This window comes from Cetorhinus maximus, unplaced genomic scaffold (genome assembly GCF_964194155.1).
Source record: "Cetorhinus maximus unplaced genomic scaffold, sCetMax3.hap1.1 HAP1_SCAFFOLD_1900, whole genome shotgun sequence".
In the NCBI taxonomy this organism is placed as follows: Eukaryota; Metazoa; Chordata; class Chondrichthyes; order Lamniformes; family Cetorhinidae; genus Cetorhinus; species Cetorhinus maximus.
In genome coordinates this window covers 1-64,000 of record NW_027597840.1, presented here as the reverse complement: position 1 = coordinate 64,000, position 64,000 = coordinate 1, and the positions used below count along the sequence as shown (strand labels likewise).

General features: G+C 49.8%; 1 protein-coding gene across 5 annotated transcripts; it reads right to left on the bottom strand.

Annotated features, from left to right (window-relative positions):
* Nucleotides 1–18,073: 18,073 nt before the first annotated feature.
* On the bottom strand, nt 18,074–63,644 carry LOC144676781 (CD209 antigen-like protein D). Of its 5 annotated transcripts, none has more exons than XM_078537104.1 (8): nt 63,537–63,644; nt 58,462–58,533; nt 57,569–57,655; nt 56,349–56,468; nt 51,804–51,923; nt 49,198–49,340; nt 48,454–48,548; nt 18,074–18,688 (listed from the first exon to the last, which is right to left on the bottom strand). In XM_078537104.1, the coding sequence occupies exons 1-8, from the start codon at nt 63,601–63,603 to the stop codon at nt 18,514–18,516; spliced, it is 879 nt and encodes a 292-aa protein (XP_078393230.1). In that variant the 5' UTR covers nt 63,604–63,644; the 3' UTR covers nt 18,074–18,513. The 5 variants fall into 5 exon arrangements, with proteins under 5 accessions (XP_078393230.1, XP_078393228.1, XP_078393227.1 ...); XM_078537102.1 differs by having other exon boundaries at nt 48,454–48,560; nt 63,537–63,642; XM_078537101.1 differs by lacking the exon at nt 18,074–18,688 and adding an exon at nt 46,756–47,471 and having other exon boundaries at nt 48,454–48,560; nt 63,537–63,642.
* Nucleotides 63,645–64,000: the final 356 nt, after the last annotated feature.

Sequence of the window (64,000 nt, the reverse complement as noted above, 5' to 3'; positions counted from 1 at the left end):
TCTCTCACCATCTCTCTCTCTGTCTCTCTCTCTCAATCTCTCTCACCATCTCTCTCTCTGTCGCCCTCTCTCTCAATCTCTCTCACCATCTCTCTCTCTGTCTCCCTCTCAATCTCTCTCACCATCTCTCTCTCTGTCTCCCTCTCTCTCAATCTCTCTCACCATCTCTCTCTCTGTCTCTCTCTCTGTCAATCTCTCACCATCTCTCTCTCTGTCTCCCTCTCTCTCAATCTCTCTCACCATCTCTCTCTCTGTCTCCCTCTCTCTCAATCTCTCTCACCATCTCTCTCTCTGTCTTCCTCTCTCTCAATCTCTCTCACCATCTCTCTCTCTGTCTCCCTCTCTCTCAATCTCTCGCACCATCTCTCTCTCTGTCTCCCTCTCTCTCAATCTCTCTCACCATCTCTCTCTCTGTCTCTCTCAATCTCTCTCACCATCTCTCTCTCTGTCTCCCTCTCTCTCAATCTCTCTCACCATCTCTCTCTCTGTCTCCCTCTCTCTCAATCTCTCTCACCATCTCTCTCTCTGTCTCTCTCTCTCTCAATCTCTCACCATCTCTCTCTTTGTCTCCCTCTCTCTCAATCTCTCTCACCATCTCTCTCTCTGTCTCCCTCTCTCTCAATCTCTCTCACCATCTCTCTCTCTGTCTCCCTCTCTCTCAATCTCTCTCACCATCTCTCTCTCTGTCTCCCTCTCTCTCAATCTCTCACACCATCTCTCTCTCTGTCTCCCTCTCTCTCAATCTCTCTCACCATCTCTCTCTCTGTCTCTCTCAATCTCTCTCACCATCTCTCTCTCTGTCTCCCTCTCTCTCAATCTCTCGCACCATCTCTCTCTCTCTGTCTCCCTCTCTCTCAATCTCTCTCACCATCTCTCTCTCTGTCTCTCTGTCAATCTCTCACCATCTCTCTCTCTGTCTCCCTCTCTCTCAATCTCTCTCACCATCTCTCTCTCTGTCTCCCTCTCTCTCAATCTCTCTCACCATCTCTCTCTCTGTCTCCCTCTCTCTCAATCTCTCTCACCATCTCTCTCTCTGTCTCCCTCTCTCTCAATCTCTCACACCATCTCTCTCTCTGTCTCCCTCTCTCTCAATCTCTCTCACCATCTCTCTCTCTGTCTCTCTCAATCTCTCTCACCATCTCTCTCTCTGTCTCCCTCTCTCTCAATCTCTCGCACCATCTCTCTCTCTGTCTCCCTCTCTCTCAATCTCTCTCACCATCTCTCTCTCTGTCTCCCTCTCTCTCAATCTCTCTCACCATCTCTCTCTCTGTCTCTCTCTCTCTCAATCTCTCTCACCATCTCTCTCTCTGTCTCTCTCTCAATCTCTCTCACCATCTCTCTCTCTGTCTCTCAATCTCTCTCACCATCTCTCCCTCTGTCTCCCTCTCTCTCAATCTCTCTCACCATCTCTGTCTCTCTCACCGTCTCTCTCACCGTCTCTCTCTCTCACCATCTCTCTCTCTCACCGTCTCTCTCTCTCTCACCATGACTCCCACCGTCTCTCCGTCTCCCTCTCTCTCAATCATTCACACCAGCTCTCTCTCTGTCTGTCTCTCACAATCTCTCTCGCCCTCTCTCCCTCTCTCTTAATCTCTCAATGTCTTTCTCACCATCTCTCTCACCATCTCTCCCTCTGTCTACCTCTCTCTCTGTCTGTCTCTCTCTCTCTCTCACTATCTCTCTCTCCGTCTCCCTCTCTCTCAATCTCTCTCACCATCTCTCTCTCTGTCTCCCTCTCTCAATCTCCCTCACCATGTCTCTCTGTCTCTCTCTCTCAATCTCACTGTCTCTCTCTCTCTCTATCAATATCTCACCATCTCTCTCTCTGTCTCCCTCTCTCAATCTCCCTCACCATCTCTCTCTGTCTCTCTCTCTCAATCTCACTGTCTCTCTCTCTCTCTATCAATATCTCACCATCTCTCTCTCGCTCTCTCTCTCCCTCTCTCATTTTCTCTCACCATCTTTCTCTCTCTCTCTCCCTCTCTCTCAATCTCTTTCAATCTCTTTCACCATCTCTCTCTCTCTCCCTCTCTCTCAATTTCTCTAACCATCTCTCTCTCTCTCTGTCTCTATGTCTCAATTTCTCTCTCTCGCTCTGCCTCTCTCTGTCTCTAGTTGAACACCTGACTGATGTCAGTGATACGCCATCATCTACATCATACATTGGCATATCCCACGTCTTAAACCATTTTACTACACTTCCCCCAATCAACTAACCCACTTTCAGTGACGACATGAACCTATGCCTTTAACTCTCAACATTGCGTTTCTGTGGCTCCCTTTTTACAGCCACAGGTTTGAGCCAAATCCAGCCCCTCCTGTACCCACACCACTCCCCCACCCCTCTCCCCCACAAGTCACAGCCCCGGGGGATTCAATCACCCACAGAATTCTGGGCCCTGAGGCACGGTGTCTCGGAGGCAGGTGTGGGTGTTCCTCCCACGTCTGGCAGGACATGATCCTTCGTGGAATGGGAGAGCACGTCAGCAGCCATTCCTGGAAGCAGAGTATAGCTCATGGGGTGTCCGAGCTGCAAGAGACTGGTGTAGGATCCCACCTCCGAGACCCAGGCTGTCTGTTGGCTGTCACTGGCTAATGAACAATCGCAGAGGTTTAGATGTGCCTGAACAGTCACTGGTTATGAACGTCACTTCAGACAGACACACAAGGCAACAGGCTTTCCCCAGTCTAAGGCATGAGTTTCCCCTCCCCCACCCTTCACCAGGAGTATCTACCAATTAGGGGCAGGAGCAGGCCACTCAGCCCCTCCAGCCTGCTCCGCCATTCAATACGATCGTGGCTGACCCGACTGTGACCTCAGCCCCACATTCCCGCCCACCCCCCGATAACCTTTCACCACCCATTCTCCTCCCCTCCCTCTGAATCGGGCAACCCCTTATTTTTAAACAGTGACCCCAAATTCTAGATTCTCCCCCAAGAGGAAACATCCTCTCCACATCCACCCTCTCAAGACACCTCAGGACCTTATTTGTGTCAATCAAGTCACCTCTCACACTTCTAAACTCCAGTGGATACGAGTCCAACCTTTCCTCATAAGACAACCCACCCACTCCTGGTATTAGCCCAGTAAACATTCATGGAACTGCTCCCAATGCATTTACATCTTCCCTTAAATAAGCAGACCAATACCGTACACAATACTCCAGATGTGGTCTCATCAGTGCCCTGTCCAACTGAAGCATAACCTCCCTACTTTTGTATTCAATTCCTCCTCACAATAAACGATAATGTTCTATGAGCTTTCCTAATTACCTGCTGTACTTGCAGACTAACCTTTTGCAATTCATGGACTAGGACTCCCGGATCCCTCTGCATCTCAGAGCTCTTCAATCTCTCACCATATATATAATGTGCTTCTCCTTTATACTTCCTGCCAAAATGGACAATTCCACACTTTCCCACATTATCCGTCATGTGCCGGGTCTTTGTCATGTGACTCTTACATCATCATGGGGTGGGCGGTACTGTCCCTCCCGTCCCACGTGTTAACCCTTTCAACCCCAAGCACCTTAACATGACAAAGACAATGAAGGCTCTGCAAGGGAAGACTCACCTCAGAGGGAAGACTGGAGAACATCGACCTTCGAGCGTGTGGGACTAGAAGGGGATGTGGTGGCGTAGTGCTATTTTCACCGGACTGTTAATCCAGCGACCCAGGATAATGCCCTGGAGACGCAGTTTCAAATCCCAACACGGCAGAGGGTGGAATTTGAATTCAATAAAAATCTGGAGATTAAGTGATCATGAAACTATTGGCGATTGTCCTAAGAAACCCATCTGGTTCACTAATGCCCTTGAGGGAAGGATATATGCCACCCTTACCTGGTCTGGCCTACACGTGACTCCAGACCCACAGCAATGGGGTTGACCCTTCAATGTCCTCTGAGCAAGGGCAATAAGGGATGGGCAATAAATGCTGACCAAGCCAGGGGTGTCCACAGCCCATGAACTAATAAATAAAATCTCATGGACACCGGCAAAGAGCTGTTATGGAAGTATAATCATTCCTCATAATATTATTGTGATTTATTGTAAAATTAAGTGTTTTCGTGGGGTTTGGATAGTTTCTCTGTGTTCAATTGGCTTGGAGACAGCTGGTCTGGAGGCTAAGATTCATGAAAAGAAGCTCGGTTTGAAATAGGTAAACATGGCTGAAGTTTTAGAATGTGCGGTGAGGAGAATTGGCATTTTTAGATCAATCAGAGTAGTTTGAATTTCAAAGAGACGGTGGGATGTTTACGCCTTGCCAGAGAAGCGAGGCCAAGCAGTGTGTTTATTTTTCCCAATGGTTACTGATAGTATTAGCACCATAAAGAGATTTATATTATGCGAAAGGTAAAGATCCAATGACTTATGGGAACAATGGGATTTACAATAAAAGGGAGAAACATGTATAAAGGAGAAGAAGCTGTGTGTCACAGAGAAAGGCATTGCAAGATCTCCCAGAAGTGTGAAAAGCCTCCAGCATTAAGCTGCTGTCTACAGAAACTGAAGGTGGGAAAAGCCACTTTGGATTCTACTGTCCAGCGTAATGTGGTGATTTGCCTGGATCTGTTTAAAATCAAATTGGTTTTTCCTCTTGCCTTAATGGGGGTGTAGCTGGAAGCTCGATTAATTAGGGGCTTTTTGGAGTTATTACAGTAGTAATTTGTAGACCTGTGTATGTGCTTGCAATCATTTCACTTGTTAATGAACGTTTAATTAAGGTTTGTAAAAAATCTTTCAAGTCTTGGTGAACTTATTGTTACTGAATTCAGGGCAGGCATCTCGAAATAAAATACAAATTGCAAAACAGTTGTGACCGCATGATCAGGATTCCCTCGTGGATTTGATCTGCCTGGCACACATCATCTGCTGTGTCATAACAGAGCGTCGGGAGAGGAATGGTTAAAGCAATAGTGCGTAGGTTAGTGTATGAAGGAATTGAGAAGTTGGGAGCAGTATTGCAAAGTTGGAGATCTTGTACACGTGTCTGAGTTGGTAGGTTCCTCAGAACGAACTGTTCCGGACAGGAGAGAAACAGGCAAACTGTACTTCTGTCTCTCACCAACTGTCCGTACGCAGAAGGTGTTTTGAATTCTTTGTGAAGTGTGTTGTGGTGTGTTTTCCCAAACCCTCAGTGTGTCTGATCCACTTTACTAATCACTCACAGCAAACTCACATTATGATCAGCTCAGGTTAGTTTATTTACATTTAAAACCCGGGGCAGGAATGTTCACAACATCACACACACTCACGCAACTCACACCACATATATACACAACACATACACTCACACACACAGAGATACACACAAACACACACTCACACAAACAAATACTCACACAAAGAAACACACAAACATACACACACAAACACACACAACAAACACACAAAAAAAACATGCACCCACATGCACTCGCACACACACAGACGCACACATACACAGACACACATACGCACACACACATACACTCACACACAGACACAGTAATGGAGGATAGAAAAAGGAAACATTTACAACTATGGATAGTAACAGTACAAGAACCACGGAGATAAAAATGAGTTCACATGGTTTCCAGAGTCTGAGAAGAAAAAAGTCCAAAGGGTATTTCCGATGTGACCGAGTTTAATCCTGAGTCCAGTGGGAGCTTACTGCACGCAAATTGAATGCCTCGTTTCTGATATGACAACTATGGAAACACTGTAAGGAGTTGCTTCTTTGGCTGCAAAAGCAGGTTGGGGATCTCCTGAGTTAGTGAAAGTTGCTAGAGAAATGCAGGACATCTGTCCTGTTACATTTCGCTGGATTTATAATGGGGTTTTCCAATGTCAACTGTCATGCTGTCATTCCCGCCTCCCAACACTGGTGGCGCTGCAGTAGGCTCCTCCTGAGGGAGAAGGGGAACAGATGAACTTTCACCTTACGGACGTAGCCTCGGGCAGTCGGGGATTGTGGGGAAGGGAGGAGGGGCTGGGGATCTTTGGACAATCCTGACACTCTCGTTCTGTGATAAAAACAAAAAACTACTGCGGATGCTGGAAATCCAAAACAAAAACAGAATTACCTGGAAAAACTCAGCAGGTCTGGCAGCATCGGTGGAGAAGAAAAGAGTTGACGTTTCGAGTCCACACGACCCTTCAACAGAACTGAAGGTTCTTTTGAAGGGTCATGTGGACTCTCGTTCTGTGTCCCAGTCTCTCTTCAGGAACAATATTTCTCAATATCAGCTGCCTCGACGCAGGGCAGTGCCCTTTTCTCACAGATGAAACGGAAGGGATTGGAACATCTGTAATCATTCCATCCACTGGTTCTGATAATGGCGCAGTTTTCATTACCATTCCAATTATTCGGTTCACCCTGACCCCATCGAGTAAGACTAGGAATTGGGGAAATAAAAAATACCGATAAAAATCCTGCACAGAATCAACAAGATTCCTATAGCCCTGTACAAATCCCAAACTAATCCCACTGTCCCTGCTCTCTCCCCATAGCCCTGTACAAATCCCCAACGAATCGCACTGTCCCGCTCTCTCCCCATAGCCCTGTATCAATCCCAAACTAATCCCACTGTCCCACTCTCCCCATAGCCCTGTATCAATCCCAAACTAATCCCACTGTCCTGCTCTCTCCCCATAGCCCTGTATCAATCCCAAACTAATCCCACTGCCCCGCACTCTCCCCATAGCCCTGTATCAATCCCAAACTAATCCCACTATCCCGCTGTCTCCCCATAGCCCTGTACAAATCCCCAACGAATCGCACTGTCCCGCTCTCTCCCCATAGCCCTGTATCAATCCCAAACTAATCCCACTGTCCCGCTCTTTCCCCATAGCCCTGTATCAATCCCCAACTAATCCCACTGCCCCGCTCTCTCCTTATAGCCCTGTATCAATCCCAAACTAATCCCACTGTCCTGCTCTCTCCCCATAGCCCTGTATCAATCCCAAACTAATCCCACTGCCCCGCACTCTCCCCATAGCCCTGTATCAATCCCAAACTAATCCCACTATCCCGCTCTCTCCCCATAGCCCTGTACAAATCCCAAACTAATCCCACTGCCCCGCTCTCTCCCCATAGCCCTGTACAAATCCCCAAACTAATCTCACTGTCCCGCTCTCTCCCCACTGCCCTGTATCAATCCCAAACTAATCCCACTGTCCCGCTGTCCTCCCCATAGCCCTGTATCAATCCCCAACTAATCCCACTGTCCCGCTCTCTCCCCATAGCCCTGTATCAATCCCAAACTAATCCCACTGTCCCGCTGTCTCCCCATAGCCCTGTACAAATCCCCAAACTAATCCCACTGTCCCGCTCTCTCCCCGTAGCCCTGTATCAATCCCAAACTAATCCCACTGTCCCGCTCTCTCCCCATAGCCCTGTATCAATCCCAAACTAATCCCACTGTCCCGCTCTCTCCCCATAGCCCTGTATCAATCCCAAACTAATCCCACTGTCCCGCTCTCTCCCCATAGCCCTGTACAAATCCCAAACTAATCCCATTGCCCCGCTGTCTCCCCATAGCCCTGTATCACTCCCCAAACTAATCCCACTGTCCCGCTCTCTCCCCATAGCCCTGTACAAATCCCAAACTAATCCCACTGCCCCGCTCTCTCCCCATAGCCCTGTATCAATCCCAAACTAATCCCACTGTCCCGCTCTCTCCCCATAGCTCTGTACAAATCCCAAACTAATCCCACTGCCCCGCTCTCTCCCCATAGCCCTGTATCAATCCCCAAACTAATCCCACTGTCCCGCTCTCTCCCCACAGCCCTGTATCAATCCCAAACTAATCCCACTGTCCCGCTCTCACCCCATAGTCCAGTACAAATCCCAAACTAATCCCACTGTCCTGCTCTCTCTCTCTCCATGCGACGCTGGGACTCACCTCACTGGGGTCCCATCCACCCATTTCCAGTATCCTTCAGTCTCTCGATCTGTTAGTCCGATCCAGTAAGTCTCAGGATTGATAGATTTCTTTATGACATTCTGTAGCACATATAATGATATAGTGTCACCAGTTAGTATTACTGCCTTAATTCACACACAGTCATTCATATCCTCATGGACACACACTCATATACACACACACACACACATATACACACACACAAACACGCTCACACACACAGAGACACAGACACTCACACACTTGCCCTCACACAGACACACTCTCTCTCACACACACTCTCTCACACACACGCACACCTGATACACAAAATGCCCCAAACCCTTTCTCAGGAAATTCTCCCTCATTCCCTCTGATTAAATATCGGGAAGACTGAAGCCGTTGTTTTCCGTCTCTGTTCCAAACTCCATCCCCGAGTTACTGACTCCATCCTGGGAACTCTCTGAGTTGTGTTTAATCTGGAGATGGGATTCCCACCTCATATCCACATCGTCACCAAGACGGCCTCTTCCCAGCTCCGTAACATCGCCCAGAACCACCCCGGGCTCAGCTCATCGACTGCTGGAACCCTCGTTCATGTAGTGTAGAGGGAGCTTTACTCTGTATCTAACCCCATGCTGTACCTGTCCTGGGAGAGTTTGATGGGGACAGTGTAGAGGGAGCTTTACTCTGTATCTAACCCCGTGCTGTACCTGTCCTGGGAGTGTTTGATGGGGACGGTGTAGAGGGAGCTTTACTCTGTATCTAACCCCGTGCTGTACCTGTCCTGGGAGAGTTTGATGGGGACGGTGTAGAGGGAGCTTTACTCTGTATCGAACCCCGTGCTGTGCCTGTCCTGGGAGAGTTTGATGGGGACGGTGTAGAGGGAGCTTTACTCTGTATCTAACCCCGTGCTGTCCCTGTCCTGGGAGAGTTTGATGGGGACGGTGTAGAGGGAGCTTTACTCTGTATCTAACCCCGTGCTGTCCCTGTCCTGGGAGTGTTTGATTGGGACGGTGCAGAGGGATATTTTCTCTCTATCTCATTCTCACAGATGCGTCTGTCATTCTCATCTGTTCCTGTTCTGTATTTATGATGATGAGGTGTGAATTTTTGGATTCACAAAGTCGTTTTGCTGAGTCCCAGTTTACTTCATCTGTTGAGAATTTATAGCAAAACAAAAACAGAATTACCTGGAAAAACTCAGCAGGCCTGACAGCATCGGCGGAGAAGAAAAGAGTTGACGTTTTGAGTCCTCATGACCCTTCAGCAGAACTTGAAGGGTCGTGAGGACTCGAAACGTCAACTCTTTTCTTCTGCGCCGATGCTGCCAGACCTGCTGAGTTTTTCCAGGTAATTCTGTTTTTGTTTTCGATTTCCAGCATCCGCAGTAGTTTTTTGTTTTTATCTATAGAATCTATAGCAATGTTGATTATGAAATTTCCAACCGCTCGGACAGGGAGACTCTGCAAAATTATAAAGGCTTAATTCAGAGAAATACCTCGTAACATTAGGAACAGGAGGAGGCCATTCAGCCCCTCTCGAGCCTGTTGCACAGGAACAGGAGGAGCCCATTCGGCCCCTCTCGAGCCTGTTACACAGGAACAGGAGGAGGCCATTCAGCCCCTCTCGGGTATTTTACACCATTCTATTGGATCTGTTCTGTATCTTAACTCCCTCGGTTCCGTGTCCCTCCATCCCCAACAACAATCCCTCAATCTCAGTTTTGACGATTCCCTTTGACCTCCGGCCCCCACAGTTTATTTCGGGGGTTGGGGGGGAGAGTTCCTGATTTCCGCTCCCCTTTCTGTGAAGAGGTGTTTCCTGATGTCCCCCCTGAACGTCCTGGCTCGAATTTTAACCTCCTTCCCGCTTGTTCTCGACTCCCCCTCCCCGGCTCCCCCCACAACCCACCGGATCAGAGGAAATAGTTTCTCCCCATCGACCCAATCGAATCTCTTTATTGCTTTCAACGCCTCGGGTCCGGTCGCCGTGGTTTCACCTGTAGGCCTCAGGCTTCAAGTTTGGATCGACCACCTGCACCTTATCCAATCCCTTCAATCTGTCAGACAGACCCCACCCCCCCGATCGATTCATCCCCTCGCCTGTCCCAAACTCCGGGAGGCAGAGGCCGGGATAGTGCGGCCTTCCTCCGCTTGGAGATTGAGGCCTTGACTGAAGGATGGGGAGGATGGGGGTGGGGAGTCAGGGGGTGGGGGCGGGGAGTCAGGGGGTGGGGGCGGGGAGTCAGGGGGTGGGGGCGGGGGCGGGGAGTCCGGGGGTAGGGGCGGGGAGACGGGGTGGGGGTGGGGGTGGGGAGACAGGGGGTGGGGGTGGGGAGACAGGAGGTCGGGGCTGGGGGTGGGGAGACAGAGGGTGGAGGTGGGGAGACAAGAGGAGGGGATGGGGAGACAGGGGGTGGGGGTGGGGAGACAAGAGGAGGGGATGGGGAGACAGGGGGTGGGGGTGGGGAGACAAGAGGTGGGGATGGAGAGACAGGGGGTGGGGGTGGGGAGACAAGAGGTGGGGATGGGGAGACAGGGGGTGGGGGTGGGGAGACAGGGGCTGGGGGTGGGAAGACAGTGGGTGGGGGCGGGGAGACAGGAGGTGGTGGCAACCCCAAAGGGGCAGAGCGTGGGATGTTGGAGGAGGGGGCAGGAGTACGGCCGGCAGCTCCCACTCACCTGAACAGCTTTGGAGCATTGGGCAGAGCGATCGCGCTGTCTCGGACAATTTCTGGAACTTTCCATCCAGCTTTGTCAGGTTCTGCAGGGCAATGGCCAAGGTCCGGTTCAGGGGGTCAGCACCACCGCACTCCTTGTTCATCTGTAGAATTGAGAGACAGAGGCAGAGTGAGTGATAGTGTGGGATATATCAGAGTGCTACAGCGAGGGGTGCGGGATATATCAGAGTGTTACAGTGAGGGGTGTGGGATATATCAGAGTGCTACAGCGAGGGGTGTGGGATATATCAGAGTGCTACAGCGAGGGGTGCGGGATACATCAGAGTGTTACAGCGAGGGGTGCGGGATATATCAGAGTGTTACAGTGAGGGGTGTGGGATATATCAGAGTGCTACAGCGAGGGGTGCGGGATACATCAGAGTGTTACAGCGAGGGGTGCGGGATATATCAGAGTGTTACAGTGAGGGGTGTGGGATACATCGGAGTGTTACAGTGAGGGGTGTGGGATATATCAGAGTGTTACAGTGAGGGGTGTGGGATGTATCAGGGTGTTACAGTGAGGGGTGTGGGATGTATCAGGGTGTTACAGTGAGATGTTCCTCCCCGTACCGTGGACTGAGAGACCTGTAATAATTGCGAAGTTGCAGTTTAAGTCAATGAGTCCGACCACGATGGGACATCTGGATTTTTTTGATCTTTTTCCTCTAGCTGTTTCCTGCCCAGTTTTACCTGGAATAGAGAAGTAAAGATTGACCCATGTTGAGCAGCCTGTGTAACTGCACGGAACAGACAATGGTGACGTATCTACCCCCCTTATCGAGAGAAACAACAACCACGTTACTCGTTTATATCCCTCGTTTCACATCCCAGCACAGGGTACAGGAGGGTTATCAAAGAGAATCGAACACCGAGTCACACAGGGAGATATTAGGGACAGGAAACCAAAAGCTCAGACACAGAGATCAGTACAAGGAGCATCTTAAAGGAGGAGACAGAGAGACAGAGAGAGAGAGAGGGAAAGAAGCAGAGAGTGAGGCAGAGAGAGAGAGGATGGGAGAGCGAGACAGAGACAGTGATCGAGACAGAGAGGGAGAGGCGGAGAGGTTGTGGGAAGCAATTTCAGAGTTTAGGCCCCCAGGCAGCTGAAATCCCAGCTGCGAATGGCGGAGCGATGGTAATCGGGGAACGCACGAGAGGCCGGAATTGGAGGAACACCAAGAACTCAGGGGGTTGTAGGTGGTTGCAGAGATAGGGAGGGGTGTAGTGGCTGGAGGCGGTTACAGAGATAGGGAGAGGTGTAGTGGCTGGAGGAGGTTACAGAGATAGGGAGGGTTGTAGGGGCGGGAGGAGGTTACAGAGATAGGAAGGGGTGTAGGAGCTGCAAGAGGTTACAGAGATAGGGAGGTTTGTAGGTAATGGAGGAGGTCCAGAGATGGGGAGGGTTTTATGGGCTGGGGCAAGTTACAGAGATAGGGTGGGGTGTAGGGTCTGGAGGAGGTTGCAGAGATAGGGAGGGTTGTAGGTACTGGAGGAGGTTTACAGAGATACGGAGGGGTGTCGTGGCTGGAGGGGTTTACAGAGATAGGGAAGGTTGTAGGTAATGGAGGAGGTTACAGAGATAGGGTGCGTTATAAGCGCTGGAGGAGGTTACAGAGATAGGGTAGGTTGTAGGCGCTGGAGGAGGTTACAGAGATAGGGAGGGGTGTAGGGTCTGGAGGAGGTTAAAGAGATAGGGAGGGTTGTAGATAATGGAGGATGTTACAGAAATAGGTAGGGTTGAAGGGGCTGGAGGAGGTTACAGAGATAGGGAGGGTTGTAGGTACTGGAGGAGGGCTACAGAGATAGGGATGGGTGTAGGGTCTGGAGAAGGTTACAGAGATAGGGTGGTTTGAAAGGGATGGAGGAGGTTACAGAGTTTGGGAAGGTTGTCGGGGTTGGAGGGGGTTACAGTGATAGGGAGGGGTATAGGGGCTGGAGGAGGTTACAGAGATACGGAGAGTTGTAGGGGCTGGAGGAGGATACAGAGGTAGGGAGGAGTGTAGGGGCTGGAGGAAGTAACAGAGATAGGGAGCATTGCAGGGGCTGGAGGACAATACAGAGCTAGGGAGGGATGTAGGGGCTAGAGGAGGTTACAGAGATAGGGAGGGCTGTAGGGGCTGGAGGAGGTTACAGAGTTAGGGAGGGTTTTAGTGGCTGGAGGAGGTTACAGAGATGGTGAGGTGAATCCCTTCACCCTTCACCACGTCCCTCCCCTCGACTACCCTGAACCATTTTGACCTCTGACCCCATACTCCCAGGTTGACTGACCTTTGCCCGGGGTCACCTCTGGGCCGTGGTTCTGCTGCGGACTCCACGGAGTGAAGTTGACTTGGGCGTAACTTGGACTCTCGTGGGTGAACAGGAACCGAGAGAGATGGAGCGAGGGAGTGAGAAGCAATGAAGTACGTGAGGACAGTTTGGTCAGTACGTGTGACGTAGGTGGGAAGCAGAGGACAACGACAGAGCAACAACACGCACACCGACATATCACTCAGATCTGGAGAACGCCAAGACCTAACCAGAACGTAGCCAGGTGCTTCTTGAATTCTTGCTTTACCAGCTACAGGCAGTTGACACGTAAATGCGACTTAGCAAAGACTTAATTCACCAATAGAACAAGTGTAACACAAAACAAGCAGGCATGGAAACCGAGGAACAGCAGGCACATAGATACGGTGTGATCATCACGTGGCTGAGGTCTAACAGAAAAACAGCTAAGATACAACGGATGTGTGATGGACGTGTAAGCGAAGTGTAATTGAGACGTAACACACATGCAACTAAGAAGCAAGTGACACACTACAGGAGTACAACAGGGACAGGACTCATGCTTAACTGTGATGTTACTACGATGCAATGGAAACGGAACTGAGATGTAAATGACAGGGAAGAGGGGCGTCGCACAGTTGTGACAGTCAGAGGGTATTCGATTTCCAAACAGAGATTAGCAGACCCATAACTAAGGTCAAACAGATACGTAACTAACGTGTAACAGGCAGAGAGGAGATGGATCAGGTACGATATTGACTCAGGTGTAACTTAAGATGAAACTGAAAGAATCGGGCTATCTAATGCATCATGTAAAACACAATTGAGAAACGACTAAAGTGCAGCAGGTTTGACACAAATAAGTATCTTACGACTGACATACGATATCTGTAACTAACCTGTTGTACGGACCTCAGATGTCCCGGAGGCAGGAAGAAGATTCAGCTCCGCATACAAGATCTCCGGATCGTCTGGAAAACGGAAACAGAAACTATACAATGGATGAGAGTTAGATACAGAGTAAAGCTCCCTCTACACTGTCCCCATCAAACACTCCCAGGACAGGTACAGCACAGGGTTAGATACAGAGTAAAGCTCCCTCTACACCGTCCCCATCAAACAATCCCAGGACAGGTACAGCACGGGGTTAGATACAGAGTAAAGCTCCCTCTACACCGTCCACATCAAACACTCCCAGGACAGGTACAGCACGGGGTTAGATACAGAGTAAAGCTCCCTCTACACCGTCCACATCAAACAGTCCCAGGACAGGTACAGCACAGGGTTAGATACAGAGTAAAGCTCCCTCTACACCGTCCACATCAAACACTCCCAGGACAGGTACAGCACAGGGTTAGATACAGAGTAAAGCTCCCCCTACACTGCCCCCATCAACCACCCCCAGGACACGTACAGCACTGGGTTAGATAAAGCTAAAGCTCCCTCTACACCGTCCCCATCAAACACTCCCAGGACAGGTATAGCACGGGGTTAGATACAGAGTAAAGCTCCCTCGACACTGTCCCCATCAAACACTCCCAGGACAGGTACAGCATGGGGTTAGCTACAGAGTAAAGCTCCCTCTACAACGTCCCCATCAAACACACCCAGGACAGGTACAGCATTGGGCTAGATACTGCATAAAGTTCCCCCTCTCTCTCAATCTCACTATGTTCCCCCCTCTCACTCCCTCTCACTCTCACTCTCAATCTCTGTCACCATCTCTCTGTCTCACTCACTCTCAACCTCTCCATTTGTCTGCCTCTCTCTTTCTGAATCTCTGCCTCTCTCTCTCCCGCTCCGTCTCTCTCTCTCCCTCCATTGAACAGTTTAACCTACGTTCACTGGGGGCTGTCGTGTTGTTTTTGATGTGTCTCACATTCATGTAGTCGGTGTCCTGCTCCATGGTTTGTGTCTGAGGGGTCTCTCTCCTCCGTTCCTGTCCTGTCTGCTTCTCTATCTCTCTCAGATGTGTCTCAGTCTTTCCTCAGACTCAATGTCAGGGTGAAAACTTCCTTAAAAATGTTTCTGCCTCTTGGTTCCATTTCACAATGACACTTCCCCGGAGATCAGAATGAGAGGCTGGTTGTACTGACTCCAGGGGCAGCAGTTCCTCTCTCTCAATCTCTCTCACCATCTCTCTCTCTGTCTCCCTCTGTCTCAATCTCTATCACCATCTCTCTCTCTCTGTCTCCCTCTCTCTCAATCTCTCTCACCATCTCTCTCTCTGTCTCCCTCTCTCTCAATCTCTCTCATCATCTCTCTCTCTCCCTGTCTCTCTCTCTCTGTCTGACAGTCTGTCTCTCTTTTCCATTCCTTTTTATTCTGTCTTTGTCTCTCAGTTTCTCTATAATTTTCATTTTCTTTCTGTCTTTCTGGCTCTCTTTCTCTATTGACCTCTTTTACTGACCCTCCATCTGTCCCCCGACCCGTCAGTCTCTCTCTATCCCTCTCTGTCTCCCTCTTTCTTTCACTCTCTCCCTCTCGCTCTCTCTCCCTCTCGCTCTCCCTCTCTCTCTATCCCTCTCTCTATTGAACAGTTTAACCTACGTTCACTGGGTGCTGTTGTGTTGTTTTTGATGTGTCTCATATTCATGTAGTTGGTGTCCTGTTCCATGGTTTGTGTCTGAGGGGGTCTCTCTCCTCCGTTCCTGTCCTGTCTGCTTCTCCTTCTCTCTCTCAGATGTATCTCAGTCTTTCCTCAGACTCGATGTCAGGGCAAAAACTTCCTCAAAACTGTTTCTGCCTCTTCGTTCCATTTCACAATGACACTTCCCCGGAGATCAGAATGAGAGGCTGGTTGTACTGACTCCAGGGGCAGCAGTCCCTCTCTCTCAATCTCTCTCACCATCTCTCTCTCTGTCTCCCTCTCTCTCAATCTCTCTCACCATCTCTCTCTCTGTCTCCCTCTCTCTCAATCTCTCTCACCATCTCTCTCTCTGTCTCCCTCTCTCTCAATCTCTCTCACCCTCTCTCTCTCTGTCTCCCTCTCTCTCACCATCTCTCTCTCTGTCTCCCTCTCTCTCAATCTCTCTCACCATCTCTCTCTCTGTCTTCCTCTCTCTCAATCTCTCTCACCATCTCTCTCTCTGTCTCCCTCTCTCTCAATCTCTCTCACCATCTCTCTCTCTGTCTCCCTCTCTCTCAATCTCTCTCACCATCTCTCCCTCTCTCTCCCTCTCTCTCAATCTCTCCCACCATCTATCTCTCCCTCTCTCTTCCTCTCTCTCTCTCTCTCTCCCTCCCTGTCTCCCCACCTCTCTCTCTCTCTCTCTCCCCCCCTCTCTCTCTCCCTCTCTCTCTCTCTCTCCCTCTCTCTCTCTCTCCCTCTCTCTCTCTCTCTCCCCCCCTCTCTCTCTCTCTCCCTTTCTCTCTCTGTATGTCCCTGCAGTTTGTGGGTTGGCTTCTCCCTACCCCCAAATACCCCCCCTCACCCCGTCTGTGATACAAGGAGGGCAGCGCCCGAGAGCTCGAGTCCAGCTTGTTGGTGCTTCTCAATGTGGGGGTTGTTGTTGAATTTGTTGGTGTTTCTCAATGTTGAGGTTGTTGTTGAATTTGTTGGTGCTTCTCAATGCTGAGGTTGTTGTTGAATTTGTTGGTGTTTTTCAATGTTGAGGTTGTTGTTGAATTTTGAGGTTGTTGTTGAATTTGTTGGTGCTTCTCAATGTTGAGGTTGTTGTTGAATTTGTTGGTGTTTTTCAATGTTGAGGTTGTTGTTGAACTTGTTGGTGTTTTTCAATGCTGAGGTTGTTGTTGAATTTGTTGGTGTTTTTCAATGTTGAGGTTGTTGTTGAATTTGTTGGTGCTTCTCAATGTTGGGTTTGTTGTTGAATTTGGTGTTTTTCAGTGTTGAGGTTGTTATTGAATTTGTTGAGGTTGTTGTTGAATTTGTTGGTGTTTTTCAATGTTGAGGTTGTTGTTGAATTTGTTGGTGTTTTTCAATGTACACATAGGCACAAATTCTAAAAGAATATTACTCTGGGGTGTTTCCAGAGGACTTGAGAATTGCAAGCGTTACCCCCTTGCTCAACACAGGGTGAAAAGATAAACGCAGCACCTACAGGCCGGACAGTTTAACCTCGACGGTGGGGAAGCTTCTGGAAACAATAACCAGGAGAAAATTAAATCATCACAAGGACAGACGCAGGAGAATTAAGGAAATCTGGCACGGATTTGTTCAGGGAAAATACTGTTTAAACAACTTGCTGGAGTTATATTGATGAGGGAAGAGAGAGGGTCGATGAGGGTATCACTGTAGATGTGGTGCACATGGACCTCCAGAAGGCATTCGATACAGTGCCACACAACAGGCTTGTGAGCAAAGTTATAGCCCATGGGATGAAAGGGATAGCAGCAACGTGAATAGATAGGGAGAAACTGTCCCATTAGGGGAAGGAGCGAGGAAGATAGGGACACAGATTTCAGTTAATCGGTAAAAGAAGCAATTGTGTTTTCCTGCTCATTGTGGTCACTTCCTGGATAAACATCAGGACACCGGACACACCTAAGGGATTGGATACAGCAAAAGTGCGTAGGCTGGTGTATGAAGGAATTGAGAAGTTCGGAGCAGTATTACAAAGTTGGAGATCTTGTACATGTGTCTGAGTTGGTAGGTTCCTCAGAATGAACTGTTCCGGACAGGAGAGGGACAGGCAAACTGCACTTCTCTCTCTCACCAACTGTTCGTACGCAGAAGGTGTTTTGAATTCTTTGTGAAGTGTGTTGTGGTGTGTTTTCCCAAACCCTCAGTGTGTCTGATCCACTTTACTAATCACTCACAGCAAACTCACATTATGATCAACATGGGTTAGTTTATTTACATTTAAAACCCGGGGCAGGAATGTTCACAATGTCACACTCACACTCACACACACACACAACTCACACACCACATATACACAAACACCCACACTCACACGCGGACACATACAGACACTCACACAAGCAAACACTCATACACACAAACACAGACATATACACACAAACATACACATACAAAAATACATACACATACAGACACACACAAAAAAACATTGCCCCACGCACACACACGCAAACACACACACACACAGACACACACATATACAGACACACATACGCACACACGGATACACACAAACACTCACACACAGGCACAGTAATGGAGGATAGACAAAGGAAACTTTTACAACTATGGACAATAACAGTACAAGAACCACAGAGATGAAATTGAGCTCACATGATTTCCAGAGTCTGAGAAGAAAAGAGCTTACTGCACGCAAATTGAATGCCTCATTTCTAACATGACAACTATGAAAACATTGTAAGGAGTTGCTTCATTGGCTGCAAAAGTACATTGGGGATCTCCTGAGTTAGTGAAAGGTGCTAGAGAAATGCAGGGCTTCTGTCCTGTTACATTTTGCCGGATTCCTGCCTGGATTTATAATGGGGTTTTCCAATGTCAACCTTCACGCTGTCATTCCCCCCTCCCACCACTGGTGGCGCTGCGGGAGGCTCCTCCTGGGGGAGAAGGGGAACAGATGAACTTTCACCTTTCGGACGTGGCCTCGGGCAGCCGGGGATTGTGGGGAAGGGAGGAGGGGCTGGGGATCTTTGGACAATCCTGACACTCTCGTTCTGTGTCCCAGTCTCTCTTCAGGAACAATATTTCTCAATATCAGCTGCCTCGACGCAGGGCAGTGCCCTTTTCTCACAGATGAAAGGGAGGCGATCGGTACAACTGGCATCATTCCAGCCGTTTATTCTGATAATGGCGCAGTTTTCATTACCATTCCAATTATTCGGTTCATCCTGATCCCATCGAGTAAAACTGGGAAATGGGGAAATAAAAAATACCGATAAAAATCCAACACATTCCTGCACAGAATCAACAAGATTCCAACAGCCCTGTACAAATCCCAAACTAATCCCACTGTCCCCGCACTCTGCCTATTGCCCTGTATCAATCCCCAAACTAATCCCACTATCTCGCTCTCTCCCCATAGCCCTGTATCAATCCCCAAATTAATCCCACAGCCCCACCCTCTCCCCATAGCCCTGTATCAATCCCCAAATTAATCCCACAGCCCCACTCTCTCCCCATAGCCCTGTATCAATTCCCAAATTAATCCCACAGCCCCACTCTCTCCCCATAGCCCTGTATCAATCCCCAAATTAATCCCACAGCCCCACTCTCTCCCCATAGCCCTGTATCAATCCCCAAATTAATCCCACAGCCCCACTCTCTCCCCATAGCCCTGTATCAATCCCCAAACAAATCCCACTGCCCCGCACTCTCCCCATAGCCCTGTAACAATCCCCAAACTAATCCCACTGCCCCGCACTCTCCCCATTGCCCTGTATCAATCCCAAACTAATCCCACTGCCCCGCTCTCTCCCGATAGCCCTGTATCAATCCCAAACTAATCCCACTGTCCCGCTCTCTCCCCATAGCCCTGTATCAATCCCAAACTAACCCCACTGTCCTGCTCTTTCCCCATAGCCCTGTATCAATCCCCAAACTAATCCCACTGTCCCGCTCTCTCCCCATAGCCCTGTATCAATCCCAAACTAATCCCACTGCCTCACTCTCTCCCCATAGCCCTGTATCAATCCCCAAACTAATCCCACTGCCCCGCTCTCTCCCTATAGCCCTGTATAAATCCCAAACTAATCCCACTGTCCCGCTCTCTCCCCATAGCCCTGTATCAATCCCAAACTAATCCCACTGCCTTGCTCTCTCCCCATAGCCCTGTATCAATCCCAAACTAATCTCACTGTCCTGCTCTCCCCATAGCCCTGTATCAATCCCAAACTAATCCCACTGCCTTGCTCTCTCCCCATAGCCCTGTATCAATCCCCAAATTAATCCCACTGCCCCACTCTCTCCCCATAGCCCTGTATCAATCCCCAAACTAATCCCACTGTCCCGCTCTCTCCCCATAGCCCTGTATCAATCCCAATCTAATCCCCCTGTCCTGCTCTCTCTCTCCATGCGACGCTGGGACTCACCTCACTGGGGTCCCATCCACCCATTTCCAGTTTCCTTCAGTCTCTCGATCTGTTAGTCCGATCCAGTAAGTCCCAAGATTGTTCTCGACAGATTTATTTATGAAATTCTGCAGCAGATATAATGATCTGGTGTGAACAGTTAGTTTTATTGCCTTAATTCACAGTGACACAGAAAACACACACACAAACACACACGGACACACTCACTCACTCACACACACACACAGGGACACACACACTCACTGACACACACAACTGATACACAAAATGCCTCAAACTCTTTTCTCAGGAAATTCTCCCTCATTCCCTCTGATTAAATATCGGGAAGACTGAAGCTTTGTTTTCCGTCTCTGTTCCAAACTCCATTCCCGAGTTACCGACTCTTTCCTGGGAACTCCCTGAGTCTGAACCAGACTGTTCACAGCCCTGGTGTCATGTTTAATCTGGAGATGGGATTCCCACCTCATATCCACATCGTCACCATGACGGCCTCTTCCAAACTCCGTAACATCACCCAGAACCACCCCGGGCTCAGCTCATCGACTGCTGGAACCCTCGTTCATGTAGTGTAGAGGGAGCTTTACTCTGTATCTAACCCCGTGCTGTACCTGTCCTGGGAGTGTTTGATGGGGACAGTGTAGAGGGAGCTTTACTCTGTATCTAACCCCGTGCTGTACCTGTCCTGGGAGTGTTTGATGGGGACGGTGTAGAGGGAGCTTTAATCTGTATCTAACCCCGTGCTGTACCTGTCCTGGGAGTGTTTGATGGGGACAGTGTAGAGGGAGCTTTACTCTGTGTCTAACCCCGTGCTGTACCTGTCCTGGGAGTCTTTGATCGGGACGGTGTAGAGGGAGCTTTACTCTGTATCTAACCCCGTTCTGTACCTGTCCTGGGAGTGTTTGATGGGGACGGTGTAGAGGGAGCTTTACTCTGTATCTAACCCCGTGCTTTCCCTGTCCTGGGAGTGTTTGATGGGGACGCTGTAGAGGGAGCTTTACTCTGTATCTATCCCCGTGCTGTACCTGTCCTGGGATTGTTGGATGGGGACGGTGGAGAGGGAGCTTTACTCTGTATTTAACCCCGTGCTGTACCTGTCCTGGGATTGTTGGATGGGGACGGTGGAGAGGGAGCTTTACTCTGTATCTAACCCCGTGCTTTCCCTGTCCTGGGAGTGTGTGATGGGGACGGTGTAGAGGGAGCTTTACTCTGTATCTAACCCCGTGCTTTCCCTGTCCTGGGAGTGTGTGATGGGGACGGTGTGGATGGAGCTTTACTCTGTATCTAACCCCGTGCTGTACCTGTCCTGGGAGTGTTTGATGGGGACGGTGTAGAGGGAGCTTTACTCTGTATCTAACCCCGTGCTGTACCTGTCCTGGGAGTGTTTGATGGGGACGGTGTAGAGGGAGCTTTACTCTGTATCTAACCCCGTGCTGTACCTGTTCTGCGAGCGTTTGATGGGGACGGTGCAGAGGGATATTTTCTCTCTATCTCATTCTGACAGATGCGTCTGTCATTCTCACCTGTTCCTGTTCTGTATTTATGATGATGAGGTGTAAATTTTGGGATTCACGTTGTAGGTTTGCCGAGTCCCAGTTAACTTTCTTTGTTAAGAATTCAAAGCAATGATGATTACGAACTTTCCAACCGCTCGGACAGAGAGACTGCAAAATTGTAAAGACTTAATTCAGGGAAATACATCGAAACATTAGGAACAGGAGGAGGTCGTTCAGCCCCTCTTGATCCAGTTACACAGCAACAGGAAGGGGCCATTCAGCCCCTCTCAACCCTGTTACAAAGAATCAGGAGGAGGCCCATACAGCCCGTCTCGAGGTGAGGTTTGTGGGATATATCAGAGTGTTACAGTGAGGGATGTGGGATATATCAGAGTGTTACAGTGAGGGGTGTGGGATATGTCAGAGTGTTACAGTGAGGGGTGTGGGATATATCAGAGTGTTACAGTGAGGGGTGTGGGATATGTCAGAGTGTTACAGTGAGGGGTGTGGGATATATCAGGGTGTTACAGTGAGGGGTGTGGGATATATCAGGGTGTTACAGTGAGGGGTGTGGGATATATCAGAGTGTTACAGTGAGGGGAGTGGGATATATCAGTGTTACAGTGAGGGGAGTGCGATATATCAGAGTGTTACAGTGAGGCGTGTGGGATATATCAGAGTGTTACAGTGAGGGGTGTGGGATATATCAGAGTGTTACTGTGAGGGGTGTGGGTATATCAGAGTGTTACTGTGAGGGGTGTGGGATACATCAGAGTGTTACAGTGAGGGGTGTGGGACATATTAGATTGTTATAGTTAGGGGTGTGGGTTATATCAGAGTGTTACTGTGAGGGGTGTGGGATATATCAGAGTGTTACTGTGAGGGGTGTGGGATATATCAGAGTGTTACTGTGAGGGATTTGGGATATATCTAAGTATTGCAGTGAGAGATATGGTATATATCATCGTGTTACAGTGAGGGGTGTGGGATACATTAGAATATTAGGGAGAATGGTGTAGGACATATCAGAGTGTTACACTGAGGAGAATCGGATATATAAATGTGTGACAGTGAGGGGAATGGGACATATCACATTGTTACTGTTTGGGGTGTGTGTTATATCAGAGTATTACAGTGAGGGGTGTGGTATATATCAGAGTGTTACAGTGAGGGGTGTGGGATATATCACAGTGTTACAATGAGGGGTGTGGGTTATATCAGAGTGTTACAGTGAGGGGTGTGGGATATATCAGAGTGTTACAATGAGGGGTGTGGGATATATCAGAGTGTTACAGTGATGGGTATGGGAGATATCAGAGTGTTACAATGAGCGGTGTGGGAGATATCAGAGTGTTACAGTGAGAGGTGCCTAATATATCAGAGGTGTTATAGTGAGGGGTGTGGGATATATCACAGTGTTACAATGAGGGGTGTGGGATATATCAGAGTGTTACAGTGAGGGGTGTGGGAGATATCAGAGTGTTACAATGAGGGGTGTGGGATATATCAGAGTGTTACAGTGAGGGGTGTGGGATATATCAGAGTGTTACAGTGAGGGGTGTGGGATATATCAGAGTGTTACAGTGAGGGGTGTGGGATATATCAGAGTGTTACAGTGAGGGGTGTGGGATATATCAGAGTGTTACAGTGAGGGGTGTGGGATATATCAGAGTGTTACAGTGAGGGGTGTGGGATATATCAGAGTGTTACAGTGAGGGGTGTGGGATATATCAGAGTGTTACAGTGAGGGGTGTGGAATATATCAGTTTTAGTGTGAGAGGGTTTGAATGTATGAATAATCTACGCTGCTGATTTAAACCTAGAGAGATGTTGCTGCTTCTCCCTTTAAAGTCTGACCTCACAAACTGAGGGTTTGGGTAAACGCACCACAGCCTATTTCCAACATGAAAACACCCCTGCTTACGGACAGAGGGTGAGAAAATAAAGGAGCTCAGTATAACCTCCGTTCACTCTCTGTAACAGGTTCAGTGTGAGGTTCAACTTCCTACCTTGGACTCCCAGCCCTATTGCAATAGCCAAACTGATGATTAAGACAATGAAGCAGGCGATGCCAAGATGTGTTGAAGTTAGTGAGCTTCTTCCTCCAGCTGGTTCCTGCCCAGTTTTACCTGGAATAGAGAAGTAAAGATTGGCCCATGTTGAGCAACCCGTGTTACTGCACGGAACAGACAATGGTGACGTATCTACCTCCCTTATCGAGAGGAACAACAACCACGTTACTCATTTATATCCCTCGTTTCACATCCCAGTGCACGGTACAGGAGGGTTATCAAAGAGAATCGAAGACCGAGTCACACAGGGAGATATTAGGGACAGGAATGCAGAAGCTCAGACACAGAGATCGGTACAAGTAGCATCTTAAAGGAGGAGAGAGAAACAGAGAAATTGAGGCAGAGGGAGAGAAAGAGAGAGATAGATAGATAGGCGGAGAGGTTCAGCGAGAGTTTTTTGCAGTTTCGGGCCCAGGCAGCTGAAGGATTCGGGGAACAACCATAGGTACAGAGTAAAGCTCCATCTACACTGTCCCAATAAACACTCCCAGGACAGGTACAGCACGGGGTTAGATATAGAGTAAAGCTCCCTCTACACTGTCCCCATCAAACACTCCCAGGACAGGTACAGCACAGGGTTAGATACAGAGTAAAGCTCCCTCTACACCGTGCCCATCAAACACACCCAGGACAGGAAAAGCACGGGGTTAGTTGCAGAGTAAAGCTACCTCAACACCGTCCCCTTCAAACACTCCCAGGACAGGTACAGCACGTTGTTAGATGCAGAGTAAAGATCCATCTACACTGTCCCCATCAAACACTGAGGACAGGTACAGCACGGGGTTAGATACAGAGTAAAGCTCCCTCTACACTGTCCACGTCAATCACTGCCAGGACAGGAACAGCATGGGGTTAGATAAAGAGTAAATCTCCCTCTACAGCGTCCCCGTCAAACACTCCCAGGACAGGTACAGCACAGGGTTAGATTCAGAGTAAAGCTCCCTCTACACCGTCCCCCATCAAACACTCCCAGGACAGGTACAGCACTGGGTTAGATACAGAGTAAAGCTCCCTCTACACCGTCCCCATCAAGCACTCCTAGGACAGGTACAGCACGGGGTTAGATACAGAGTAAAGCTCGCTCTACACCATCACCATCGAACACACCCAGGACAGGGACAGCACGGGGTTAGATACAGAGTAAAACTCCTCCTACACCGCACCCATCAAACACACCCAGGACAGGGACAGCACGGGGTTTGATACAGAGTAAAGCTACCTCCACACTGTCCACATCAAGCACTCCTAGGACAGGGACTGCACGGGATAAGATACAGAGTAAAGCTCAGTTGAACATGTCCCCATCAAACATTCCCAAGATTGGTGCAGCACAGGGTTAGATACAGAGTCAAGCTCCCTCTACACTGTCCCCAACAAATTCTCCAGGGACAGGGACAGCGCGGGGTTAGATACAGAGTAAAGGTCAGTCTAACATGTCCCCATCAAACACTCCCAGGACAGGGACAGCATGGGATAAGATACAGAGTAAAGCTCAGTCGAACATGTCCCCATCAAACATTCCCAAGATTGGTGCAGCACAGGTTTAGATACAGAGTAAAGCTCCCTCTACACCGTCCCCATCAAACACTCCAAGGACAGGTACAGCACGGGGTTAGATACAGAGTAAAGCTCCCTCTTCACTGTGCCCAACAAACTCTCCAGGGACAGGGACAGCGCGGGGTTAGATACAGAGTAAAGGTCAGTCTAACATGTCCCCATCAAACACTCCCAGGATAGGTGCAGCACAGGGTTAGATACAGAGTAAAGCTCCCTCTACACCCTCCCCATCAAACACTCCCAGGACAGGTACAGCACGGGGTTAGATACAGAGTGAAGCTCCCTCTACACTGTCTGCATCAAACACTCAGGACAGGTACAGCACGGGATCAGATACAGAGTAAAGCTCCCTCTACATCGTCCCCTTCAAACACTCCCAGGACATGTACTGCAACGGGTGATATACAGAGTATAGCTCCCTCTACACCGTCCCCATCAAACACTCCCAGGACAGGTACAGCACGTTGTTAGATACAGAGTAAAGCTCCCTCTACACCGTCCCCATCAAACACTCCCAGGACAGGTACAGCACGGGGTTAGATACAGAGTAAAGCTCCCTCTACACCGTCCCCATCAAACACTCCCAGGACAGGTACAGCATGGGGTTAGATACAGAGTAAAGCTCCCTCTACACCGTCCCCTTCAAACACTCCCAGGACAGGTGCAGCACGGGGTTAGATACAGAGTAAAACTTCCCCTGCACTGTCTTTATCAAACTCTCTATCTCACTTTCTGTCTCTCTGCCTCTCTTTCTCTGTTTCTGTTTTTCCATCTCTCTATGCGTATTTGTCTCTCTCACTCTCCCTATCTTTCTTTCTCTCTCTCACTCTTGGCATTCTCTCTCTCGTTCTTGCTCTATTTCTCTCTCTGTTTCTCCATCTCCACCTCTCTGTCTCTCTCCCTATCTCGCTGTCCCTCTCCTTGCATCTCTCTCTCTCTCTCCCTCTATTGAACAGTTTAACCTATGTTCACTGGGGGCTGTTGTGTTGTTTTTGATGTTTCTCGTATTCATGTAGTCGGTGTCCTGCTCCATGGTTTGTGTCTGAGGGGTCTCTCTCCTCCGTTCCTGTCCTGTCTGCTTCTCTCTCTCTCTCAGATGTGTCTCAGTCTTTCCTCAGACTCGATGTCAGGGCGTAAACTTCCTCAAAACTGTTTCTGCCTCTTGGATCCATTTCACAATGACACTTCCCCTGAGATCAGAATGAGAGGCTGGTTGTACTGACTCCAGGGGCAGCAGTCCCTCTCTCTCAATCTCTCTCACCATCTCTCTCTCTGTCTCCCTCTCTCTCAATCTCTCTCACCATCTCTCTCTCTGTCTCCCTCTCTCACAATCTCTCTCACCATCTCTCTCTCTGTCTCCCTCACTCTCAATCTCTCTCACCCTCTCTCTCTCTGTCTCCCTCTCTCTGTCTCTCTCACCATCTCTCTCTGTCTCCCTCTCTCTCAATCTCTCTCACCCTCTCTCTCTCTGTCTCCCTCTCTCAATCTCTCTCACCATCTCTCTCTCTCCCTCTCTCTCAATCTCTCTCACCATCTCTCTCTCTGTCTCCCTCTCTCTCAATCTCTCTCACCATCTCTCTCTCTGTCTCCCTCTCTCTCAATCTCTCTCACCATCTCTCTCTCTGTCTCCCTCTCTCTCAATCTCTCTCACAATCTCTCTCTCTGTCTCCCTCTCTCTCAATCTCTCTCACCATCTCTCTCTCTGTCTCCCTCTCTCTCAATCTCTCTCACAATCTCTCTCTCTGTCTCCCTCTCTCTCAATCTCTCTCACCATCTCTCTCTCTGTCTCCCTCTCTCTCAATCTCTCTCATCATTTCTCTCTGTTCCTCTCTCTCTCAATCTCTCTCACCATCTCTCTCTCTGTCCCTCTCTCTCAATCTCCCTTTCTCTCCCTCCCTCTCTTTCCCTCTCTCTCTTCTCTTTTTCGCTCTCACTCTGTCTCTCTCTCTCTGTCACTCTCTCTGTCTCCCCCTTTCTCTGAATCTCTCTCTCTATGTGACTCTCCCTCACTCCCCCGACTCTGTCTGTCTCTTTCCCTTTTTATCTCTCTACCTGCCTCTTTCTCTCTCTGTTTGTCTCTCTCTCTCTGTCGCTCTCTCTCTCTCTCTCCCCCGTTCTCTGAATTTCTCTGTCTGCCTCACTCCAACTCTCTCTCTCCCTGTCTCTGTCTGTGCCTTTCCCTCTTTCTCTCTCTGTCTGTCTCTTTCTCTCTCTGCCTCGCCATCTTTCTCTCTCTCTGTTTCTCTGTCTGTCCAACAGGCATGTAATTAGCCACCACATCATTGGTTACTGCGGTAGATAAGAGCACATGGTATAGGGGGTAACATATTAGCATGGATAGAGGATTGGTCAGCTAACAGGGAGCAGCGAGTAGGGTAAATGGGTTTTTTCGGGTTGGCAAGATGTGACAAGCGGAGAGCCTCAGGGGTCAGTGCTGGGACCTCAACGATTCACCATTTATATGAGTGACCTGGATGAGGGCAGCGAATGTGTGGTCACTAAATCTGCCGATGACACCAGGATAGGTGGGAAAGTAAGTCATCAACAGGAGGTAGAGAGTCTGCAAAGGGATATGGACAGGTCAAGCGGGTGGACAAAGAGTTGGCAGATGGAGTGTAACGTGGGAAAACATGAACCTGCCCAGGAGGCAGGAGGAACAGAAACGCAGTATTCTATTTAAACGGAGAGAGATTTCAGAACTCTGCGGTACGGAGGGATCTGGGTGTCCTGGTGCATCGATCACAAGAAGTTAGTCCGCAGATGCAGCAAGTGATTAGGAAGGCAAATGGAGCGTTGGTGTTTATTGTGAGGGGGATGGAATGTAAAAGTAGGGAAGTTTCACTGCTGCTGTACAGGGCCTTGGCGAGTCCGCAGCTGGAGTACTGCATAGAGTTGTGGTCTCCTTATTTGTAAATAGATATAACTGCTTTAGAGACAGTTCAGAGGAGGTTCACTGGGCTGATTCCTGGGATGATGGGGTTTGTCTTATGAGGAGAGGTTGAGCAGGTTGGGCCTGTACCCATTGGAGTTTAGAAGAATGAGAGGCCATCTTATTGAAACATATAAGATTCTGACAGGGGCTCGACAGGGTGGATGCTGGGAGGATGTTTCCCCCTCATGGGGGAATCTAGAACGAGGGGTGGGGGGCACAGTTTCAGAATAAGGCGTCTCCCATTGAAGACGGATATGAGGAGGAATTTCTTCTCTCGGAGGGTGGTCAGTCTGTGGAATTCTCTCCTCCAGAGAGCGGTGGAGGCCGGGTCAGTGAATATATTCGAGGCTGAGTTAGACGGGTTTCTGATTGACAAGGGAGTCGAGGGTTATGGGGAGGGGGTGGGGGAAGGACAAGATCAGCCATGATCTTACTGAATGGTAGAGCAGGCTTGAGGGGCCGAATGGCCTACTCCTGCTCCTAAGTCAAATGTTTCTATGTTCCGCTCTCTCCCTGTCCCTCTCTCTCTCTGTCTCTGCCTCTCTCTCTCTGTGTTTTTCTGCTTCTCTCTCTCTCTCCCTCTATTGAACAGTTTAACCTATGTTCACTGGGGGCTGTCGTGTTGTTTTTGATGTTTCTCATATTCATGTAGTCGGTGTCCTGCTCCATGGTTTGTGTCTGAGGGGTCTCTCTCCTCCGTTCCTGTCCTGTCTGCTTCTCTCTCTCTCTCAGATGTGTCTCAGTCTTTCCTCAGACTCGATGTCAGGGCAAAAACTTCCTCAAAACCATTTCTGCCTCTTGGTTCCATTTCACAATGACACTTCCCCTGAGATCAGAATGAGAGGCTGGTTGTACTGACTCCAGAGGCAGCAGTACCTCTCCCTCAATCTCTCTCACCATCTCTCTCTCTGTCTCCCTCTCTCACAATCTCTCTCACCATCTCTCTCTCTCTCTCCCTCTCTCTCAATCTCTCTCACCATCTCTCTCTCTGTCTCCCTCTCTCACAATCTCTCTCACCATCTCTCTCTCTCTCTCCCTCTCTCTCAATCTCTCTCACCATCTCTCTCTCTGTCTCCTTCTCTCTCAATCTCTCTCACCATCTCTCTCTCTCTCCCTGTCTCTCAATCTCTCTCACCATCTCTCTCTCTCTCCCTCTCTCTCAATCTCTCTCACCATCTCTCTCTCTGTCTCCTCTCTCAATCTCTCTCACCATCTCTCTCTCTGTCTCCCTCTCTCACAATCTCTCTCACCATCTCTCTCTCTCTCTCCCTCTCTCTCAATCTCTCTCACCATCTCTCTCTCTGTCTCCTTCTCTCTCAATCTCTCTCACCATCTCTCTCTCTCTCTCCGTCTCTCAATCTCTCTCACCATCTCTCTCTCTCTCCCTCTCTCTCAATCTCTCTCACCATCTCTCTCTCTGTCTCCTCTCTCAATCTCTCTCACCATCTCTCTCGCTGTCTCCCTCTCACAGTCTCTCTCAACACTTCGCAATCTCCCTTTCTCTCCCTCCCTCTGTCTCTGTCTCTGTTTCTCTTTCACTCTCACTCTACCTCTCTCTCTCTGTCGCTTTCTCTCTCTGTCTCTCCCGTTCTCTGAATCTTTCTCTCTATTTGCCTCTCTCTGTCTATCTCTCTCCCTCTTTCTATGTCTGTCTCTTTCCCTCTTTCTCTCTCTGCCTGTCTCTTTCTCTCTCTGCCTCCCTCTCTTTGGCTCTCTCTCTCCGACAGGCGTGTGATTAGCTGCCATGTCAAAGGTTACTGCAGAAGATAAGAGCACATGGTCTAGGGGGTAACATATTAACATGGATAGAGGATTGGTCAGCTAAGAGGGAGCAGCGAGTAGGGTTAAATGGGTGTTTTTCTGGTTGGCAAGATGTGACGAGCGGAGATCCTCAGGGGTCAGTGCTGGGACCTCAACGATTCACCATTTATATGAGTGACCTGGATGAGGGCAGCGAATGTGTAGTCGCTAAATCTGCCGATGACACCAGGATAGGTGGGAAAGTCAGTCGTCAACAGGAGGTAGAGAATCTGCAAAGGGATATGGACAGGTCAAGCGGGTGGGCAAAAACTCGGCAGATGGAGTGTAACGCGGGAAAACATGAACCTGCCCAGGAGGCAGGAAGAACAGAAACGCAGTATTCTATTTAAACGGAGAGAGATTTCAGAACTTTGCAGTACAGAGGGATCTGGGTGTCCTGGTGCATGGATCACAAGAAGTTAGTCCGCAGATGCAGCAAGTGATTAGGAAGGCAAATGGAGCGTTGGTGTTTATTGTGAGGGGGATGGAATGTAAAAGTAGGGAAGTTTCACTGCTGCTGTACAGGGCCTTTGCGAGTCCGCAGCTGGAGTACTGCGTAGAGTTGCGGTCTCCTTATTTTTAAACAGATACAACTGCTTTAGAGACAGTTCAGAGGAGGTTCACTGGGCTGATACCTGGGTTGATGGGGTTTGTCTTATGAGGAGAGGTTGAGCAGGTTGAACCCGTACCCATTGGAGTTTAGAAGAATGAGAGGCCATCTTATTGAAACATATAAGATCCTGACAGGGGCTCGACAGGGTGGATGCTGGGAGGGTGTTTCCCCCTCGTGGGGGAATCTAGAACGAGGAGTGGGGGGGGCCACAGTTTCAGAATTAAGGGTCTCCCATTGAAGACGGAGATGAGGAGGAATTTCTTCTCTCGGAGGGTGGTCAGTCTGTGGAATTCTCTCCCCCAGAGAGCGATGGAGGCCAGGTCATGAATATATTCAAGGTTGAGTTAGACAGGTTTCTGATTGACAAGGGAGTCGAGGGTTATGAGGAGAGGGTGGGGAAGGACCAGATCAGCCAAGATCTTACTGAATGGCAGGGTAGGCTCGAGGGGCCGAATGGCCTACTCCTGCTCCAAAGTCATATGTTCCTATGTTCCTCTCCCTCCCTGTCCCCCTCTTTCTCTGTCTCTGCCTCTCTCTCTTTGTGTGTGTATGTGTTTGTGTTTGTGTCTCTCTCTCTCTCTCTGTGTCTTTGTCTCTCTCCCTTGCTGTCTCTCTCTCTCTCTCTCTGTCTCCCTCCCTTGCTCTCTGTCTCCCTCCCCCTTCTCTGTCTGTCTGTCTCTCTCCCCCTCTCTCCCTCTGTCTCCCTCCCCTTCTCTCTGTCTGTGTGTGTGTGTGTTTCTCTCTCTGTGTCTCTGTCTCTCCCCCTTGCTGTCTCTCTCTCTCTCTCTGTCTGTCTCCCTCCCTCACTCTCTGTCTCCTTCCCACTCTGTCTGTCTGTCTCTCTCTCTCTCTCATTCTCTCTCTCTGTCTCTCTTCCCCTCTCTCTGTCTCTCTCTCTCTGATGTTTCACTCTCTCTCTCTACCTCTATCTCTCTTACCTCTCTCTCTCCCTCCCCTCCCCCTCTCTCTCTCAGGGCAAAAACTTCCTCAAAACTGTTTCTGCCTCTTCGTTCCATTTCACAATGACACTTCCCCTGAGATCAGAATGAGAGGCTGTTTGTACTGATTCCAGGGGCAACAGTCCCTCTCTCTCAATCTCTCTCAGCATCTCTCTCTCTGTCTCCCTCTCTCTCACAATCTCTCTCACCATCTATCTTTGTCTCTATCAGTCTCAATCTCTCTCATCATCTCTCTCTCAGTCTCCCTCTCTCTCAATCTCTCACCATCTCTCTCTCTCTGTCCCTCTCTCTCAATCTCTCTCACCACGCCTCAAACTCGGTTTCTCTCCCTCCGTCTTTCACTCTCATCCTGTCACTCTCTCTCTCTGTCACTCTTTCTCTCTGTCACTCTCTCTCTCTGTCACCCTCTCTCTGTAACCCTCTCTCTCTCTGTCACCCTCTCGCTCTCTGTCACCCTCTCGCTCTCTGTCACCCTCTCGCTCTCTGTCACTTTCTCTCTCTGTCACTCTCTCTCTGTCTCTCCCGTTCTCTGAGTCGCTCTGTCTACCTGCCTCCTTCTCTCTCTCCCCCGTCTCTGTGTGTTTCTTTCCCTGGTTCTCTCTCTGCCTGTCCCTTTCTCTCTCTCTGTCTCTCTCTCTCTCTCTTTCTCCGATATCAGCGAGTAGGAGTAAATGGGTTTCTTCGGGATGGCAAGATGTGACGAGCAGAGAGCCTCATGGGTCAGTGCTGGGACCTCAACGATTCACCATTTATATGAGTGACTTGGATCAGGGCAGCGAATGTGTGGTCGCTAAATCTGCCGATGACACCAGGATAGGTGGGAAAGCCAGTCGTCAACAGGAGGTAGAGAGTCTGCAAAGGGATATGGACAGGTCAAGCGGGTGGGAAATTTCACTGCTGCTGTACAGGGCCTTGGCGAGTCCGCAGCTGGAGTACTGCGTAGAGTTGTGGTCTCCTTATTAGTAAATAGATATAACTGCTTTAGAGACAGTTCAGAGGAGGTTCACTGGGCTGATTCCTGGGATGATGGGGTTTGTCTTATGAGAAGAGGTTGAGCAGGTTGGGCCCGTACCCATTGGGGTTTAGAAGAATGAGAGGCCATCTTATTGAATAAGATCCTGACAGGGGCTCGACAGGGTGGATGCTGGGAAGATGTTTCCCCCTCGTGGGGGAATCTAGAACGAGGGGTGGGGGGCACAGTTTCAGAATAAGGCGTCTCCCATTGAAGACGGAGATGAGGAGGAATTTCTTCTCTCGGAGGGTGGTCAGTCTGTGGAATTCTCTCCCCCAGAGAGCGGTGGAGGCCGGGTCAGTGAATATATTCGAGGCTGAGTTAGACGGGTTTCTGATTGACAAGGGAGTCGAGGGTTATGGGGAGGGGGTGGGGGAAGGACAAGATCAGCCATGATCTTACTGAATGGCAGAGCAGGCTCGAGGGGCCGAATGGCCTATTCCTGCTCCTAAGTCACATGTGACCATTCACCCCGCCCCCTGTCCGCTCTGTGACCCCGACCCCTGCGCTCTCGGTGTGACCCCGCCCCCTGCGCTCCGTGTTACCCCGCCCCCTGCGCTCTCCGTGTGACCCCGCCCCCTCCGCTCTCCGTGTGACCCCGCCCCCTCCGCTCTCCGTGTGACCCCGCCCCCTGCGCTCCGTGTGACCCCGCCCCCTGCCCGTTCTGTCACCCCCCCCTGCCCCCTCTGTGTCACCCCGCAATCTGCCCCTTCAGTGTCACCCCGCCCCCTGCACGCTCTGTGTAACCCCGCCCCCTGCCCCTTCAGTGTCACCCCGCCCCCTGCTCCTTCTGTGTCACCCCGCCCCCTGCCCCTTCTGTCTCCCCGCCCCCTGCCCGCTCTGTGTCACCCCGCCCCCTGCCCCTTCAGTGTCACCCCGCCCCCTGCACGCTCTGTGTCACCCCGCCCCCTGCCCCTTCTGTGTCACCCCGCCCCCTGCACGCTCTGTGTCACCCCGCCCCCTGCCCCTTCTGTGTCACCCCGCCCCCTGCCCCTTCTGTGTCACCCCGCCCCCTGCCCGCTCTGAGTCTCCCCGCCCCCTACCCGCTCTGTGTGTCCCCGCCCCCTGCCCGCAGTGTCACCGCGCCACCTGCGTTTTGTGTGGCCCCGCCCCTTGCGATTTGTGACCCCCCAGCGTTTTGTGTTTCCCCGCCCACTACGTTTTGTGTGACCCCGCCCCTTGCGTTTTGTGTGACCCCGCCCCTTGCGTTTTGTGTGAGCCCGCCCCTTACGTTTTGTGTGATCCCGCTCCCTACCGTTTGTTTGAGCCCGCCCCCTGCGTTTTGTGTGACCACGCCCCCGGTGCGCTCCGTGTCACCCTTCCCCCTGCTGGCTCTGTATCAACCCGCCCCCTGCGGTTTGTTTGACCTCGCCCCCTGCCCGCTCTGTGCAACCCCGCCCCCTCCCCGCTCTGAGTCTCCCCGCCCCCTGCCCGCTCTGAGTCTCCCTGCCCCCTGCCCGCTCTGTGTCCCCCCGCCCCCTGCCCGCTCTGAGTCTCCCTGCCCCCTGCCCGCTCTGTGTCCCCCCGCCCCCTGCCCGCTCTCTAAAACCCCGCCCCCTCCCCGCTCTGAGTCTCCCCGCCCCCTGCCCGCTCTGAGTCTCCCTGCCCCCTGCCCGCTCTGTGTCCCCCCGCCCCCTGCCCGCTCTGTGTCACCCCGCCCCCTCCCCGTTCTCTATCAACTCGCCCCCTGCGCGATTTCTATCAACTCGCCCCCTGCCGGCTCTGTGTCACCCCGCCCCCTCCCCGCCCCCTCCGCGTTCACTTTGACTCCGCACACTGACGGTTACTAAAACCCCGCCCCTAACCGCTTCTTGTGACACCGCACCCTGCGCGCCAAGTGGCTCCCCGCCCCCTGCCCGCTCCCTAAAACCCCGCCCACTGCTCGCTCTGTGTGACCCCACCCCCTGCCCGCTCTATAAAACCCCGCCCACTGCTCGCTCTGTGTGACCCCACCCCCTGCCCGCTCTCTAAAACCCCGCCCACTGCTCGCTCTGTGTGACCCCGCCCCCTGCCCGCTCCCTAAAACCCCGCCCACTGCTCGCTCTGTGTGACCCCGCCCCCTGCCCGCTCCCTAAAACCCCGCCCACTGCTCGCTCTGTGTGACCCCACCCCCTGCCCGCTCTCTAAAACCCCGCCCACTGCTCGCTCTGTGTGACCCCACCCCCTGCCCGCTCCCTAAAACCCCGCCCACTGCTCGCTCTGTGACCCCACCCCCTGCCCGCTCTCTAAAACCCCGCCCACTGCTCGCTCTGTGTGACCCCACCCCCTGCCAGCTCCCTAAAACCCCGCCCACTGCTCGCTCCGTGTCACCCCGCCCCCTGCCGGCTCAGTGTCACCCCGCCCCCTGCCGGCTCAGTGTCACCCCGCCCCCTGCCCGCTCTGTGTAACCCCGCCCCCTTCGCGCACACTGTAACCCCGCCCCCTGTCCGCTCGGTGTAACCCCGCCCCCTGCCCGCTCTGTATCACCCCGCCCCCTGCCCGCTCTGTATCACCCCGCCCCCTGCCCGCACCGTGCGACCCCGCCCCCTGCCCGCTCCGTGCAACCCCGCCCCCTGCCCGCTCCGTGCGACCCCCCCCACTGCGCGCTCTGTGTCACACCGCCCCCTGCCCGCTCTGTGTCACCCCGCCCCCTGCACTCTCTGTGTGACCCCGCCCCCACGCGCTCTGTGTCACCCCGCCCCCTGCCCGCTCTGTGTGACCCCGCCCCCACGCGCTCTGTATCTCCCCACCCCGCTGCCCACACTGTATGACCCCGCCCCCTGCCCGCTCTGCATCACCCCGCCCCCTGCGCACTGTTTGACCCCGCCCACTGGCTGCTCTTTGTGACAACGCCCCCTTCCTGCACTGTCACCCTACCCCCTCCGCCCCCTGTATAACCCCGCCCCTTTCCAGCTCTGTATCACCCCATCCCCTTCCCGCACAGTTTAACCCCGCCCCCTGCCCTCCCTGTGTGACCCCGCCCCCTGCGCGCTTCGTGTCTCCCCGCCCCCTGCGACGTCTGTGTGACCCCGCCCCCTGCCGGCTCCATGTGACCCCGCCCCCTGCCCGCTCTGTGTGACCCCCGCCCGCTGCCCCCCGCCCGCTCTGTGTGACCCCGCCCCCTGCCCGCTCAGTGTAACCCCGCCCCGTCTAACCCCGCCCCCTGCCCGCTCTGTGTCACCCCACCCCCTGCCCGCTCTGTGTCACCCCGCCCCCTGCCCGCTCAGTGTGACCCCGCCCCCAGCCCGCTCTGTGTGACCCCGCCCCCTGCGCGCTCTGTGTCAGTTGAAGTGAAGCGCGAGAGGAGCCGGGAGTTGAGCGGGAGCAAAGGTCACTAAGGGAGTTCAGTGAGGCGGGAACGAGGTGATCCTTCGAGGACAATGAGTGCGGCCGGGGCAGCGTTTACTGCTTTTATTGCTGAGAGTGTTTAAGATCTTATTTTGTGGTTCATCGTTTGTAAGGGACTATATTCTGTAACAGCGAGGAGCAGGGTTGAAGGGCCCGAGAGTAATTGATATTATTTGATATTAAGTATCTTCCAAAAGGTTTAATTTAATTTAAAGGGGTCAGTCATGGCAGGAGAGCTCAAAGCCGTGGTGTGCTCATCCTGCTCTATGTGGGAAGCCGGGCACGTTTCCAGTGCCCGGGACCAGCCTGTGTGCGGGAAGTGTCTCCAGTTGCAGCTCCTGGAAGCCGGGGATTTGGAGCTGGAGCGGCGGCTGGGGACACGGTGGAGCATCCGCGAGGTGGAGAGTATCGTGGATAGGGACGTATAGAGAGGTGGTCACACCGCAGGGTAAGAGCCCACAGGCAGGAAGGGAATGGGTGACCACAAGGCAAAGCAAGGGGACTAGGCAGGCAGTGCAGGAATCTCCTGTGGCTATTTCCCTGCAAAATAGATATACCGCTTTGGATACTGTTGGGGGGGGAATGGCCTCTCAGGAGAAAGCAGCAACAGCCAAATTTGTTGCACCATGGTTGCCTAGGCTGCACCGGGGAGGAGTAAAATGTGTGGGAACGCAACAGCTACAGGGGATTCAATTGTAAGGGGAATAGAGAGGCTTTTCTGTGGCTGCAAACGAGACTCCAGGATGGTATGTTGCCTCCCTGGTGCTCGGGTCGAGGATGTCTCAGAGCGGCTAGAGGACATTCTGAAGGGGAAGGGTGAACACCCAGTGATCGTGGTGCACATTGGTACAAACGACATAGGTGAGAAAAGGGATGAGATCCAAAAAGCAGAATATATGGAGTTAGGAAGTAAGTTGAAAAGTAGGACCCCAAAGGTAGTGATTTCAGGATTACTACCAGTGCCATGTACCAGTCAGTGTAGAAATAGCAGGATACATCAGATGAATATGTGGTTGAAGAGATGGTGTGAAGTGGAGGGTTTCAAATTCCTGGGACATTGGGACCGGTTCTGGTGGAGGTGGGACCAGTACAAACCGGACGGGTTACACCTAGACAGGACTGGGACTGATGTCCTGGGGGAACGTTTGCTAGAGTGGTTGGGGAGGATTTAAACTAAAATGGCAGGGGGACGGGAACCTATGCAAGGAGTCAGAGAAAGGGGAATCAAAGACAAGAACAAAAGACAGAAAGCGGAATAAGAAAAGTGATAGTCAGAGAAATCAAGGGCAAGAATCAAACAGGGCCTCAGTGAAAAATAGTGGGAACGGGACAAGTAATGTTATAAAGACAATCCTTAAGGCTTTGAGCATTAATGCGAGGAGCATTCGCATAAAGTGGATAAATTAACCACGCAAATAGATGTAAACAGGTATGATATAGTCGGAATTACGGAGACATGGCTGCAAGAAGGGAACTCAACATCCAGTGGTATTCAGTATTTAGGAAGGACAGACAATAAGGAAAAGGTGGTGGAGTTGCATTGCTGGTTAAAGAGGAAATTAAGGCAATAGTGAGGAAAGACATTAGCTCCGACGATGTGGAATCTGTATGGGTAGAGCTGAGAAACACTAAGGGGCAAAAAACGTTAGTGGGGGTTGTATATAGACCCCCAAACTGTAGTGGTGATGTTGGGAATGGCATTAAACAGGAAATTAGAGACGCATGTAATAAAGGAACATCTGTAATTATGGGTCACCTTAATCTGCATATAGATTGGGCAAATCAAATTAGTAACAATACCATAGAGGACCAATTCCTGGAGTGTATATGGGATGTTTTTCTGGACCAGTGTTTTGAGGAAGCAACGAGAGAACAGCCCATCCTCGACTGGGTATTGTGTAATGAGAAAGGAATAATTGGCAATCTACTTGTGCGAGGCCCCTTGGGGATGAGCGACCATAATATGATAGAATTCTTCATCAAGATGGAGAGTGACGTGGTTGATTCTGAGACTTGGGTCCTGAAGCTTAATAAAGGAAACTACGACGGTATGAGGCGCGAGTTGGCTATGATGGATTGGGAAACGTTGCTCAAAGGGATGACGTTGGATAGGCAATGGCAAACATTCAAAGAGCGCATGGGTGAACTGCAACAATTGTTTATTCCTGTCTGGAGCAAAAGTAAAACAGGAAAGGTGGCCAAACCATGGCTTACGAGGGAAATTAGAGAGAGTATTAGATGCAAGGAAGAGGCATACAAATTGGCCAGAAAAAACAACAGACCTGAGGATTGGGAGCAGTTTAGAATTCAGCAAAGGAGGACTAAGGGATTGATTAAGAAGGGGAAAATAAAGCATGATAGTAAGCTTGCAGGGAACATAAAAACTGACTGTAAAGGTTTCTATAGGTATGTGAAGAGAAACAGATTGGTGAAGACAAATGTAGGTCCCTTACAGTCAGAAACAGGGGAATTTATAATGGGGAACAAAGAAATGGCTGACCAACTAAATACATACTTGTGTTCTGTCTCCACAAAGGAGGACACAAATAACATACCAGAAATGTTGGTGTGGAAGAATAAAATACATCTACAGGACAACTAAGGGTTAAACGGTTAAAACCATAGTGGAATACTACAGCACAGTTCCCTCTTTTGTTCTAGCAGGTACACCTGCAGCTGCCAGCTAGTTGAGCAGGAAAGGAGAAAAGGAGTATCATAAACAAGCTTCCTAGAATCCTTGAGACAAGGCTAGGATGTCTGCCCCCAACACAAAGAGACAGGATCAAGCAATGGTCATCTGTTCTCTAGAGTGTACACCCCCTAGCACTAAAGATAAGGTCAAGCATGGTTATCTATTCTCTGTCTCACTTTTTTATTACCAGATGGGCTTCCCCCAATATCCTGTATAGTCATAAATTAGAATAGACTAATTGTGTGTTGCATGCCAAAGACAATGATTCTCAATGTAATTAATTAGTGAAGGTTAGGCAGTCTTATCACCTTCAAGCTCTTTGATATGTACAACTTTTACTATAAATATGTGTGTACTGTGATGCTTCCTCAGAGTGCCGGCTAACTCCGTTGTATGCTGCTGGGCTCTCCATGATATCATGATTCAATAAAGACTTCCAAGACAAACCTCCTGGGTCTGAGTGTACACTCCGTTTTCCGCGACAAATTGTCGACGAGGATGGGATCCGAATGAAGTCCAGTAACCTCTTAAATTGGAGAGGTGATTGAAATCCTGGGCCGTCGAATCTCTAAAAAAAGAACCCTCATGGAGAAAGGGAGGATTAACTCTCCTAAGTTAGGGAGAGTACGAACTGCATCCTAGCTGAGAGGGGGATTGCAGTGAAAGCATCCTAGCTGAAAGGGGGAGTGCTAGAAAAAGGGTAGCTACCGACCAGACTCAAAAGACCCAAGGAACTGGAGGACTTGTTCAGGAACTCTTAAACACCGGTGAGCGCATAGGGTAAGAAACGCGCCGCGCTGTTAATTGTGTTTTCTTTTCAGAAAAATGGGAGATCGCAACAGCAGAGCGGGCTCTGCCACTCCCCCCGCTTCGCAAAGTACTAAGAACAAACTGAAACCGGAGCTTAAATCAGGAACTTTGAAGATGGGCAAGAAAACGGAATGAAAAATGGATGGAGGTTAAAAAAAAGTAGTAGTAGTATACCCAGGGGTTCGAGTCCCATGGAGGTGAAAAGTAAGTAATTTCTGTGTTTTCTTTTGTGTCCATTATGGTCCTGAAATTGTCCAATATGTTTCTGATTGGGTTAAATGGACTCAAAGTAAAGGAGAGAGCTTCCCACCAGCTGGAACTTTTAATCGGGACAGATTTGAGCCGCTTATAATATGTTTTAAGGGAGGTAGATAGTTCGCCACTGAATTTTCTGTAACTTAAAAAAAAAATTGAATTGATCTAAGTTACAAGAGCTGTTTGTGTTGAAGAGAGAGAGAGAGAGAGAGAGAGAAAGGGTACCCCTAGGGGGTTAATGAGTAACTCACAAGCAGCAGCAGAGAAAATGTGGAGCTTTCGTCAGTTTGAAGGTCCCTATAGGTGGAGCCTTCACGATCCCTTTATTCCCCCCACTGCTACTCGAAGCTTCGTTTAGAGTTAAGTTCAATATTACAGGAGTATCGATACATACCTTTATGTATGTGTTTGTTTGTGTGCAAGGAAGCATTTGTATGTGAGCTTTAATGTGTTTTCTTCCCTGAATTGTCTTTTGTGTGTGTAGTTGGGCACTTTAGAGTCGAAAGCCCCATATTAGATTAAAGGAAAAGTTTATTCAAATATTCCAAAGTCTTGAGTATAAGGTTTGAGTTGAGATTTCTGGCAAAAATCGTAATTTGAAGGGAGTGTAAAGATAAAACAGGGCTTGCCTTTATCTCATCCTTGAGATGAACCAACCTTTGTACCACCCCCTTGTAGACTAGTAGGGAATAACCCTCATCAGCAGCTTCCAAGCTGATTGGGATTAATACATACGTGTTCGTATTCTAAAATTCTGAGAAAAAGAAATTACTTGAAATTCAGAAGGATTCTAGGAAAATGAAAAGACGTAAACACAAGGTCTAGATGGTTCCAATGGATAAAAAGGGGTTTCTTAAGAAGAGATGAATTAAATATGAAAGGAAATCTGCTTTCCAACAGCACTGTAATTTGAATTTGGGACAATCTTGAGATGTAAAGTGCAGTGTAATTTAACAGGTTACTTTTGTATCACTAGGATGCTGTCTAAGATAAAGAATGTGTTGATAAACATACGGAAATTATAACTTGGATACAAATCGTTACACATGAAAAAGAAGTTGTTTTAATTCTGATAGTGTAAATTACAGTTCTTACAAAGTTTAAAAATTTGAGGTTTGGTTCTTGATAAAGTTCTCAAAAGGGAATTTTCATTTTAAAAGGTCTGACAACAATTGGCACTAATTCAAATGCTGCGAGCTTTTGTGTTTGTAAGTCTGTTCCCAAAATATGAAGCTAAGCTCAAGACCTTGGCAAAGTTTGGCAGAAATCCAATTTTTGGCCGAGTTAATGAATCTGGGATAATTCTAAAAGAAACGGGTCAGACACAATTTAGTGGGTTTCTTTTAAGACAATAAAATCTTTGAGAAGAAGAAAAGGAAGCAAAACTTGTCAATACCTGATTTCTGTTTTTAAAACTGTTATGAGAATATTTTAAAGTCTCTCCAGGCAACATGAACAGGATAAGATGGTAGCTGTTGCAAGTGTAATATGGTATGAGGCAAGTAGGAGAATGAGTCAGGGAAAGAGGACATAATGTACAAATTGTTTTAAGGGAAATGAATTTGATAATCTGGCCATCAACTGAAGCATTGGAACTGCACAGGGGGAGATAAGCAAAGATCTAGAGACAGAGATCTCCGTTGAAATGGAATAGTTAATATGGCCTAAAGAGTAAGGAAACATTTTAAACAATCCAAGACAATAGAGAAACTGAACTCCAGAGAACCTTAGGATGATCATGGCCAGGAAAGAAAACTTAGAGGTAAAGGGAAAGCTGGAAAAAGGCTAAACAGATGTATTACTGACTATATTAATGTGCCTGCAAGCTACAAAAAGTAAAACCACAGGATTAACACCTTGATGACAGGCAGAGTTAAGCGGTTCCCAGAGAGAACCATCACTGGAAGTGAAAATACCGAGCCATTGAAAGATAGGATAAGAAGGTGCATTGTAGAGTTGTTTAAGGAATTGAGGTCTGACATGAGACAGCAGCAGGAGGGAGTAAACTGGAAGGAGTTTACCCAGATGGATTCAGATCAGGGAACTCATTTCACAGGGAGAGACATTAAAGAAGTGTGTAATCTTATGAAGCTTAAACAGAAATTCCATATTCCTTACCACCCCCAGAGTCCAGGGATGGTGGAAAGGATGAACTGAACTTAAAAAAAAAACATCAATCAAGAGACAGGGAACAGCCCAATATTCTAATGCGCCGTGGGCTACCCCAATCAGGACCGATAGGTTCACCCCATTTGAAATGATAACAGGAAGGGCCATGCTATTACCTGAAGGTATTATAGTAGGAGATGTAGGGCCACAGAAAGGAAAAATACAGGACAATGTAAGGGAATTAAGTAGGCAATTACATGAGTGGAGAGAGGAAGTCAGAGACCGACAGGTGATTAAGGATATGGAAACAGGCAAATCCAAAGAGCAACAATGGACCATACCAGGTAATTATGACAGGTGATACATGCACACTTGTAGATATGAGAACGGGAAGTAAATGGAGGCATTACACACAGTTAAAGATACATGACAATTGACCAAGCGGTAACCCAGAGAACGGGAGCCGATGTTAATGTCTCCACAGATCTACGATCCTGGTCGTGGGCCTATCAGTACTGGCAACAAGGTCGGGGATCATCACTGCCCATCCCGCACCGCAGGAGGAACTTTGGTACAGCACGGACAGTGCCGAATGCGACGCAACGGGGAATGATAAATGTGACAGTAGGAGAACAAGTGCTTTCAAATTGTAGTAAGGGTTTGCTTCAGATCCAGCATGGGAGGTTCGCCCAAAAGAGCCACTACCCAGCCACCGCCCACCTCTACTTTCACAGTCTGAGTAGAGATAATTGAAGCCCCTCAAACCACACTGACTGACCCATCTTGTCCGACTATGCATCCAGGACCGACGAATGATTTGGTACTGGTTAATCAGAAGTTTTGTATGATAATATACACCATGAGCTGGTACCCGTAGTCTTGAATGTATCCGGTGTCGTCCTGCCCCAATGGTACTCAACCCATACCCAAGCACTCTATACGGCTCTGAGGCGCCAATTGATGACTGAAGCAGTTCAGTTCAGTGGCGAGATACGATCAGGCTTGGGAGGGAACCGTGTTAAGCGCAGCCTGATAAATGATGGCGCTATGATACTCAACATTGTTGGACATCATTGGTTAATCCAAAGTCTGGCTACCGTGCTTGAAAGTCATGTGGGGACTATCAATAAATTAATTGAAATAGGAAAAAATATTTCAGACAAAGCGAGCAGAAATGATGTTTGCAACACCTATGGATCTTGGGCACTGGAACAAGCCCGAGAAAATTTAAGACAGACTAAAGAAGGGGTAGTCCCTTTATGGGTAACTAATGAGCATCTATTGAATCTCTCACGACACAGGAATCATGACTTGACCGGTTGGCAGCTCAGGGGTTTAACACGTGTATATCGAATGAATGTTGAATGTATAGTGAATAGTAATATGCTAATAGGTATTGCATTAGTAATACCTGTCATACCTATGTCAATGACATAACCCAGGCAAGACGCCCACAGTGACTGCTGGTACGGGACCCCAGCCATGGGGCCCGTTTGTACACTTACAAATGGACTTTATACAAATGCCTAAATGTATGGAATATAATTATGTTTTAGTTCTAGTATGTTTGTTCTCGCGATGGGTGGAGGCGTATCCCACCCGACGAAATGATGCTGTTGTTGTTGTAAAATTGTTGTTCATTTTACTGCTAAAGTGAAAAAGGAACTGTCGAAGGCCTTACAATGCAACCATCACCTTTCCTGCCCATACCACCCCCAAGTCTACTGGAGCGATGGAAAGACAAAATGGTATTCTGAAAAACAACCTAAATTATGTGAAGAAACTGGTTTGAAATGGCCTGAAGCTCTACCCTTGGCGCTCATGGCTATGCACTCTCACGCTAACCGTACCACCTCCCTCTCTCCTTATGAAGTTGTAATGGGATGTCCTATGCACCTCCCAGTGACCCCACCCTTGTCTGCTAGGGAAATGGACATCCACGCTATGGATGAGGGAATGATTACATATTGTATAGTGCTCACTAATTCTCTCAAGAGCTTACATATACAGGTAGTAGAAGCTCAGAAAAAGCCCATCATTGAAGATTGCCATCAATACCAGCCCGGGGACCTAGTCCTTGTAAAGACCTTCAGGAGAAAGAACTGTTTGGAACCTCGATGGGAAGGGCCTTTCCAAGTCCTGCTCACCACCCATATGGCCGTAAAGGTTGAAGGGCGCCCTTGTGGATCCACACATCGCACGTCAAGTGGACGCTGACCTTGGACGGAAGGGCTTGTGCAAGAAATTTAACTGAGCCATCAGAATGCTGACTCTGATTTGGATCCTCTCCTGCGTGGTCCTTGCGGGGAGTGGAATACCAATTTTGCGGTTCAACGAATGCTGGCCGTAGCCTCGCAAGTTAATCGGACTAAATGTTGGATTTGTACTCATTTTCCTCTATGCAAAACAGCAGCTGAATTGCATGAGAGGGTGGAAAGGACCCTACCTTTTGTTGCTAACAACTCGAACGGCCCTGAAGGTTAAAGGGAAGGAAGACTGGGTCCACGCCACTCACTGTAAAAAAAGACATTGTCCGGCAACAATATAGCAGCTGTTACCAAGTGATCTAACTTGTATTATGTATTGAAACAGAAGGTTTGAGTAATTTTTATAAAAAAGATTCTTGGTGGTCTGTAATACTAGGTTGGTTCTCCGGTTGGGGAAGTTGGTTGCTATACGTTTTAATTGGGTTGGCCTGATAATCTACATCCCAGAGTACTAAATACATACATACCAACTAAATACATACTTGTGTTCTGTCTTCACAAAGGAGGACACAAATAACATACCAGATATGTTGGGGAACAGAGGGTTTAATGAGCAGGAGGAACTGAAAGAAATCAGTATAAGTAGAGAAATGGTGTTGGGGAAATTGATGGGATTGAAGGCTGTTAAATCTCCGGGGCCTGATAATCTACATCCCAGAGTATTTAAGGAATGGCCCTAGAAATAGCGGATGCATTGGTGGTCATCTTCCGAGATTCAATAGACTCTGGAACAGTTCCTATAGATTGGAGGGTAGCTAATGTAACCCCACTATTTAAAAAGGGAGGCAGAGAGAAAACAGGGAATTATAGACCAGTCAGCCAGACATTGGTAGTGGGGAAAATTCTAGAGTGCATTATAAAAGATTTAATAGCTGAGCACCTGGAAAACAGTGGCAGAATCGGACAGAGTCAGCATGGATTTATGAAAGGGAAATCATGCTTGACAAATCTACTGGAATTTTTCGACGATGTCACTAGTAGAGTTGATGAGGGGGAGCCAGTGGATGTGGTTCATTTGGACTTTCAGAAGGCTTTTGACAAAGTCCCACAGAAGAGATTGGGGTGTAAAATTAAAGCGTGTGGGATTAGGGGTAGTATTGAGATGGATAGAAAACTGGTTGGCAGACAGGAAACAAAGAGAAGGAAGAAACAGGTCTTTTTCCCAATGGCAGGCAGTGACTAGTGGGGTACCGCAGGGATCGGTGCTGGGTCCCCAGCTATTCACAATATATATTAACGATTTAGATGAGGGAATTAATGTAATATCTCCAAATTTGCAGATGACACAAAGCTGTGTGGGAGGGTGAGCTGTGAGGAGGATGCAGAGATCCTTCAGTGTGATTTGGACAAGCTGAGTGAGTGGGCAAATGCATGACAGATGCAGTATAATGTGGGTAAATGTGAGGTTATCCATTTTGGTAGCAAAAAGAGGAAGGCAGATTATTATCCGAATAGCTATAAATTGAGAGAGGGAAATGTGCAACGAGACCTGGGTGTCCTTGTACACCAGTCGCTGAAGGTAAGCATGCAGGTGCAGCAGGCGGTAAAGAAGGCAAATGATACGTTGGCCTTCATAGCCAGAGGATTCGAGTACAGGAACGGGATGTCTTGCTACAATTGTACAGGACCTTGGTGAGACCACACCTGGAACATTGTGTTCAGTTTTGGTCTCCTTATCTGAGGAAGGATGTACTTGCTATAGAGGGAGTACAGCGATGGTTTACCCGACTGATTCCTGGGATGGCGGGACTGGCACATGTCGATAGATTGAGTCGATTAGGATTATATTCGCTGGAGTTCAGAAGAATGAGGGGGGGATCTCATAGAAACCTATAAAATTCTAACAGGACTAGACAGGGTAGATGCAGGAAGGATGTTCCCGATGGTGGGGGAGTCCAGAACCAGGGTTCACAGTCTGATGATATGGGGTCGACCATTGAAGACTGAGATGAGGAGAAATTTCTTCACCCAGAGAGTGGTGAGCCTGTGGAATTCATTACCACAGAAAGTAGTTGAGACCAAAACATTGTATGTTTTCAAGGAGGAGTTAGATATAGTTCATGGCGCGAAAGGGATCAAAAGGTATGGGGAGAAAGCGGGAGCAGGCTATTGAGTTGGATGATCAGCCATGATCATAATGAATGGCGGAGCAGGCTCGAAGGGCCGAATGGCCTACTCCTGCTCCTAGTTTCTATGTTTCTATGAAAGGAATAGCAGCATCGTGGATAGATAGGGAGAAACTGTCTCGTTGGCGGAAGGAGCGAGGACGAGAGGGACACAGATTTCAGTTAATCGGTAAAAGAAGCAATTGTGTTTTCCTGCTCGTTGTGGTCACTTCCTGGGTAAACATCAGGACACCGAACATGCCTAAGCGATTGGTTAAAGCAAAAGTACGTAGGCTGGTGTATGAAGGAATTGAGAAGTTAGGAGCAGCATTACAAAGTTGGAGATCTTGTACACATGTCTGAGTTGGTAGGTTCCTCAGAAAGAACTGTTCCGGACAGGAGAGAGACAGGCAAACTGTACTTCTGTCTCTCACCAGCTGTCCGCACGCAGAAGGTGTTTTGAATTCTTTGTGAAGTATGTTGTGGTGTGTTTTCCCAAACCCTCAGTGTGTCTGATCCACTATACTAATCACTCACAGCAAACTCACATTATGATCACCTTGGGTTAGTTTATTTACATTTAAAACCCCGGGCAGGAATGTTCACAATGTCAACCTCCACATTCACACCTACACACACTCGCACACACCCATCCACACTCTCACGCACACACCCACAAACACACACACTCACACAAACATATTCTCACAAACACACATACACGCCTACTCACACACACACACAAACACATTCACGCTCACACACTCACATAATAACAGCTCACACTCTCACATTCAAACACTCACACACAAACACACACCTACACACATAGACGTTTACACACACACGCACACACACGTACACAAATGCACAGACACAGTAATGGAGGATAGAAAAAGGAAACTTTTACAACTATGGATAGTAACAGTACAAGAACCAGGGAGATTGAAATGAGTTCACATGATTTACAGAGTCCGAGAAGAAAAAGTCCAAAGGGTATTTCTGATGTGACCGAGTTTAATCCTGAGTCCAGTGGGAGCTTACTGCACGCAAATTGAATGCCTCGTTTCTGACATGACAACGATGAAAACTCTGTAAGGACTTGCTTCATTGGCTGCAAAAGCAGGTTGGGGATCATCTGAATTAGTGAAAGTTGCTAGAGAAATGCAGGACTTCTGTCCTGTTACATGTCGCCAGATTCCTGCTTGGATTTAGAATGGGGTTTTCCAATGTCAACCGTCACGCTGTCATTCCCGCCTCCCACCACCGGTGGTGCTGCAGGGAGCTCCTCCTGGGGGAGAAGGGGAACAGATGAACTTTCACCTTTCGGACGTGGCCTCGGGCAGTCGGGGATTGTGCGGGAAGGAGGAGGGGCTGGGGATCTTTGGACAATCCTGACACTCGTTCTGTGTCCCAGTCTCTCTTCAGGAACAATATTTCTCAATATCAGCTGCCTCGACGCTGGGCAGTGCCCTTTTCTCACAGATAAAAGGGAAGTGATCGGTACAACTGACATCATTCCAGTCGGCACTTCTGATAATGGCGCAGTTTTCATTTCCTTTTGCATTATTCGGTTCACTCTGATACCATTTAGTAAAACTGGGAAATGGGGAAATAAAAAATACCGATAAAAATCCGACACATTCCTGCACAGAATCAGCAAGATTCCTACAGCCCTGTACAAATCCCCAACTAATCCCACTGTCCCTGCTCTCTCCCCATAGCCCTGTACAAATCTCCAACTAATCCCACTGTCCCCACTCTCTCCCCATAGCCCTGTACAAATCCCCAACTAATCCCACTGTCCCTGCTCTCTCCCCATAGCCCTGTACAAAACCCAAACTAATCCCACTGTCCCTGCTCTCTCCCCATAGTACTGTACAAATCCCCAACTAATCCCACTGTCCCCACTCTCTCCCCATAGCCCTGTACAAAACCCAAACTAATCCCATTGTCCCGCTCTCTCCCCATAGCCCTGTATCAATCCCAAACTAATCCCACTGTCCCGCTCTCTCCCCATAGCCCTGTACAAAACCCAAACTAATCCCACTGTCCCGCTCTCTCCCCATAGCCCTGTACAAAACCCAAACTAATCCCACTGTCCCGCTCTCTCCCCATAGCCCTGTATCAATCCCAAACTAATCCCCCTGTCCCGCTCTCTCCCCATAGCCCTGTATCAATCCCAAACTAATCCCACTGCCCCGCTCTCTCCCCATAGCCCTGTATCAATCCCAAACTAATCCCAATTTCCCACTCTCTCCCCATAGCCCTGCATCAACCCCAAACTAATCCCACTGCCCCGCTCTCTCCCCATAGCCCTGTATCAACCCCAAACTAATCCCACTGTCCCGCTCTCTCCCCATAGCCCTGTATCAATCCCCAAACTAATCCCACTGCCCCGCTCTCTCCCCATAGCCCTGTACAAATCCCCAAACTAATCCCACTGTCCCGCTCTCTCCCCATTGCCCTGTATCAATCCCCAAACTAATCCCACTGCCCCACTCTCTCCCCATAGCCCTGTATCAATCACAATCTAATCCCCCTGTCCTGGTCTCTCTCTCCATGCGACGCTGGGACTCACCTCACTGGGTTCCCATCCACCCATGTCCAGTTTCCTTCACTCTCTCGATCTGTTAGTCCGATCCAGTAATCCCCAGGATTATTCTCGATAGATTTCTTTATGAAATTCTGCAGCAGATACAATGATGGAATGTGTTCAGTTAGAATGACTGCCTTAACTCACACAAACACGCACACACAACTGATACCCAAAATACACCAAACCCTTCCTCAGGAAATTCTCCCTCATTCCCTCTGATTAAATATCGGGAAGACTGAAGTTGTTGTTTTCCGTCTCTGTTCCAAACTCCATTCCCGAGTTACCGACTCCATCCTGGGAACTCCCTGAGTCTGAACCAGACTGTTCACAACCCTGGGGTTGTGTTTAACCTGGAGATGGGATTCCCACCTCATATCCACATCGTCACCAAGACGGCCTCTTCCCAACTCCGTAACATCGCCCAGAACCACCCCGGTCTCAGCTCATTGACCGCTGAAACCCTCGTTCATGTAGTGTAGAGGGAGCTTTACTCTGTATCTATCCCCGTGCTGTACCTGTCCTGGGAGTGTTTGATGGGGACAGTGTAGAGGGAGCTTTACTCTGTATCTAACCCTGTGCTGTACCTGTCCTGGGAGTGTTTGATGGGGACAGTGTAGAGGGAGCTTTACTCTGTATCTAACCCCGTGCTGTATGTTTGATGGGGACGGTGCAGAGGGATATTCTCTCACTCTATCTCATTCTGACAGATGCGTCTGTCATTCTCACCTGTTCCTGTTCTGTATTTATGATGATGAGGTGTGTATTTTGGGATTCACATTGTTGTTTTGCCGAGTCCCAGTTTACTTTATCCGTTGAGAATTTATAGCAATGATGATTATGAACTTTCCAGCCGTTCGGACAGGGAGACTCTGCAAAATTATACAGACTTAATTCAGAGAAATACATCGAAACATTAGGAACAGGAGGAGGCCATTCAGCCCCTCTTGAGCCTGTTACACAGGAACAGGAGGAGGCCATTTAGCCCCTCTCGAGTCTGTTACACAGGAAAAGGAGGAGGCCATTCAGTCCCTTTCGAGCCTGTTACACAGGAACAGGAGGAGCCCATTCGGCCCCTCTCGAGCCTGTTACACAGGAACAGGAGGAGGCCATTCAGCCCCTCTCGAGTCTGTTACACAGGAAAAGGAGGAGGCCATTCAGCCCCTCTCGACCCTGTTACACAGGATCAGGAGGAGGCCATTCAGCCCCTCTCGAGCCTGTTACACAGGAACAGGAGGAGGCCATTCAGCCCCTCTCGAGTCTGTTACACAGGAAAAGGAGGAGGCCATTCAGCCCCTCTCGATCCTGTTACACAGGATCAGGAGGAGGCCATTCAGCCCCTCTCGAGTCTGTTACACAGGAAAAGGAGGAGGCCATTCAGCCCCTCTCAAGCCTGTTACACAGGAACAGGAGGAGGCCATTCAGCCCCTCTCGAGCCTGTTACACAGGAACAGGAGGAGGCCATTCAGCCCCTCTCAGGTATTTTACACCATTCCATTGGATCTGCTCTGTACCTTAACTCCCTCGGTTCCGTGTCCCTCCATCCCCAACAACAATCTCTCAATCTCAGTTTTGACGATTCCCTTTGACCTCCGGCCCCACAGTTTATTTCGGGGGTGGGGGGAGAGTTCCTGATTTCCGCTCCCCTTTGTGTGAAGAGGTGTTTCCTGATGTCCCCCCTGAACGTCCTGGCTCGAATTTTAACCTCCTTCCTCGTTGTTCTCGACTCCCCCTCCCCGGCTCCCCCGACAACCCACCGGATCAGAGGAAATAGTTTCTCTCCATCGACCCAATCGAATCTCTTCATTGCTTTCAACGCCTCGGGTCCGGTCGCCGTGGTTTCGCCTGTAGACCTCAGGCTTCGGGTCTGGATCCTGCACCTTATCCAATCCCTTCAATCTGTCGGACAGACCCCACCCCCCCAGATCGATTCAACCCCTCGCCTGTCCCAAACTTGACTGAAGGATGGGGAGGGTGGGGGTGGGGAGACAGGGGGTGGAAGAGGAGAGAAAAGGGGTGGGCGTGGAGGAGGGGCGACAGGGGTGTGTGGGGGCGGGGAGGCAAGGGTGGGTGGGTGGGGGCGGGGAGGCAGGAGTGGGTGGGTGGGGGCGGGGAGGCAGGGGTGGGTGGGTGGGGGCGGGGAGGCAGAGGTGGGTAGGTGGGGGCGGGGAGGCAGGGGTGAGTGGGTGGGGGCGGGGAGGCAGGTGTGGGTGGGTGGGGGCAGGGAGGCAGGGGTGGGTGGGTGGGGGCGGGGAGGCAGGGGGTGGGGGCGGGGAGGCAGGGGGTGGGGGCGGGGAGAGAGGGGGTGAGGGCGGGGAGAGAGGGGGTGGGGGCGGGGAGAGAGGGGGTGGGGGCGGGGAGACAGGGGGTGGGGTTGGGGAGACAGGGGGTGGGGTTGGGGAGACGGGATGGGGGCGGGGAGACAGGGGGTGGGGGCGGGGAGACAGGGGGTGGGGGCGATCCCAATGGGACAGAGCGGGGGAGGATGGGAGATTGGGGTTGGGGGTGGGGGCGGGGAGACTGGGGGTGGGGGCGGGGAGACTGGGGTTGGGGGCGGGGAGACAGGTAGTGGGGGCGGGGAGACTGGGGGTGGGGGCGGGGAGACTGGGGGTGGGCCGGGGAGACAGGGGGTGGGGTTGGGGAGACGGGGTGGGGGCGGGGAGACAGGGGGTGGGGGCGATCCCAATGGGACAGAGCGGGGGAGGATGGGAGGTTGGGGTAGGGGGTGGGGGCGGGCAGACTGGGGGTGGGGGCGGGGAGACTGGGGGTGGGGGCGGGGAGACTGGGGGTGGGGGCGGGGAGACTGGGGGTGGGGGCGGGGAGACTGGGGCTGGGGGCGGGGAGACTGGGGGTGGGGGCGGGGAGACTGGGGGTGGGGGCGGGGAGACAGCGGGTGGGGGCGGGGAGACTGGGGGTGGGGGCGGGGAGACAGCGGGTGGGGGCGATCCCAATGGGACAGAGCGGGGGAGGATGGGAGATTGGGGTAGGGGGTGGGGGCGGGGAGACAGGGGGTGGGGGCGGGGAGACATGGGGTGGGGGCGGGGAGACTGGGGGTGGGGGCGGGGAGACTGGGGGTGGGGGCGGGGAGACAGGGGGTGGGGGCGGGGAGACAGCGGGTGGGGGCGGGGAAACTGGGGGTGGGGGCGGGGAGACTGGGGGTGGGGGCGGGGAGACAGGGGGTGGGGGCGATCCCAATAGGACAGAGCGGGGGAGAATGGGAGAGTGGGTGAGGGGGTGGGGTTGGGGAGACAGGGGGTGGGGGCGATCCCAATGGGACAGAGTGTGGGATGATGGGAGAGTGGGGGAGGGGGTGCGGGCCGTCAGCACCAACTCACCTGAGTAGTTCCGGAGGACGGCGCAGAAGGATCTTCGGTCCCGGAGCATCTGTTCAAGGGTCTCGGACATATTCCGGATCTTTCCATTCTGTCCCGTCATGTTCTTGTCCATCTGTAGGACTGAGAGAATCACAGGGTCACAGAACTCACAGGGTCAAAGAACCACAGGGTCTGAACCGCACAGAAGGAGGCCATTTGGCCCATCGTGTCCGCACCGGTTCTCCGAATGAGCGTTAGGACCCAGTGCCATTGTCCTGCCTTTTCCCCCCTGTACCCCTGCACATTGTATCTGTGCAAATAACCATCCAATGCCCCCTTGAATGCCTCGATTGAACCTGCCTCCCCCACATGACCAGGCAGCACATCCCAGAGCCGAACCGCTCGGTGTGTGAAAACGTTTTCTCTCACATCGCGTTTGATTCCTTCGCAAATCGCTTAAAAATCTGTGTCCTCTGGGCCCGGTGTGAACAGCTTCTCCCCGTCTCCTCTGTCCAGCCTCCTCTTGACTCTGAACGTCTCCATCAAATCCCCTCTCAGCCTCCTTCTCTCCGAGGAGAACAGTCCCAACCTCTCCCGTCTCTCCTCGGACCTGAAGACCATAAGACATAGGAGCAGAAATTAGGCCTTTCGGCCCATCGAGTCTGCTCCGCCTTTCAATCATGGCTGATAAGTTTCTCAACCCCATTCTCCCGCCTTCTCCCCGTAACCTTTGATCTCCTTACCAATCAAGAACCTATCCATCTCGGTCTTAAATACACTCAATGACCTGGCCTCCACAGCCTTCTGTGGTAATGAATTCCATAGATTCACCACACTCTGGCTAAAGAAGTTTCTCCTCATCTCTGTTCTAAAAGGTCTTCCCTTTACTCTGAGGCTGTGCCCTCAGGTCCTAGTCTCTCCTACTAATGGAAACATCTTCCCCACGTCCACTCTATCCAGGCCTTTCAGTATTCTGTAAGTTTCAATCAGATCCCCCCTCATCCTTCTAAACTCCATCGAGTATAGACCCAGAGTCCTCAAACAATCCTCATATGTTAAGCCTTTCATTCCTGGGATCATTCTCGTGAACATCCTCTGGACCCTCTCCAGGGCCAGCACATCCTTCCTGAGATACGGGGCCCAAAATTGCTACAATAATCTAAATGTGGTCTGACCAGAGCCTTATAAAGCCTCAGCAGCACATTCCTGCTTTTATATTCTAGTCCTCTCGAAATAAATGCCAACATTGCATTGCCTTCCTAACTACCGCGTCAACCTGCAAGTTAACCTTAAGAGAATCCTGGACTAGGACTTCCAAGTCCCTTTGCACTCCAGATTTCTGAATTCTCTCCCCATTTAGAAAATAGTCCATGCCTCTATTCTTCCTACCAAAGTGCATGACCTCACACTTCCCCACGTTGTATTCCATCTGCCACTTCTTTGCCCATTCTCCTAACCTGTCCAAATCCTTCTGCAGCCTCCCCGCCTCCTCAATACTACCTGTCCCTCCACCTATCTTTGTATCATCTGCAAACTTAGCCGGGATGCCCTCAGTTCCTTCATCTAGATCATTAATGTATAAAGTGAAAAGTTGTGGTCCCAACACTGACCCCTGCGGATCTCCACTAGTCTCCGGCCGCCATCCTGAGAAGGGACCCCCTTATCCCCACTCTCTGCCTCCTGCCAGACAGCCAATCTTCTATCCAAGCTAGTACCTTGCCTCTAACACCATGGGCTCTTATCTTCCTGAGCAGCCTCCTGTGCAGCACCTTGTCAAAGGCCTTCTGGAAGTCCAAGTAGATAACATCCATTGGCTCTCCTTTGTCTAACCTACTCGTTACCTCCTCAAAGAATTCTAACAGATTTGTCAGGCATGACCTCCCCTTGATGAAACCATGCTGACTTTGCCCGATTTTACCATGCACTTCCAAGTATTCTGAAATCTCATCCTTAATAATGGACTCTAAAATCTTACCAACGACCGAGGTCAGGCTAATCGGCCTGTAATTTCCTGTCTTTTGCCTCACTCCCTTCTTAAACAGGGGGGTTACATTAGCGATTCTCCAGTCCTCTGGGAACCTCCCTGACTCCAGTGATTCCACACAGATCACCACTGACGCCTCCAATATCTCTTCAGCTATCTCCTTCAGAACTCTGGGGTGTAATCCATCTGGTCCAGGTGATTTATCCACCTTCAGACTTTTCAGTTTTCCTAGCACCTTCTCCTTGGTAATGGCCACCTTACTCTGCCCCCCAAGTTTCTTGAACTTTGAGGATGTCACTCATGTCTTCCACTGTGAAGACTGATGCAAAGTACCTATTCAGTTCCTCTGCCATTTCTTTGTTCCCCATTACTACTTCTCCAGCGTCATTTTCCTGCGGTCCAATGTCCACTTTTGCCTCTCTCTTAACTTTTATATATCTACAAAAAACTCTTGCAATCTTCTTTTACATTACCTGCTAGTTTACCCTCATATTTAATTTTCTCCCTCCTTATTTCTTTTTTAGTTGTCCTCTGTTGGTCTTTGTAGGCTTTCCAATCCCCTGGTTTCCCACTGCTCTTTGCCGCATTGTATGCTTTCTCTTTAGCTATGATGTTGTCCCTGACTTCCCTTGTCAGCCATGAAGCTTCTCATCCCCGGAACAATCTGTCTAAACCTCTTCTGCGCTCTCTCCAATGTGTTCACATCCTTCCTATAATGTGGTGCTCAGAGCTGTACATATTACTCCAGCTGAGGTCTAACCAGAGTCTTATATAAATTCAGCATAACCTCTCTGCTCTGGTGCTCGATGCCCCTGTTAATAAAGCCCAGGATACTATCTGCTTTATCAACTGCTCCCTCCACCTGTCCTGCCACCTTCAATGATTTATTCACATATACACCCAGCTCCCTCTGCTCCTGCACCCCCTTAAAAATTCTACCCTATATATTACATAATTTTTAAGGTTCCTCCGACCAAAATCAATCACTTCACACTTCTCTGCATTAAACTTCTTCTGCCCGCTCCACCCACCTGTCTATGTCACGACAGAGCTGGAGTGACTGAGTGATGAAGGGAGTGGGATATATATCAGGGTGTTACAGTGAGGGGTCTGGGATATATCAGAGTGTAACAGTGAGGAGTGTGGGGTATATCAGAGTGTTACAGTGAGGGTTGTGGGATATATCAGTGTTACAGTGAGGGGTCTGGGATATATCAGAGTGTAACAGTGAGGAGTGTGGGATATATCAGAGTGTAACAGTGAGGAGTGTGGGGTATATCAGAGTGTAACAGTGAGGAGTGTGGGGTATATCAGAGTGTTACAGTGAGGGTTGTGGGATATATCAGTGTTACAGTGAGGGGTGTGGGATATATCAGGGTGTTACAGTGAGGGGTGTGGGATATATCAGGGTGTTACAGTGAGGGGTGTGGGGTATATCAGAGTGTTACAGTGAGGGGTGTGGGATATATCAGAGTGTTACAGTGAGGGGTGTGGGATATATCAGTGTTACAGTGAGGGGTGTGGGATATATCAGGGTGTTACAGTGAGGGGTGTGGGATATATCAGGGTGTTACAGTGAGGGGTGTGGGATATATCAGGGTGTTACAGTAAGGGGTATGGGATATATCAGAGTGTAACAGTGAGGGGTGTGGGATATATCAGGGTGTTACAGTGAGGGGTGTGGGATATATCAGGGTGTTACAGTGAGGGGTGTGGGATATATCAGGGTGTTACAGTGAGGGGTGTGGGATATATCAGAGTGTTACAGTGAGGGGTGTGGGATATATCAGTGTTACAGTGAGGGGTGTGGGATATATCAGAGTGTAACAGTGAGGGGTGTGGGATATATCAGTGTTACAGTGAGGGGTGTGGGATATATCAGGGTGTTACAGTGAGGGGTGTGGGATATATCAGTGTTACAGTGAGGGGTGTGGGATATATCAGGGTGTTACAGTGAGGGGTGTGGGATATATCAGGGTGTTACAGTGAGGGGTGTGGGATATATCAGAGTGTTACAGTGAGGGGTGTGGGATGTATCAGAGTGTTACAGTGAGGGGTGTGGGATATATCAGAGTGTTACAGTGAGGGGTGTGGGATATATCAGAGTGTTACAGTGAGGGGTGTGGGATGTATCAGAGTGTTACAGTGAGGGGTGTGGGATGTATCAGAGTGTTACAGTGAGGGGTGTGGGATATATCAGAGTGTTACAGTGAGGGGTGTGGGATGTATCAGAGTGTTACAGTGAGGGGTGTGGGATATATCAGAGTGTTACAGTGAGGGGTGTGGGATGTATCAGAGTGTTACAGTGAGGGGTGTGGGATATATCAGAGTGTTACAGTGAGGGGTGTGGGATATATCAGAGTGTTACAGTGAGGGGTGTGGGATGTATCAGGGTGTTACAGTGAGGGGTGTGGGATGTATCAGGGTGTTACAGTGAGGGGTGTGTGATGTATCAGGGTGTTACAGTGAGGGGTGTGGGATGTATCAGAGTGTTACAGTGAGGGGTGTGGGATATATCAGGGTGTTACAGTGAGGGGTGTGGGATATATCAGGGTGTTACAGTGAGATGTTCCTCCCCGTACCGTGGACTGTGAGACCTGTAATAATTGCGAAGTTGCAGATTAAGACAATGAGGCCGACCACGATGAGACATCTGGATTTTTTTGAAATACTTCCTCCAGCTGTTTCCTGTCCAGTTTTATCTGGAATAGAGAAGTAAAGATTGACCCATGTTGAGCAGCCCGAGTAACTTCACGGAACAGACAATAGTGACGTATCTACCCCTCTTTGAGAGAGAAAAAACAACCATGTTACTCGTTTATATCCCTCGTTTCACATCCCAGCGCACGGTACAGGAGGGTTATCAAAGAGAATCGAACACCGAGTCACACAGGGAGATATTAGGGACAGGAAACCAAAAGCTCAGACACAGAGATCAGTACAAGGAGCATCTTAAAGGAGGAGAGACAGAGACAGAAAGAGACAGAGAGAAAGAGGCAGAGAGAGCCACAGAGAGAGTTAGAGAGAGAGAGAGCGAGAGACAGAGGAGTGTAGGGGCTGGAGGAGATTATAGGGAGGGGTGTTGGGGCTGGAGGAGGTTACAGAGATAGGGAGGGTTGCAGGGGCTAGAGGAGGTTACAGAGATAAGAGATAGGGGGGGTTGTAGGGGCTGGAGGAGGTTACAGAGATAGGGAGGGTCGTAGGGGCTGGAGGAGGTTACAGAGATAGGGAGGGTTGTAGGGGCTGGAGGAGGTTACAGAGATAGGGAGGGTTGTAGGGGCTGGAGGAGGTTACAGAGATAGGGAGGTTTGTAGGGGCTGGAGGAGGTGACAGAGATAGGGAGGTTTGTAGGGGCTGGAGGAGGTTACAGAGATAGGGAGGTTTGTAGGGGCTGGAGGAGGTTACAGGGATAGGGAGGTTTGTAGGGGCTGGAGGAGGTTACAGAGATAGGGAGGGTTGTAGGGGCTGGAAGAGGTTACAGAGATAGGGAGGGTCGTAGGGGCTGGAGGAGGTTACAGAGATAGGGAGGTTTGTAGGGGCTGGAGGAGGTGACAGAGATAGGGAGGTTTGTAGGGGCTGGAGGAGGTTACAGAGATAGGGAGGTTTGTAGGGGCTGGAGGAGGTTACAGGGATAGGGAGGTTTGTAGGGGCTGAAGGAGATTACAGAGATAGGGAGGGGTGTAGGTGTTGGAGGAAGTTACAGGGATAGGGTGGTGAATCCCTTCATCCTTCACCATGTCCCTCCCCCCCGACTGCCCTGAACCATTGTGACCTCTGACCCCACACTCCCAGGATGACTGACCTTTAACCGGGGTCACCTCCGGGACTTGGTTCTGCTGCGGACTCTGCGGAGTGAAGTTGACTTGGGCGTAATTTGGTTCCTGTTCACCTACGAGAGTCGGAGAGAGACGGAGTGAGAAAGGATGAAGAACATGAGGACAGTTCGGTCAGTACGTGTGCCATAGGTAGGTAGCAGAGGACAACGACAGAGCAACAACACGCACACCGATATGTCAATCAGCTCAGGAGCAAGCCAAGACGTAACTGGAACGTAGCCAGGTGCATCTCAAATGCTTGCTTTATCAGCTACTGCCAGTTGACATGTAAATGCGACTTAGCAAAGACTTAATTCACCAATAGAACAAGTGGAATACAAAACATGAAGGCATGGAAACCGAGGAACAGCAGGCACATAGCTACGGTGCGATCGTCACGTGGCTGAGGTCTAACAGAAACGCAGCTAAGATACAACGGATGTGCGATGGACATGGAAGCGAAGTGTAATTGAGACGTAACACACGCAACTAAGAAGCAAGTGACACACGACAGAAGTACAACAGGGACAGGACTCATGCTTAACTGTGACATTACTACGATGCAACAGAAACGTAACTGAGATATAATTGACAGGGAAGGGACCTGTCGCACAGTTGTGACAGTCGGAGGTATTCGATTTCCAAACAGAGAATAGCAGACCTGTAACTAAAGTCTAATAGATACGTAACTAAGGTGTAACAAGCAGAGAGGAGATGGATCAGGTACGATATTGACTCAGGCGTAACTTAAGACGAAACTGAAAGAATCAGGGTCTACCTAATGCATCATGTTCAATGCAATTGAGAAACGACTAAAGTGCAGCAGATTTGACACAAATCAGTATCTTACGACTGACATACGATATCCGTAACTTCTGACCTGTTGTACGGACCTTAGATGTCCCGGAGGCAGGATGAAGATTCAGCTCCGCGTATGAGATCTCCGGATCCTCTGGAAAACAGAAACAGAAACTATACAATGGATGAGAGTTAGATACAGAGTAAAGCTCCCTCTACACTGTCCCCATCAAACACTCCCAGGACAGGTACAGCACAGGGTTAGATACAGAGTCAAGCTCCCTCTACACTGTCCCCATCAAACACTCCCAGGACAGGTACAGCACGGGGTTAGATACAGAGTAAAGCTCCCTCTACACTGTCCCCATCAAACACTCCCAGGACAGGTACAGCACGGGGTTAGGTACAGAGTAAAGCTCCCTCTACACTGTCCCCATCAAACACTCCCAGGACAGGTACAGCACGGGGTTAGGTACAGAGTAAAGCTCCCTCTACACTGTCCCCATCAAACACTCCAAGGACAGGTACAGCACCGGGTTAGATACCACTTAGTTACCCCTCCATCTCAATCTGACTATGTTCCCCCCTCTCACTCTCTCCATCTCACCCTCTGTCTCTGTCCCTTTCTCTCTCTGTCCCTCTCACTCTCAATCTCTCCTATCTGTTTCTCGCACTCTCAATCTCTCTCACCCTCTCTCTCTCCCTCTATTGAACAGTTTAACCTACGTTCACTGGGGGCTTTCATGTTGATCTTGATGTGTCTCATATTCGTGTAGTTGATGTCCTGCTCCACGGTTTGTGTCTAAGGGGTCTCTCTCCACCGTTCCTGTCCTGTCTGCTTCGCTATCTCTCTCAGATGTGTCTCAATCTTTCCTCAGACTCGATGTCAGGGCGAAAACTTCCTCAAAACTGTTTCTGCCTCTTCGTTCCATTTCACAATGACATTTCCCCTGAGATCAGAATGAGAGGCTGGTTATACTGACTCCAGGGGCAGCAGTCCCTCTCTCTCAATCTCTCTCACCATCTCTCTCTCTGTCTCCCTCTCTCTCAATCTCTCTCACCATCTCTCTCTCTCTCCCTCTCTCTCAATCTCTCTCACCATCTCTCTCTCTGTCTCCCTCTCTCTCAATCTCTCTCACCATCTCTCTCTCTGTCTCCCTCTCTCTCAATCTCTCTCACCATCTCTCTCTCTGTCTCCCTCTGTCTCAGTCTCTCTCACCATCTCTCTCTCTGTCTCCCTCTCTCTGAATCTCTCTCACCATCTCTCTCTCTGTCTCCCTCTCTCTCAATCTCTCTCACCATCTCTCTCTCTGTCTCCCTCTCTCAATCTCTGTCACCATCTCTCTCTCGGTCTTCCTCTCTCTCAATCTCTCTCACCATCTCTCTCTCTCAATATCTCTCACCACATCTCTCTCTCTGTCCCTCTCTCTCAATCTCTCTCACCATCTCTCTCTCTGTCTCCCTCTCTCAATCTCTATCACCATCTCTCTCTGTCTCCCTCTCTCTCAATCTCTCTCATCATCTCTCCCTCTGTCTCTCTCTCTCAATTTCTCTCACCACGTCTCTCTCTGTCCCTCTCTCTCAATCTCTCTCATCATCTCTCTCTCTGTCCCTCTCTCTCAATCTCTCTCACCATCTTTGTCTCTCAACATCTCTCACCCTGTCTCTATCAGTCTCAATCTCTCTCTCCAGCTCTCTCTCTCTCTCTCCCCCTCTCTCAAGCTCTCTCACCATCTATCTCTCTCACTCTCAATCTCTCTCACCATCTCTCTCTGTCTGACTCTCTCTATTTTTCATTCCTTTCCTCTCTCGCTTTGTCTCTCGGTTTCTTTATAATTTTCATAATCTTTCTGTCTTTCTGTCTCTCTCTCTCGCCCTGACTCTCAGTCCCTCCATCTGTCCCCCAACCCCTCATTCTCTCTCTTTCCCTCTCCCTCTCTCTCCCCGTCCTTCTCTTTACTTCTCTCTCTCTCTCTCTCTAGTGTAAATTTTAACCTACATTCACTGGGCGCTGTCCTGTCGGTTTTGATGTGACTCATATTCATGTAGTTGCTATCACAGAATCTCACAGTGCAGAAGAGGCCCTTCGGCCCATCGAGTATGCACTCTGCAACATCTCTCTCGCTGTCTCTCTCACTCTCAGCCCTTCTCACCATCTCTCTCTCTCTTTCTCACTCAGCCTCAATGTCTGCAACGATCTCTCTCTCAGTGCCTCTCTCTCAATCTCTCGCACCATCTCTCTCTCTGTCTCTCTCTGTCACTCTCTCCCTCTATCTCTCTCACTTTTAATCTCTCTCACCATCTCTCGCTCTGTCTCTCTCAATCTCTCTCCCTGTCCCTCTCATCACCTCTCTCTCTGTCTCTCCCACTCTCAATATTTCTTTCCATTTCTCTGCCTCTCGCTTTCTCAATCTCTCTCACCATCTGTCTCTACATCTTTCTCTGTCTGACTCTCTTTTTCATTCCTTTCCTCCCTCTCTCTGTCTCTCAGTATTTTTATAATTTTCATAATCTTTCTGTCTCTATCTCTCTCTCTCCCGCACTCTCAGTCCCTTCATCTGTCCCCCAACCCATAATTCTCTCTCTCTCCCTCTCTCTCACTCTCACTCTCTCTCGCTGTCCTTCTCTTTACTTCTCTCTCTCCCTCTGGTGTAAATTTTAACCTACATTCACTGGGCGCTGTCCTGTCGGTGCTGATGTGTCTCATATTCATGTAGTTGCTGTCACAGAATCACACAGTGCAGAAGAGGCCCTTCGGCCCATCGAGTATGCACTGTGCACCATCTCTCTCACTGTCTCTCTCACTCTCAAACTCTCTAACCCTACCTCTCTCTGTCTTTCTCAGTCTCAATGTCTCTCACTATCTCTCTCTCTCTTTCTCTCACACTCTCAATATGTCTCTCCATTTCTCTTCCTCTCCCTTACTCAATCTCACTCACCATCTGTCGCTCCCCGTCTCTCTCTCTCTCTGTCTGACAGTCTCTCTTTTTCATTCCTTATCTCTCTCTTTGTCTCTCGGTGTCTTTATAATTGTCATACTCTTTCTGTCTTTCCGTCTCTCTCTCTCTCTCTCTCACCCTCACTCTCTGTCCCACCGTCTGTTCCCCAACCCCTCAGTCTCTCTCTTTCTCCCTCCCTCTCTCTCTGTCTCTCTCTCTCCGTCTCTCTCTCTCCCTCCATTGAACAGTTTAACCTACGTTCACTGGGCGCTGTCGTGTTGTTGTTGATGTGTCTTATATTCAAGTAGTCGGTGTCCTGCTCCATGGTTTGTGTCTGAGGGGGTCTCTCTCCACTGTTCCTGTCCTGTCTGCTTCTCTCTCTCTCTCTCAGATGTGTCTCAGTCTTTCCTCAAACTCTATGTCAGGGCGTAAACTTCCTCAAAACTGTTTCTGCCTCTTCGTTCCATTTCACAATGACACTTCCCCTGAGATCAGAATGAGAGGCTGGTTGTACTGACTCCAGGGGCAGCAGTCCCTCTCTCTCAATCTCTCTCACCATCTCTCTCTCTGTCTCCCTCTCTCACAATCTCTCTCACCATCTCTCTCTCTGTCTCCCTCTCTCTCAATCTCTCTCACCATCTCTCTCTCTGTCTCCTTCTCTCTCAATATCTCTCTCTCTGTCTCCCTCCCTCTCAATCTCTCTCACCATCTCTCTCTCTGTCTCCCTCTCTCTCAATCTCTCTCTCCATCTCTCTCTGTCTCCCTCTCTCTCAATCTCTCTCACCATCTCTCTCTCTGTCTCCCTCTCTCTCAATCTCTCTCACCATCTCTCTCTCTGTCTCCCTCTCTCTCAATCTCTCTCACCATCTCTCTCTCTGTCTCCCTCTCTCTCAATATCTCTCTCTGTCTCCCTCTCTCTCAATCTCTCTCACCATCTCTCTCTCTGTCTCCCTCTCTCTCAATCTCTCTCACCACTTCTCAATCTCTCTTCCTCTCCCTCCCCCCCCTCTCTCTCTCTTTCACTCTCACTCTATATCTCTCTCTCTGTCGCTCTCTCTCTGTCTCCTCCGTTCTCTGAATCCCTCTCTCCATCTGCGTCTCTCTCTCTCTCTCCCCTTGTCCCTGTCTGTCTCTTTCCCTCTTTCTCTCTCTCTCTCTCTCCGACAGGCATGTAATCAGCCGCCACATCAAAGGTTACTCTGGAAGATAAGAGCAAATGGTGTAGGAGGTAACATATTAACATGGATAGAGGATTGGTCAGCTAACAGGGAGCAGCGAGTAGGTGTAAATGGGTTTTTTTCGGGTTGGCAAGATGTGACGAGCGGAGAGCCTCAGGGGTCAGTGCTGGGACTTCAACAATTCACCATTTATATGAGTGACTTGGATGAGGGCAGCGAATGTGTGGACGCTAAATCTGCCGATGACACCAGGATAGGTGGGAAAGTCAGTCGTCAACAGGAGGTAGAGGGTCTGCAAAGGGATATGGACAGGTCAAGCGGGTGGGAAGTTTTACTGCTGCTGTACAGGGCCTTGGCGAGTCCGCAGCTGGAGTACTGCGTAGAGTTGTGGTCTCCTTATTTGTAAATAGATATAACTGCTTTAGAGACAGTTCAGAGGAGGTTCACTGGGCTGATTCCTGGGAAGAAGTGGTTTGTCTTATCAGGAGAGGTTAAGCAGGTTGGGCCTGTACCCATTGGAGTTTAGAAGAATGAGAGGCCATCTTATTGAAACATATAAGATCCTGATGGGGGGCTCGACAGGGTGGATGCTGGGAGGATGTTTCCCCCTCGTGGGGGAATCTAGAACGAGGAGTGGGAGGCACAGTTTCAGAATAAGGGGTCTCCCATTGAAGACGGAGATGAGGAGGAATTTCTTCTCTCAGAGGGTGGTCAATCTGTGAAATTCTCTCCTCCAGAGAGCGGTGGAGGCCGGGTCAGTGAATATATTCAAGGCTGAGTTAGACGGGTTTCTGACTGACATGGGAGTCGAGGGTTATGGGGAGGGGGTGAGGTGAATCAAGATCAGCCATGATCCTATGAATGGCAGAGCAGGCTCGAGGGGCCGAATGGCCTACTCCTGCTCCTAAGTCATATGTTCCCATGTTCCTCTCTCTCTCTATCTCTGCCTCTCTCTCCTTTTGTCTCTGTCTCTGTCCTTCTCTCACCCTCTCTCTCTCTCTCACCATCTCTCTCTCCCTCTATTGAACAGTTTAACCTACGTTCACTGGGTGCTGTTGTGTTGTTTTTGATGTGTCTTATATTCATGTAGTTGATGCCCTGCATCATGTTTTGTGTCCGTGGGGTCTCTCTCCTCCGTTCCTGTCCTGTCTGCTTCTCTCTCTCTCTCAGATGTGTCTCAGTCTTTCCTCAGACTCGATGTCAGGGCGAAAACTTCCTCAAAACTGTTTCTGCCTCTTCGTTCCATTTCACAATGACACTTCCCCTGAGATCAGAATGAGAGGCTAGTTGTACTGACTCCAGGGGCAGTAGTCCCTCTCCCTCAATCTCTCTCACCATCTCTCTCTCTGTCTCCCTCTCTCTCAATCTCTCTCACCATCTCTCTCTCTCTGTCCCTCTCTCTCTCTCTCTCTCTCAATATCTCTCATCAAGTCTCTCTCACTGTGCCTCTCTCTCTCTCTCTCTCTCAATCTCTCACCATATCTCTCCGTCTCTCTCTCTCTCA

What these genes read in the sequence shown, in the direction of transcription:
- LOC144676781 (XM_078537102.1), bottom strand. Translation starts at nt 63,603, where the DNA reads ATGATGCAGGGCATCAACTACATGAATATAAGACACATCAAAAACAAC. An exon ending in CACAACAGCACCCAGTGAAC is followed by an intron (nt 58,534 to 63,536) that starts GTAGGTTAAACT and finishes TCTGTTTTCCAG; the next exon opens with AGGATCCGGAGATCTCATAC. An exon ending in GGAGGTGACCCCGGTTAAAG is followed by an intron (nt 56,469 to 57,568) that starts GTCAGTCATCCT and finishes TCTCTATTCCAG; the next exon opens with ATAAAACTGGACAGGAAACA.